At 40.7% G+C, this 71,400-nt stretch overlaps 4 protein-coding genes and 1 long non-coding RNA gene across 12 annotated transcripts; 1 reads left to right on the forward strand and 4 right to left on the reverse strand.

Annotated features, from left to right (window-relative positions):
* Nucleotides 1-4,327: 4,327 nt before the first annotated feature.
* LOC123956793 lies at nt 4,328-8,528 on the reverse strand. Of its 3 annotated transcripts, XR_006821635.1 has the most exons (4): nt 8,459-8,528; nt 8,051-8,117; nt 6,413-6,581; nt 4,328-6,317 (listed from the first exon to the last, which is right to left on the reverse strand). It is a non-coding gene; the product is annotated as an uncharacterized LOC123956793 (long non-coding RNA). The 3 variants fall into 3 exon arrangements; XR_006821634.1 differs by lacking the exon at nt 8,051-8,117 and having other exon boundaries at nt 4,328-6,320; nt 8,165-8,490; XR_006821633.1 differs by lacking the exon at nt 8,051-8,117 and having other exon boundaries at nt 8,165-8,468.
* Nucleotides 8,526-19,107, forward strand: stat2 (signal transducer and activator of transcription 2). Of its 5 annotated transcripts, none has more exons than XM_046029196.1 (24): nt 8,533-8,959; nt 9,278-9,438; nt 9,576-9,720; nt 9,985-10,080; nt 10,623-10,715; nt 10,812-10,890; nt 11,047-11,126; nt 11,231-11,382; nt 11,601-11,759; nt 11,854-11,943; nt 12,306-12,365; nt 12,458-12,478; nt 12,594-12,687; nt 12,973-13,020; nt 13,147-13,230; nt 13,396-13,494; nt 13,612-13,747; nt 14,312-14,364; nt 14,771-14,856; nt 14,973-15,109; nt 15,217-15,411; nt 15,633-15,687; nt 15,907-15,998; nt 17,687-19,107. In XM_046029196.1, exons 2-24 carry the CDS (start codon nt 9,308-9,310, stop codon nt 17,914-17,916), a joined length of 2,415 nt encoding a protein of 804 aa, XP_045885152.1. In that variant the 5' UTR covers nt 8,533-8,959; nt 9,278-9,307; the 3' UTR covers nt 17,917-19,107. The 5 variants fall into 5 exon arrangements, with proteins under 5 accessions (XP_045885154.1, XP_045885155.1, XP_045885152.1 ...); XM_046029195.1 differs by having other exon boundaries at nt 8,534-8,959; nt 9,307-9,438; XM_046029197.1 differs by having other exon boundaries at nt 8,541-8,959; nt 9,307-9,438; nt 15,217-15,405.
* A 1,323-nt stretch (nt 19,108-20,430) lies between these two features.
* Nucleotides 20,431-23,371, reverse strand: gpr84 (G protein-coupled receptor 84). Its single transcript, XM_046029214.1, has 2 exons — nt 23,316-23,371; nt 20,431-22,415 (listed from the first exon to the last, which is right to left on the reverse strand). Exon 2 carries the CDS (start codon nt 22,259-22,261, stop codon nt 21,035-21,037), a length of 1,227 nt encoding a protein of 408 aa, XP_045885170.1. The 5' UTR covers nt 22,262-22,415; nt 23,316-23,371; the 3' UTR covers nt 20,431-21,034.
* A 1,609-nt stretch (nt 23,372-24,980) lies between these two features.
* On the reverse strand, nt 24,981-40,324 carry LOC123956784 (zinc finger protein 385A-like). Of its 2 annotated transcripts, none has more exons than XM_046029218.1 (8): nt 40,314-40,324; nt 38,758-38,903; nt 35,133-35,243; nt 27,442-27,616; nt 26,626-26,946; nt 26,067-26,254; nt 25,884-25,970; nt 24,981-25,754 (listed from the first exon to the last, which is right to left on the reverse strand). In XM_046029218.1, the coding sequence occupies exons 2-8, from the start codon at nt 38,830-38,832 to the stop codon at nt 25,527-25,529; spliced, it is 1,185 nt and encodes a 394-aa protein (XP_045885174.1). In that variant the 5' UTR covers nt 38,833-38,903; nt 40,314-40,324; the 3' UTR covers nt 24,981-25,526. The 2 variants fall into 2 exon arrangements, with proteins under 2 accessions (XP_045885174.1, XP_045885173.1); XM_046029217.1 differs by lacking the exon at nt 40,314-40,324 and adding an exon at nt 40,193-40,288.
* A 26,485-nt stretch (nt 40,325-66,809) lies between these two features.
* LOC123956787 (neurogenic differentiation factor 4-like) lies at nt 66,810-67,829 on the reverse strand. Its single transcript, XM_046029220.1, has one exon. It carries the CDS (start codon nt 67,827-67,829, stop codon nt 66,810-66,812), a length of 1,020 nt encoding a protein of 339 aa, XP_045885176.1.
* Nucleotides 67,830-71,400: the final 3,571 nt, after the last annotated feature.

The raw sequence follows: 71,400 nt of genomic DNA on the forward strand, positions 1-71,400 counted from the left end.
CAACTTCAAAATCATTTTGATGGGACTCTCACTTATAATAAGGTGAATGGCATTCAAAAGTAAGAGAGAGTGACGAACAAGAGTAAATCTGACTGCCTTTTACTCATTGGCATGAGCTAAAATTGCTGAAAGGATGCAAGACAGATGCTGAGCTGGTCTTCTTTCTGTTGGACTAGTCAGTAATAACTTTTCAGCTGGCATGTTGTGCCTTGTTTTGTTGCGGTTGCTTGATGTTTGGCTGTGTTAGCAAAGTTTCACAGACAAAGGTTTAGCTTTAAAGCTAAAGCTAGCTTTAAATATCAAGTTTATGTTAGCAAATTTACTAGATTACTGACTCGACATTTGTAACGTTACTGTGCACATGCATTGGTTTCTGTCAAGCTTTGTGGGATAGTTTACCATCCAAGTTTTAGGCAACATTATGCTGCTGCTGCAGGTGGAGAGGTCCGTGACACAGATTACGTCGGCTAAGGGGTAGAGGCAAAGAGAACGAAGAAGACGTTGACGGAGCTTTAAAATATATTTAACGGCCCTGCTTGAAATAAAAGGCTGGCAGGCAGACACCAAATTGGCCTTCTTTCATTGGACACAGTTGGACAAGCAAGCAATATGCTATGTGTTGTCACACTTGATGCATGTTTAAAGCGGTCCATAATTACGACAGCTGTGAATTAAGCGGTAGGGGTGCCAAATCGCACCAAATCTTACTTGATGTTGCTTTAATGTGCATAGAGAGATTTAGTTTAAGAAGGACATTGAAGGTCCCACATCTACTTGCTGATTTTAAAATAAACAATGAACTGAAAGAAAAAGAACCATATAGCCTATCTGCAGGAATGTTAATAAAAAACAGACAATGTCTGCCTGTTCACCCCTGCTCCAGTCCTCACCCTCCTTTCCAAACAGTGCTGCATGCATTCTTCCTCACCATGCAAAACAACAGTTCACCACATCAGTTAGTTTTACATTTATGATAAGAGCTGTTGAAGTTACTAATTGTCACATGTAACTACAAACATGCTCTTTAAGTGCAAACAATTTGAGGTGAACCACAGTGTGGGGTACACGCTGACATTTATTACAATTAAGAGACCTCTCTGTTGAATTTTCATGCTCCCTCTGTTCCTATGTAGTTTTCCTCCTATAGTCAAAAGACATGTAAGTTAAGTGAAATCAATGTGCTTGTTTGTCTGTGTATGTGTGTTGGCCCTGTGACAGACTGGTGACCTGCCCCAGTACCCAGTACAAGATAACCACAAATGGATGATATGTGTTTTATCATGTTTATAATGTGCAATATATATAATAATAATTATCTCTCTTTTGATTCTGAGTAGTCTCTGTACACATATTTACCGAACAGATAAATTTGCACATGTCACATTAGCTCTCTGAAAGCAGTGGAAATAAACAAGGAACAAGCTGGGTCTTATTTGATAACATAAGCCCAGTACAGCACACACATCCTGCTTCATTGTAATAGAAAAAGGGATTTGATCATGTTAGAAGAGCTACACTAGTTTAATATGTAATTAATAACATTAAAATTTAGAATGTTAAAATTTAAATATGTCTGTTTTTCTAGAAGGAAAATAACCAGTTTTAAACCTTTTATCAGGTTTAACCATTTATCCACAGATATAATGTTTGTTTTTGAAGTTATCAATGGAAGGTCGGACACAATTTTTTCTGACCTGCGGTAAGCTGACTGAGCAGGAAACAACAAAACTACTGGGAAATTGATTAATTAAAAATGAAGTGAAGGTGAGTGAAGGTGGTTGGTTGAAGGGAAAATTCTTCCATTGACAGTGTGTGCTTAAGCAAAGATTGCCTTTCAGCTCTAGCCCCAGCAGCGTAGCTCTGTAGTGTAGGCAGCATATGTATTTATTTATATGCTGTGTAGCCGACACTTCAACTAAACCCAAGCCAGAGGGTCAGGACAATTTCCATAAACCTGGACCGATCACTGCACCAGTGCATTAAACATGTCTCTCTATGGAAGACAATGGGCTGTAGCTGTAGCTGCCATTGAGGACTCTGGGGTCATGTCCTCTGCATTATTTTTAAAAATGTGGAGGTTTTAACCACCTGACAACGAGTTTACATTCTACAAATACACACAAATTACGTTTGGTTGAATTATGATATTTTGTAAATTACTTTTAAACCGCCTTTAGGTCAACACAAAGGGATCAAATTTACAGGGAATAGCATTGCATAACTATGTATAAAGGGAATGTGAATTAAACTTTCTCTGAAATATAATATATGGCTATACATACATATACATAATTTATGGCTCGAACAAAAATGTTGGGGAGTGAATTTAAATCAGGGCCTTTGATTTTATTCAACCTTTTTTCCCAGCCCCAGGATGAGTTTCTGCATGGCAAAATTTAAACTAATTTCTGTAAAGGTGTGTATGACATCTACTGGTGATAGTGGGAATTGGAGATAGGATAAAACAAATGCTGCTGTAATGTTCACAAAGGTCTGGGTGTACCAGCTGAGTGGAGAAAAATCTACCTCTATTGGTTATTATCAGGGCTGAACAACTAAAAAATAAAAGAAAATATTATATTAAAAAAAGTGTAATATCCAAATTGCAGGAGCTGCAGTTCATTGATAAAGGTAAAATGTGTCACAACATACCATTCAAGTCTACAAATAATATTCTCCAGATGTAAGGAAACATGTTTAGTAACAAAACCACAGTAAAATCACTTCATCATCATTTACATTTTTTTTTATGAAATGCAAAAATGCAATGTTAGTCTAAATAATATGATGTGATATGCACATATAGTTCAGCCCTATTTTTCAAATAAACACTTTGCTCTATCTTGTGAGAGAGCTAGAGATCAAGGCTAAATGATGTGTAATAAATAATAATTTGCTGTTATTTTGACTGATATTATGATATGAGTCAAAATTTTAGTGGGAATGTAATTTTTGAATTTATTTTTTAATGAAAAAATATAAAAATTATGAGGATTTTGGTGGGGTCTGTACAAAAAGAGCATGTACCCTTACATCTGGAGAATATCATTTGTAGGCTGGGTATCTCTGTTGCGCCACAATTCCTCCTTCTGTTCTTAGTTGCTTCAGCTGCTCTATAGCGCCTTCCAGAGGGCAATTTAATAAATTTATGAGTACAGGATCAGATGCTATTTGTCTAGCTTTTTGTTTCACCTGCGTTTTATATACATCCCAATTGTTTCTGCTCTTTCCCAATAATCTTAACAGCCACATTTGTAATTCTGCACAATCTGTTTTTGTCCTTCGCCCTCAGGTGTCCATACCATGTGCATATATTAAAAGTTAGAATGCTTTCAATGAGACTTCGATAAACACTCTGTAGGATATTTTTGCTTATGTTGTATGAGTCCAATTTCCGGATCAGATATAGATGCTGTATTGCTTTTTTAAGAACATTCTCTGTGTTGGCTGTGAAAATTAATTTACAATCAAAAATTGTTACTAGATATTTAAACTCCTCAACTTTCTCAGCAGTCTTATTGTTAATCAAAACAGGATGAAAACAAGGACAAGCAGTGTGGTGTCTCATGATAGCTAGCTCTTTAGTCTTGTTTTCATTAATAAAGAGGGCACTGTGCTCACATCTCTTAGTGAGCTCTTTAATATGTTTGAGATATGTTGACTGCTTGGCTGTGTCTCCCATGCACTACTACACTTCACTCTCTGTGGCTAGACTGTAAGGAACTTTAACCCACTGTATAATGTGGCTTTTGGTGTTTATATCCCAAAGTTGCTTGATCAGAATACATTTCTACAATTAAAAGCTGAGCTAAAATCTATAAATAAAATAGTATAAATCTTAGACTGCTGTAGATGTACAATATTCATCAGTGTCAAAGTTGCGTCTCCAGTACCTCTGCCCTTCTTATATGCAAACTGAAGTTGATCAAACCATTCACTGAGAGATGTTGAAATATGATTGACTCTGAACCTTTCCATACATTTACATAATGCTTATCAATGCGACTGGTCTAAAATCATTGAGCTCTGTGCTTCTTAGGGATAGGAATAACATTGGAGAATTTCCATATTTTGGGAACAGAATTTTCAATTAATAAAAGCTGGAATAATTTTGTGAAGACTGTTGTGAGCTGAAACCTACACAATTTGAACACCCTGCTCACCATCTAGTCCAGTTAGATTTAATTTTGGCCAGACTTACTGCTACTTCTGACTCCGTCAGTACAATTGTGGACTGATCATTGGTGTTACTGAATATGTTAGAGCCAATATGTTACAACCAGAACACTGTTGGTTATCAAATCTGGAATAAAACTGATTCAGTTCATTAGCAAATGATACCCTTTTAATCAACAATGTTTTTTTTCCCCCCTCTCTACCCCACATAAAATTGAGTCCTTCCCAGGATATTACCAGAAAAAAAAGCAGAGTCTCTACCCTTTCTTTGTATTTAACCTTATTTGTACTTACCTTACCATATTCATACATTGCTCAAAAAAATTAAGGGAACAATTAGTCATCACAGTATAACATCAGATCAATTAAACTTAAGAGATATCAATCCATTCAGTTAGGAACAAAAGAGATTGTGAATCAGTGTCAATTGTTCCAGTGCAAATAAAAGTGACAACAGGTGCACTAGAGAGGAAACAGCAAGACAACGCCCAAAAAGGGAAATGTTCTGCAGGAGGTGGCCACAGACAACTGCTCTCCTTCCTGACTAACAATTCTCTAGTTTTGTGTTTTGGTATTGTTCATGCCGTCACAAGAAGGTTTGCTGTGTCTCCCAGCACAATCTCAAGAGCATGGAGGAGATACAAGGAGACAGGCTGTTACATGAGGAGAGCTGGACAGGGTCATAGAAGGCAGCCCAAGCAGCAGGACCGGCATCTGCTCCTTTGCGCGAGGAGGAACAGGAGGATTAGCAGAGCCCTACAAAATGACCTCCAGCGGGCTACTGGTATGCATGTTTGTGACCAAACTGTCAGAAATAGACTCCATGACGTTGGCATGAGCGTACAAAGCCCTCTAGTGGGATCTGTGCTCACAGCCCAGCACCGTGCAGCTTGATTGGAATTCACCAGAGAACACCTGAATTGGCAGGTCTGCCATTGGCGCCCAGTTTCTCTTAACAGATGGTAGCAGGTTCACACTGAGCACATGGGACGGAAGTGAAAGACTCTGGAGACGCCGTAGTAAACGTTATGCTGCCTCTAACATCATCCAGCATGACCGTTTTGGTGGTGGGTCAGTGATGGTCTGGCTGCACAGACCTCCACATGATAGCCAACGGTACCCTGACTGCTGCTAGGTACCAGGATGAAATCCTTAGAGCCATGGTCAGACTTTAACTGCTGCAGCCTGTGATTTACATTTTCTTTTGGGTGTGATTTTGAATCCTGCCCTCAATTAGTTGGTGATTTTGGTTTACATTGATGTCATTTTGTTCTCAACAAATTACACAATGTACAGTAAAGATTTGGAACTTTTAAATATTGTGATGTGTGTGATTTAAGTGTTCCCTTAGTTATTTTGAGCAGTATATATAGCCACTTTGGTTATGTTATGTAATTATGTTTGGGATTAGGGTTTAAATTGCATCTGTATTTATATTAAATAAAGTATTAGTAATAGAATATAACTTGAGTTATATTCAGTCTCATGAAATATAACCTACTTAACCATCAATTTGGAATCTGATAAATAATTAACTATAACCTAAGTTACCATTAATAGCAAGTCAGTGTAAGCATTTGGAGTTCTACACAGAAGTGGGATTTCTCCCAGTTGGTACAGTAAAATGTTACAAATTGTGCCAGTAATAGTAGACGAAACTGGGAAGCAGATGCCATGACAATGAACTAACCTATTAAAGAATTAGTTTGGTAAAAAGGTCAAAGTGCATAGCAATTTAGCTGTGTTAGTTTGTTGTATTAGAGTGGATTTTAGAGTGGGATTTCTCCAAGTTGGTGCAGTAAAATTATAACCAAAGTTTTGCCAGTTATAGAGGAAGACATTACGAAGCAGATACCATGACACAAGAGAAACGGAGCAAATCAACCAAGAATACATTGGTGCAGCACCTCAAAAGAGCAATGGACCAAAGAGGACAACAGATTTGGGCTGGACCTGTCAGAGTTTTCAGGCAGAGGGGACTCAAACGCAGATCAGAGTTTAGACAGTTTTTTCATGGGAGAGTAAGCGGGAAGACGGAGGTTCAGGACAGAGGCTCCCTCCCAGGTTCGGGGTAGGAGAGAAATCTGGGAGCGGGAAGCGTCCTGGCTGCGGGCGGCACCGAGAGCTTACTGGCTGGTAGTCTGCTGAGAAAGAGAGAAACAACAGTTAGACAGGAACAGCCAATAACCACGATGCAAGACTGAGTCGAAGATTGACTGTGGCTGACACGACATACGTGTGGAGATTCAACGATCCAGCAAGGACTGGATGTCTGAGCCTCCTATTTAGGCAGTGGCTGATTGTGGGACACAGAGCAGGTGTGCTGATTGTGGATGGGTTTCAGGTGAGTGCAGAGCCCGCAGCAGACACGCCCCCAGCTCCCCGAACAAGCTCACAGCCGGGGCCTCGTGACAGGACCCAACAAAAACAAAACAATAAACCAAATACATTTTTAAAGCAAATCTTTGTATTTGACACATTCTTTTTAAGCTATGTTGCTATGGATGTACTGAATATTGCTATACTCTTTAAAGTCACTGTATCGTTAGGGTTCATGGACAAAAACATTAAGCTTTTAAAATTCTATACAACATGCATGCAAAAGATGGCGATATAAAGTCTTGCCTATACTGATGATTTCCTTCTCACACTATCACTGAATTCACCATTAACAACTCACATGAGTTTATGATGTTGTATGGTATTATTTTAATCAAGAGACAGTAGACAGTACCTTTTCTTTGTTATTGTGTTTTGATTAGGAGATATGAGGAAAATTACATAATTTGGTTATGATTGTGATGTGGTTATGATAATTTGGTAAAATGGAATGGAATAACAAATGGAATAGTGAACATCATCTTCGCATATCACCTTGACTAAAGGTTTCACAAATTTGAAAGTGGGTTTCAGAGAGCATTTAAGGTTTACCTAAAATGTCTAACACGCTTTCTCAACAAGAGGTGCAAAAACAGCTAATTGGTCTTTCAGCAATCTAAGTTAAGTTTCTCTTAAGCTGCGAATCGGACGCTAACTCAACATTGTGCATAATTACTGAAGTACAATTTTATGCCTCTGCATGGATGTTTTGGGTTGTCCATCTGTCTCATTCTCGCAATGCAATATCTTAGGAACACCTTGAGGGAATTTCTTACAATTTGGCACAAACTCAAAGTCACTGTGACCTCACAACACACATTTTTGGTTAAAACTCAAGAACTGATGACAATATTTCACAGTTGGTCAATTAGGTGGTGACACTAATCAGCGTATTGGAGTGCACCATGCTAATCGTGATCCTGTGAGTGAGCGAGTTTCCTCTACAGCTCGTAAAGAGGCTTCCATCTAAAAATGCCAGGAGGAAACAAAAGCACCACATGTTGTGGAGCTATAAGAATCCATCTTTAATAATCATCAAGTGATAATCCTTCATTTATCTGTTCAATAATGTATATTTGTTGGAATCATACATGTGTATCATCAATATTATATTAACTTCCTCTTAGCCAAAACATACACTTTATACTTTTTATTCAATACCTTCCAAATATTCACTACACTTATTACATGAGTCTGGACAGACATGAATGTAAACCGTAACTTGACTGGTTGGCCATAATTCTAGCACTTAACATTACCTGAGTACAAAAATAATGTAATAGCCTTTTATACTTAATTATCTGCCACTTATAGTTACTACCCTGCTGGAAAAACCAGTATGGACCAGCGTAATTCCCATGCTGGTCTATGCTGGTCTATGCTGGTTTTTCCAGCAGGGTAGATACTTTGTATATTGTGATTTTACACACACATGTTAACTTAAACATAAAATATAATGCATAGATTAAATTATAAAGTTGTTATTCTGACTTACACTAGACATGGGGGTTTTCAATGTGACTGCGGGCATGCCCTCAGACAAAGCTTCAATTCCTGGATACCTATGGGATCATTATTATGTTAATTGATACAATAGATAAACACTCACCATTTGAGCCAAGATAGCATAATATTGCTGTTTCACGTAACTTCAGACTGCACCAAATACATTCAAATTAAGGTCTGTCCTAAGGCATTTTTTAGTTTCTGACTGATAAAGTGGGAGGAACTGTTCCCCAAAACTACTCTGAACTCTCTCTTTAACCAAATCACATTAGACTATAGATTGTTTCACTTCCATTCACTGAGCCTCCCCTGAAACCGTCTGAAGCCCCACTGGGGACCTTGAAAACCTCTGGACTAGACTATTAAAGACACACAAACTGTTTGGCCGCTTCATTACTTTCACATCGTCATTTCTCGGGAAACGTTCAGCTGGGGCCGTAAGTTTCTATTTTGCTCACCACTCCCCTCACTACAGATTGACGTGAACGTGTACCAACAGCGCGTGCTGTTTTGTGTCCGGGTCCACCAGTGAGCTGTTAGATTTGATCTCACGAGGAAACTGTGCGACCTAACGCGGACATTTCGGCTCTTAACTGCTTTCACGGCAGTTGTGTCAGAGCCAACATGGAGCCCGAGGTAACCTTGTGAAGAATGCTTGGGAGGGATAAATAGACAACCAATTAAACAACGAATGGAGCAGAAACGACAAAGGAAATAACATTCACACGCCTGAACTCTGTTAGAAGCTGTTTTGTTTTACCGACCAAACCGCAGCTTAAGTTACAGCTAAGTTAGCTAGCAACGAGAGAAACAAGAGCTAGCTATGTTCCTGTCTTAAATGACCAGTTAGCTAACTTACTGAAGACAAAGTGGACTCAGACTGACAGCATAAAACAAGGTGAGTAACTAAATGTGTGTGTGTGTGAGCTAACTAACACACAAATAAGTCACACTCGGTCTTAACTTCCTTGCTTGTGAAAACATAAGAATATGCAGTCATTACATGTCGTACAGGAAGTAAATAGTAGTCCCAGGTCATCACCTAACTAACATTAAGTGTTTGCACTTTGCTCCCTCAGCTACTGATTACAGACTTTTATGAACCCGAACACATACATTTAATGGCGCTACCTTTTAGTGCAATAGGTTAGGTTAGGGCATGTAACGTTAGTCATACTGTACACACACGCATTAACTGTGGTTTACTGTTTGTAAGCTCGTTGGCGTTTCCCTGATCAACCTTAGGATGGCCCAGTGGGACAGGCTGAGGCAGCTGTCTGCTGCGTACAGACAGCAGCTACATGAGCTCTACGACAGGGATGCTTTGCCTATGGATGTTCGCCACTACTTGTCAACCTGGATAGAGAAGCAGGAGTGGTAAGGCAGCACTTTCTCCTTTGCCCCTTATATTCATTAATTACTTCAAACTGGGTAACTCACTTTAGTCCTTCAAGGATTTCATTTAGTTACCCTGTAAAATACTCTGCTTGTACGGTTTGTTTTTGTTCCTTCAGGCAACGAGCAGCACGGGACCATGACTTGGCCATGGTGCTTTTCCAGGTCATGTTGGAGAATCTGGATATCCAACACAGCCGCTTTGTCCAGGAGGAGTCATTTTTAATGCAGCACAACATCAGACGTTATAAACAAAATTTTCAGGTTGGTGTGGATTAGATTTGTGGAAAACAAAAGCAGTGGGTGACATCTTTATTTTATATTGGAAATATCCACTGTCAATATGTGGGCCATAATAGTTCTGATCTGCTCCCTTTACATTGTTTAGCAGTGTTTCCTCTACCTTCCTATAAGTATGCTCAGCTTGTAAAGTAAGCCTAGGTAGGAATTCAGTCTTTGGAGAGTCTAAAGATAATTAACTTAATTAACTTTGACTCTGATATTAATCTGACCTCTCTTCCCTGACAGAGGTACCTGGATGACCCGTGTGCCTTGGCAAGCACAATCCTGTGGTTTTTGGAAAAAGAGAAGGAAATCCTGCAGAGTGCTGAACTTGCTGAGCAGGTTTGGGCAACATTTTAATTACCTCTGGACATGTCACGATAATAGATGGGACACACCCTGCTGCTCATAAAACATTTTAATGAAAACAGCATGCAGATGAAAACAAATACACACATATTGCTATAGAAAAGGGCAGTTGGTGTATGGCAACTTGTTATTTTATCATATGGCCACTTCATACATTGCCATGTTTTCTGGCTGATTTTGGTGAGCTTTATCTCTGCAGTGCTGTAACTTAATTCATAACTTTTGAATGTATAAAACCAAAACAAGGACATGTTTGAGGTTTCTAGTGTGAATTTCCATTATACAATTTTGTCTGTTTTCAGTTCTGAGAAATGTATTCGCAGTCACATGTACTGAATAATAACTCCAGGACTGTGTGGGCTAAAAGGCAAACATTTTCCACCAAGCTGTGATTCTATTTTAATTGCCACCTTTACTCACCCATATTCACTCTCTGCATCAGTATTACACTGTATCACATGTAATAGATTCTTTATCTCTATACCTCCTCTCCCTACTCCCTTGCTTTGTTTCAGGTCCAGCTTCTGCATGTAGAGCAGGAAGCTATGGAGATAAGTAGCCAGCAGGACCTTGAACGTAAAATCGCTGGCCTCCGGAATGAAGTGCAGGTGCAGATTATGTTGCTTTATGCCATTGTATTGTGCTATGTAGATGACATACAATACAGTTCATTCATTCTTCTTCTCTGTATTTTTGGTATATAGTGCATGGAACACACAGTGTTGTGTCTGGAGGAGCAGCAAGACGAGTTTGATTTTAAATACCAAACTCACAAGATGGAAGGTAAGCAGATTTAAAAGTTCTGGTTATATTTGCATGCTCTGATAATGTTCTCATAGGATGAGTAAAACAGTGACATGAATCACAGCTACATGTTCTCTTTCTCTTTGGTCTCCCTTACATGGAAACTGTTATGCCACCATGGAAACTGTTATGCAGCTGTGGTTGATGAGACTGTGAGAAAAGATCAAATGAGAGTTCTTCAGCTACTTGTCAACAGACTGAATGAATTTAGAAAGGTATGGAGTTTTTCATGTTCTTAAATAACATGTCTTTAGTCTATTTATTTTAATATATACTGTATATTTATTTATTTGTTTGTCTTACACAATCACCTTCTTAGAGCACACTGGCCGACCTAAATAAGCTCCTGAAGAGGACTGAGGACGTGATCGACACATTGGTGAAGAAGGAGCTGGTGGAGTGGCAGAGGAGGCAGCAGAAAGCCTGCATTGGTGCTCCAGACAACGTTTGTGTGGATCAGCTTGAGAAGTGGTATGTTCATCTTCACCTGCTCCACATCAGTTTTAATCTTTGGTGTTTACTGTAATAGTTTGATCAATGATCCCTCTGTAAATGAATTGCTAGGCTGGAGAAAACTGTGATGCCATTATTTCAATTTCATAAAACATGTCTTATAGCTGAAATTTCTGACTTCACCATCTGCTGTTTGCGTTTCTCATCAGTTTTGCTCCTTTCCTCTTGTTTTCTAGGTTCACCAGTGTGGCAGTGTGTCTGTTCCAGGTGCGGGAGTTTCTTGGCAAGCTGGAGGAGCTCGTCGGAAAAGTGTCCTATGACAACGACCCGGTGAAGGCCCAAAAACCTGTACTGCAGAAGAGAGCAGACACTCTTCTGAAAGCCTTACTGAAGAGGTCTCTCTTTTAGGACACACTTTCTTAACTTTCTTGCTCTCTTATGATTTTCCTGAGAGGTTTCCTGACATTACTGTTTTACTGTTTCTTGAAGTTCATTTGTAGTTGAGACTCAGCCATCCATGCCTCAGGGGAAAGGACCCCTGGTGCTTCGCACAAACGTCCAGTTCTCTGTCAAGACCAGGTAAGTGTGCCACTCAAGGCAATCACTACAATGCTATGTATTTATTTAAAAACACTTTTAATACATGTATGTAGCACATTTTCTAGGTACACTCTGAACAGCGCATTCATTGTGATATGCTAATCAGTAGCAGTTTTTAACTATATATAAAGCAATTAGTATGATAGGTGGGCATGTCGGAAGACAGAGAAGAAGCTACCAGGATGTAGTGGATTGTAGTTTCCCACATAAACAGTACAGCAGTGCTGAACTGAAATGAGGATAGTTAGGAGAACAGTATTTTCCTGTTTTCCACATTTTCCTATTTAGTATCATTATTTTTCCAAAGTTCTGAAATCTTACACCTGACTTTATATTTTCAGACTTCTCGTTAAGTTTCCTGAGCTGAACCACTCCATGAAAGTGAATGTGTCCATGGACAAGTGAGTTTTCTCATTCTTAACTTCAAACAATCACGGGTCCTGTTTTGTTGCCCTTGTGGTCACTGCTCTGTTTTTCTCGCCCTTGAAATTAGGGATGCTCCTCAGATCAAAGGGTGAGTTTTCTAAAATATGTTTTAGCTTCCATTTCAAGTGGTATTTCCAGAAGAACTGTTTTGAGCTTTCACATTTGAAGTGAATTTTTTCTTACTAAATCCCGTATGTTTGTAGATATCGGCGTTTTAATGTTCTGGGGACCAAAACCAAGGCCTTGAACATGGCAGAGAGCCAGAGTGGAGGCATGGTGGCAGACTTCAGACATCTGGTGAGTGATAATTATTTGAAAAAAAAGAGAAAAGTTCTTACATGACAAAGGAATCTCTAAACAACAATTAAATATAAAGCCTTTTATACAATTCTGACAGTTATTCAAAAGTAAAATCATGTCATATACTCTTTGTTGATGTTGTCAAGTACACATATAAAGCAGTCCCTGGCAGCTAAACTGAAGCAATTAAAAGACGAAAACTTAAAACAACAATAATCAGTCTTTAATCTCGGGTGGTAATATTTTTGTTTGAATTTTTTGTGTACTATTATTTGTCTGTAGACTCTGAAGGAGCAGAAGTGTGGAGGTGGTGGCAAAGGAGTCAGTGATGTGAGTTTACTTTGGAAGCCCAAAGTTGTGCTGTCCTTACAGTTTAACAGTAATTCTTAATTAAAGAAGATGTGTGACAACCAAATACTGGTGTGTGTGTGTGTGTGTGTGTTTTGGTGTTGACAGATTTCTCTCAGTGTTACAGAGGAGCTGCACATCATCTACTTCCACACTGTATTTGAGTTGAAGGGCCTGTCGGTTGAGTTGCTGGTAGAGCATCTTCTGCTTCTTTTCTTGCTATATGGCTGGCTTTAAAAAATATCATTAACCTACATGTGTTCTGTATAAATATTACGCCTTATATTGCTTTGCTTATTGTTTTGATTATATTAATATGCCAAATAAAAAGTTGTTTTTCCCTGGCACCCAACCTAGGCTTCTTCCCTCCCGGTGGTCATCATCTCCAACTCCAGCCAGCAGCAGAGCGCCTGGGCGTCTGTCCTCTGGTTCAACATGCTCAGTCAGGACACCAAGGTGAGAGAACTTAATACCTAACCCGCGTTAAGTAGCATTTTGCAGTTGAGTTGTGCTATTTGAAGGAATTAGAAATGAATTTTTTATATATTTGTTAATGTGCATCTGTTTCTCCAGGACGTCATGTTCTTTGCCAACTCTCCTGCAGCCCCTTGGCCACAGTTTGGAGAGATGTTGAGCTGGCAGTTTCTCTCTGCCACTAAACGTGGCCTGAATGATGCTCAGCTGGATATGATTGCACACAGACTCTTTGGTAAAGTTCTGCTTCAGTTGCTTGTCTTTGCTTATTTTTGTGCTTGTTTTGTCTATGAATTGGGCTGAATTAAATTATCTATGAGTCAAACATCATATCGGGAAACACCTTAGTCTGATTTTGATGCAAGTTACTAAAATGCATTTAGCATTTTAAGAGTGATTGGCTTTACATTGGGCGGCACGGTGGTGCAGTAGTTTTCCCGGCCTTTCTATGTGGAGTTTGCATGTTCTCCCCGTGTCTGTGTGGGTTCTCTCCGGGTGCACCATCCAAAGAGATGCAGGCTAGGTTGATTGGTGACCCTAAATTGTCCTTAGGTGTGAGTGTGAGCGTGAATCGTTGTTCGTCTATGTGTGGCCCTGCGATGGACTAGCGACCTGTCCAGGGTGTACCCCGCCTTGCGTCCGATGTCAGCTGGGATTGGCTCAAAAAAGAGTGTTCACAGTGATTTGTCAGATCATGATAAGAATTGCACACTTTAATTCAGCATCCTTCATGTGTGTTTTATTATAGATGAGTATATAAAGAGTTGCATAATGCATCATTTATTTTCTGTCCCACCAGGAACGAGTCAGAACTATGACACCAGCAAAGTAGCTTGGTCAAAATTTTGCAAGGTAAGAATACTGAATCCTGTGTGGCTTGAAGGATTATCTTTAACCCTGATCACTCAACTCAAAATATCTCAACTTTGGTGATCTCCTGGCATAATATGCATGTCAGCTACCTAACATGGTAAACTAAGGTATTGTGCTAAACATTCGCATTTTAATCATTGTGACCTTGTCAGCCAAGCCGACAGCCACTTCTCTTTCAACCACTACCATTTTTGCAAATATAATTCACTGTTTAGGATCAAAACAAAATGAACCTCATCTTTTATCCATCTTACTATTTTGGTTTTCTTTACAATGAGCATTTCAACCTCACAGAGCTGCCATGACTGTAGATTCTTAGTCTTGTTTGTTTATAATTTATGAATATACCCTGTACTTATCACCTTTTCTACCCATTTTGTTACAGGAAAATACACCTGACACTTTCTATGTGTGGTTTGATGGCATTTTGGTGATGGTGAAAACATACCTTGAAGACCTGTGGAGGGATGGGTATGTTTTTCTCAACATAGTCTAATTTGGGTTTAACACATTTAGCCCACGCCTTTAATTCCTGGGAAACGGGCGAAGTCTCTTGCTTTATGTAAGACTTTTTATCTGCCCTGTAGCCACATCATGGGTTTTGTGAGCAAAGGCAAAGAGAAGGCCCTCCTGAAGAAAAAACAGAGAGGCACATTCTTGTTGCGATTCAGTGAAAGTGTCATTGGAGGAATCACCTTCTCTTGGGTGGAAACCACCATGACTGGTGAGATTTTTTTATTCCATAATGATTCAGTAAAATACTTTCAAATTGTTGCATTCCAGACACAAATACAAACAAGCTACTATCTGTAAACTCACTGTCTATTTTAGGTGAGCCTGACGTGAAGACAGTCCAACCTTTCACCAAAGTTGACCTTTCCCAGATCCCCTTCCATGAAATCATCAGGAATTTCCAGATCTTAGAAGCAGAAAATATCCCAGAAAACCCTCTACTTTATCTTTATCCCAACACTCCTAAAGATGAGGCTTTTGGAAAATACTACTCTGAGAAGACTGGAAGTAAGGGTATAAAATGATACTTTCTGCTTACCACTTAAATATTTTTGGAAAAGAAATCTGTAAAACAAAACAAAAAAACCCCCAACGCACCTCACATTTGTTGTTGTGGTTAATGTTATTTGAATGGTGTTTTTCCTTGCAGTGGTCATGGGTAAAATTACACTACGTTGATAGGGTTGGGGATGAATATGACTCATTAAATCACATCTAAACTCATTTTCTTTCAGATGACAATCCTTACATAAAATACATCAAAACGAAGCTGGTGTTTGTTTCAAAGGAGTAAGTATATTATTCATTTTTCTCCAGGCTGGTCCAAAGTATCTTGCTTGTTTGAATTAACACAGAACTGTGTTTTATATTCTAAATGTGTTTTTTAAACAGAAACAACAACTTGAACAACAAAATGAACTTGCTTCATCTAAGAAGTAGTGTACCCACGCCCTTTTTCTTATGTCATGAGCAACTGGTTGTAATGACTGTTTGTCATTGGTCATGTAGGAACACACTGGAGGCTAGGTCACCCATGTCCTCTGACATGGCACAGGGTGAAGGCTTGGAGCCAATGAATGGCCTGTGTGGAGAGGCAGCTGGTGAGTCATGGCTCTCCTTGCTGTCCCATCCAGCTGAAAAGCCAGCCGAAATCTGTTCCGTGTTGCCCTCTTCTGGCCTTGTGGTGTAGGAATTTAATGGGGAAGATGCTGTCTAGGTAGATGTCAGGCGACAGCTATGAAATTATTCAGATTCTTACTCACATCCTGTAGGGCTGTTGGCTGCTTCTACTGCATGCACATGCTCTGTAGTCTGCTCTACTGAACATAAAATCTTACAGGTGTGGAGGTGATTGCTTTGACAGGGTTCCCGCGGCTCCTTAAAATTTTTTAAAAGGTCTTAAATTGAAGTCGGGGAAATGAAGGTCTTAAATTTACCGCAAATTTGCTGTAGGTATTAAATTTGCCGATGGTGCGTTTTAAGGCTGGTGAGAAAACTGTCACCCACAGTCGACTAAAACGCCTAATTAGCGTGTATTTGTATGTTTGTTTGTTTTTGTTGTTTTTTTTTTAGTAATTGAATTGATGTTACGTTAACGTTAGCTGCAGACCTTGACGTCTGGCTGCGTGTCATATTATCGACAGTTGTGGCTGCAAGATTGGGAGACACAAGTTAAAGTGGTTGGAGGAAGATCCGGTCGTTCTGTCAACAAGGCATTTGCATCCATGTGGTCATGGTGTCCCAGACCACCTCCAGAGGTCGTTTTGCTGATTGGATCACATCTGTCCTCAATGGGTCTCGGGTGCATTTACACATGTACTTTCATGTGGTCAAGTGCTACCTGATCACAATCAGATCACCCAAAATACATTTTAATGCCAGTTGTAAACAGCCTCTATGTTCCTCGATTTGTAATATGCAAAGTCATTCACCGGTGGTGAAAATAAAAATGCCAAATATGGCATTGCGTCGTACATTGAGATCAAACGCGCATCTCTTTTCTATCAAAGAAATTGTTTCAAGATTTGAGGTCTTAAATTTATATTTGTTGAGGTCTTAAAAAGTATTAAATTCCACTTTTAAAATGGTGCAAGAACCCTGTTTGAGCAAACCTGTTTTTATTTATTTACTTTTATAGCGTTTTGATTCTACCTTCTGATGCTTGAATACTTTTGCTTGGTGCATGTACTAAAATCAATTAAAGGACACTGTAAAACGTCATATAGCCATAGTCCACCAGTAATGATCAAAGGTTACGCGGCTATATTAATAATTTCATTGCTATTATTGCTGGGAGTAATTGTCTTGGAGTCTCCTCTGGTCACCTACCAACTGCTAAGAATCAAGAAATGGTTGTTTACATGTTAATTACAGAGCAAGGTTATTTGTTTCCCTGTCTTTAAGCTAAGCTAACCGACTGCTCGCTGTAGCCTTATATATAATGGACAGACATGAGAGTGGAATCAATGTTCTTATGAACTTTCAGACAGAAAGTGAATACGTGTACATGTATTTTCCAAAATGTTACACCATTCCTTTAATGACGAAAAAGAAAGAACGGTATGAGTGCTGTACTTAAACTTATATTTCAGTAAGTGTTTTTAATTAAGCTATTTAACAAGTTAAGCAAACTGAAAAATACACACCCTGAACATAAAGTGTTTGAAATGTGGCATACCACATTACATTTTTTGTCACTTTCTTTTCCTCATCGAAAGCAATACCAGAAATAAACACTGCCACGACTGCAGAAACAGTAACTTTCTCTTGTCGCTTTCTCTGCTTTCAGAACCAAACGGGAATCCTCATCCTTTAAATTCGCCTTTGGAAACATATGACCCTGATCCCATGCTGTCTGCCCCTGTTGGAGCCGTGGACGAAGATTTACTGATGTATCTCAACAACCCCAACCTCTTTCTTGACTCTGACGTCTTGCAAGATGAGTCGGTGCTGCCTGATTTCAGTCTTCAAGGGTTTAACTGCCTGCCCCCACAATCCTGCGGAAGTATTTTCCAATAAGCCCCAGTTGTGTAAATTTAACCAATGCACTGTATCATTCAGCGAGAGCTTTACTTTTAGCCAGGGATGAACCGATCTGATACTGATATTGGATATCAGCTCGATACTGACTCAAATAGCTGGATTGGATATCGGTGTGACAAGAGGCCCCATCTATTCAATTAAATTATGTGCATACTATGCGATGCATCTGCTGTGCACTGGTAGACCCAAATGTTTTGCTAGGAGAGCTAATACAGCATTTTGTTTCAGAAAGTTAGGAAGCAATGTTTAAGTCATTCATGATGTTGCCGTACACATAAAATAATTATTCTTAGTCTCTTCCTCACAGTGAGGAATACAGATTATTAATTTTAGACTGGTGTCTGATACCTAAAGCTCATGTATTGGTATCGGGACTGAAAAAGTCAGATCGGTGCATTCCTACTTTTAGATACTTGCATTACAATATCCATGTCACAAATTTGTAGCATGCATAGCAAAAGCAGTATTAACATAGTAGTTTGCTTTGAATACTGTTTTAATCTGCAATACCTGACACCCCTCTGATAATCCTGACAGTCAATATTTTAAAACAGCTTTTTCAGGACCCCTGAGGGGTTATTTTCTCCATAAAATGATCCATTTTCACCCAAATCATTGAATGAAGTTGTTGTTTGTGTACAGTAATCAGTGAGGCCCAGAAACAGTCCGAGGTACCATGCTGTTGCTAACTAGCTAATGTTAACTCTGGGCTGCTAAAAGTTTGAAAAGATTGATTGATGAATAGATGTGATAATGTTACTGGTTGAAAATTGGTTGGCTTACATACACACATGTGCTATTTGGTTTTACAGAAGAAAACATGGTTGGATTTGGAAGAGTACATAGGCTAAAAATGAAATCAATTTCTATGTTGTTAAATAGGTGCACATTATTGCTGGGGATGCGATCTAAAGGGGGTAAAAGGCATTTTTATTTCATCTACACTTGAAGATTCTTTTTCATTAGAGTACATTGCGCAGACTGCACATAATTTATTGTTTCAATGTTTGTTTTGAGTCCCTTTGTTGTTGTTTTGATGTTGCCACTTAAAGCTTGTTTAAACTACTGAAACATGTTACTTCCTCCCTTTTAAGTTATATGCTTTTATATTAACCTGCTCTTTTAAATCAAAATGAAACGTTCTCACCAATAAAAGGGAAATGGAGATCATGATTGTATGTTTGCTCTGTTGATAACTGAATGTTGTGAATTAACAAATATGAGAGGTTGTTGTTGGTGATGGTGCAGTGGATAAGATGCATGCCTTTGGTGTGAGAGACCCGGGTTAAATTCCCCATTGTGACCCATCTACTGATGTGTCCCTGAGCAAGGCACTTAACCCCTAGTTGCTCCAGGGGCGTGCTACCTCTGACATGTATAGCAATTGTAAGTCACTTTGGATAAAAGCGTCAGCTAAATGAATAAATGTAATGTCATGAGTCTATGATCACACTAGCCAATTTATGACGCAGATTTACTGCAAACTGTAATGCCAAACTTTAGTCAAAATTGTATGTTTGCATACAATTATTACAACTGTATACTACAGATATTTCACGTTCTGCAATACCTTTTACTGCTGCTACTGTATTGCACATTATGGTTAGGGGTGCTGTATGCAGCAGTTTTTGGCAAACAATGCTAGCTTCCCGCCCAGGCAGCGACAAGTAGCTAGCAAACTAACATTAAAGAATCAGACATTTTTCACCAGAATTACGTTAGTGGAGAACAAGAGCTCTGCATACTACCTGGTTGTCAGAAACACAACTCCAAATGTTGCTCTGTGCCATTTTGGTTGTGTCAGGTTGAAGGTATTTTTTGCTAATGTGTCAGTTAAGCTACGTAAATGTTAGCTTAACGTTGGTGTGGTGGTAAATTACCTGTAGTTATACCGGTACATTAAATGTTTTTAGGTTTTTACCCATAGTGGCTACATTTCAATCAGAGCAGCGTTAAAGGGGCCATGTGCAGTTTTCAGTGGCCACTAGTGGAGAGGTTTATGATTGCAACCACTACCCACTACCAAGTTCATGCGCGTGCTCATGCGTGCGCTCGAACTAATGAGCGAGCCCAAACAGAGACGGCACAGTGGAGAAAGCATCACACAAAATGCTGGAGATGTTTTCTGGGTAAACTCCCGGTGCAACGTCACAATAATATTTTTATGAAATTGATGTTGAACTAATCCATGCTCTTTGCGAGATAATGTTACATTGGCTGCATGAATGTTATAGCTGGTGGCATAGTGTGTTGTCTTTTTTGCATGTAGCAGCTGTAATCTTGGTGGTTGCACACCGAAAGGTAAAAGTTATAACTGACTGAACTAGTGCACAACTAATAATTAAGTATTTTGGCCTTAAGGGTTCCTTGTGTTAGTCCTTTTTAAGATAAATCTCATACTAACAGATGGTAGAGTGTGGACATGAGTATAACTATAATTTACCCTCAATAAATGAATGCCTTGACACAACTCAAACATGCACACTCCACCCACATATGATAGGCCAGCTCACGTGAACCCTTTTAATTGTCATGCGCTGTCAGCATGTAAAAGGCAGTACAGAGTTGAGACACGGGTTAGACTCATAAGTTCCTGAATTACTGAAATACTGCATGTTGTGTTAGATAGGAACATTCTGTGCTGATTTTGTAACATTAGTGGTTTCTCATATCATGTAACAGACGCCTAAAAGAGGTCGTTCTGAATGCAACTGTGGATTATGTATTACAAAATAGACTTTATTACATACATAACATAACACATAACATATGTAATACATACTGCAAAAGCAGGTAATAAAAGAGTAAGACATGGAGGTTGTGAAAGAAATAGAGCAGCTTGAAATGTTGGTGATAAAACATAAATGTTTTTTTGTCAAATTCAATCTGTGCTTCTGTTACCATATGAGCTCTAAGATCCTGTCTAGCTTCTTCCCCTCTTTCGCCTATTTAATCACACAGGAAATCTACGTAAAAGTTAATAGTGGCTGACATACGGTGCACTGTGTCTATCTTGTATTTCTTGAGAATAATATCATACTGGGTTTATATCAGGAGAAACATTTTTAAATATGAGTTTCAGGAAATCAGGATCTCAGAGAGCCCGCCACCGGGTCCAGAGGCTGGTGAATGGTGCAGCGGCCCTGGTGAGCAGCACGTGGTAGGCCTGTCGAAACTGTCGGTTCATAACAGCATAGAGCACGGGGTTGATACAGCTGTTGAGCCAGGTGAGGTTTGCGCAGAACATGTGCAGTACCTGTGGGGCGCGGTTATTTTTGTCTGCTATGTTGAGCAATATGAACGGGACAAAGCAGAACACAAAACACAGAAATACTGTGAAGCACATGCGTGTCACACGTCTAAATTCACCATCATCTCCTGAAGTCGCTGATTTGGAAGAGGATGCTGCAGTGGTGGGAGCAGTTCTGGTTACAGGTGGAGTAGGGATGATTTCAGGGGGAGGCTTGTTGGCTGATGATGTATTTGAGGCCTTGGCAGAGCTCTTGTCACAGGTGATCTCATCCTTCTTTTGTTCTAGGTCCACCTGGCTGCTCATCTCACAGCTGTGTGTGTTGGCCGTGCCACTCTCTACACCACTGTCATCAGTCCCTTGTGCTGAAGAAGAAGGTGGTTTCGTCCTGGATGATCGTCGGCTGAACCTGTAGCGGAGCAGCGCCTGTGAGGCGATCTGGACACGCCTGTAAATGAGGAGGTAGAATACACCAACGCAGCCCAGACCGATAAAAAAGTAGAAAAAGAGGAGGATGGTGGTGTAGGGGCGACCCCTGGTCCGATGGAAGCTGCATGTGCACACCTGTGGCACGAACACATAAGCAGGCCATATCGGGCCAAAGCTGGCCAGGCCTAGTGCCCATGCTGAGATCAGGAGTAAAATGAGACCACGGTCTGAGAAGACACGCTCAAACACAGCCCTTTTTGCAACCAGGAGATATCTGCCCACTGCCACCAGGCAGAGGGTGATAATGGAGACAGAGTTGGAGAGGAAGAGGAGCAGACCGAAGATGCTGCACCAGAGCTGACCACTGCGCCATCTGAGGTGTAGATAGGAGTCAACCGAGATGGGCTGCAGTATGGTGCAGTACAGCAGATCAGCTACCGCCAGGTTGACGATGAGCACATTGAAGCGAGTCCTCAGACGTGGGTCTAAGGCGAAGGCTATAATGGTCATCAGGTTTCCCACCGTACCAGTGACGGTCACAGCACATCCCCACAGCACAGCGAAGTACCGGTAGACCACAACTGAAGGACTGTAGCAGGAGAAGAGGTCATCCTCTGTTTGGTTTGTGTGGTTCATCAGCATTCTGTCGACTAAAAGGAACCAGAACGTAGCTTAACAGATTTCAGACAGCGAGAGGTTGCCCGCCACCATCTCAAATGTTTTAATGTTTGCCAGCCATGCTGCCGAGTTTGCCAGCAGTGCAGTTTCAAAGAAAGAGGTAAACACAGGCACAACACTGAAAGAAACAATGCAGGAGGTTATTTTACTAGTATTTGAGTTCCCTGAATTATACACCTCATCTTTGTCACTGAACAAACTTCTTAAAGGAGAACTCTTGGGCAATTTTTAAGTTAATCTTGATCGTTATACCTTTGTGAGTACTGTCTATAGAAACAACTGAGTTTTCTCAGGACTTCAGCGCGAGACTCCAACTAGCCGTCTAAAACACTATTTAGGTGAATTTAAACAATGGGTAAGTTGCTAAACACATCTTGTTGTCATGTAAGGGCCCTGTTCATGTTGACATTTTAATTGCATTTTGTGTCTGTTAAGAGGCACAAAGACACTCTTATGTATATGCCCACATAACTGCCGTTTTAGCTGAGTGGGAGCTCTGGGCATTAGCTGCAGCAGCTCCGTCTTGCAAGCACCAATCCGGTTAGTTTTTTTTTCTGTAGACAGTACTCACAAAGGTATAACGATCAAGATTAACTTGAAAATTGCCCAAGAGTTCTCCTTTAATGAAGAAAAAATGTTTTGGAGCAACATGAGCTTCTTCTTTATCATCAGCTGATTTAGCTGTACAGTGAAGATATTAATTAACTAAAGTGAAAGACTGCAGCCATGTCTATCTTTCTCTAAACTTAATAAAATATATATGCTTTTATTAGCAGGTACTGCTGATCACAAATTAAATCATGTCTGAATCTTTTCATTTATTCATTGATTAATCGTTTAGTCTAAGTCTAATGTCTAATTGTTGAAAATTGTGAAAAATGTCCATGACAAGTACCTAGAGGCCAGGGTGACCTCTTTAAATTGCTTGTTTTGGCTCACAGTTCAAAACCCAAACAATGGCATAATATCGTTGTCTTAAAGACACGTTAAGAAAAATGTGCAGGGTTCAGTTTCTCACCTTATAGTTGATGTCTTCTGCCAGTATTTTATGTTTATGTGTAGCCTGTGTCATTCTCTGCAGTCTTGTCTTCTGAATGTCAGGCTTCCTGTTAGCAGGTCTTTTTATGTGCATCCTTTTTTTTTAAAAGTAAAGTTTCATTTTCACAGTTTGCACACTGCAGTGCAACTCAGTCAACTTCTTGAACTTGATCACCAATGTGTTTGTATTGGCCTGTCATATATGTCTGTTAATAATTTATTACTATACTTGACTGTCTGTTAAAACCTTAAGTGATTTAAAATATTTAAAACATTCACATTGCGCACACTATGTACTCACATGATCACATTACTAAACTAGAGTACAACCAATTGCATTTCTGATTTATTGGTATTGTCATATGTCATTACATTTTTAAAAATTGAAAAGAAAAATCACCAATCAACATTGCTTACAACCATAGACTCAGTTTAATGATTTTATATAGAATTTTGTTTTAATTCAACAATTAGGAAGACCCAACATGTACCTTTTCTCATTTTTTAATAATCCACATTTACAATAATGTTTCAACACACATTTCCTAAATAACAATTCATATATTTGTAGACATTTTCTTTTTATTGCAGTTAACATGAAAAGTTAGCAGGAGTGCTTAAAGTATTGCTACAGTTTCTGTTTCCTAAAGCTTCCCTCTAATGTTTCATGAGCCATCATGAGAGTTTTCACTGGGATAGTTTAGGGTCATGTAGGGTTGGAGCACACAAGGCAGAGCAGACAAACAAAACATTTTTTTATCCCACTACAGGCCTATAATACTTCCAAAAAATGGTGTGATGTTTTTTTTTGCATACAACTACTCATCTGTATATGTGGTCCTTTTCTCTTCCTCAGTAACATAATGCTGGTGTCTTTCATCCCACTGTTTTTCACACTCCTTGTATGGCATTGTGGTGAAAATGTGGTCTGTAATAATGTGCACATAATGCAAATACCTGCTACTAAAGTCACAAATCAGCCATTGTCCTGCTGTGCTCACAGTGTTAGAGCTATTCCATGAAGACACTGAAACCTTTCTGTTTTGCTCAGTGAGGTGCAGCTAAAAAAAAGGATACATTGTCATTTAAAACCTATTTAAGCCATTCACATGTAGACTTTTCACCGCAGACTTTGACTTATGTGCTTTGCGGTTATGCACGTGGTTGTTGTCGGTGGCCATTCAGGAAGTACCAGGGGAATCATCAGGGGACCTAAGAATCTATCTTAGCATGGGTTTCTCTTTCTATTCTTATTTTTTCCAACCTTACTGCATTTTACAAAGACTGTAGAACACTGATAGCTGCATAGTGCACAAGTAGCAATTACTTCTTCAAAACAACCCCACCTCTGCCAAACCATGAATGTGGTTGATGTGCACACTAATACAGTTTTAAAAAGTGAAGTAATTTCTTCCCTTCTACTGTTCCTCTTTGATTTCCTGTATCTGTCACACAGAGGTAAATATAGACCATATAGGCCAGATGTAGACGTGTAAAATGTAGACATACAGTACAGAGAAATGTTTACCAGTAACTGCAGAAGGAATTTGGGAATCCTTGGTACCTTTTCTCTTAATAGGCTACAAAAACCAATACATTACAGTGGCACAATCCACTATACTGTGACAGCTACAGCGTGATACCACTTAACATCAGAGGCAACTACTATATCTAACCCATCAGGCATGTTTTTGATAACATTAATGCTTTGGATATGTAATGAACCCTTGCAGAGGTGAATATTAAAAACATAAGAGAGGTAGGGTTTGGAGTCAGATACAGTGGATCATATGTTAGGTGAAGATAATTAGTCATCAGTTGAAGATTGGAGGATGCTCTCAAATAAGTCCATGCTTGATAAAAACTGTGTTTGTTTGTTAATAATTTCCTCTTCAAACTATCTGTACAGTCTACTTGATGATTGGCAGATAGTTGAATGATGAAGGGAAACTGGGGAGGATGGAAACATACAGTGTCTTTGAAATCTCTGGTTCTCCTCTGTTAACGTAACAGTAGTGGTCTGCAACCACAGTACGCACCATGAAGAGTCATATTTATGCTCACTGTTTTTATTATGACGAAACAACAGCTGGAGCAGCACCAGCTAGTTTGGCTCTTGATGGCACATGGTTGCAGCCCTCCACCTCACAGTGTGCTTCTTCCTGATTCGTCCACATTCTCTCGCATTCTCTCAGTAAGGGGTGAAGAGGATCGGCCCATGCGTGGTGCGAATGGGACCTGGGGCGGGCCTCAGGAGGCTGAGGTGTGTTCCCTGTAGGAGGTGGTGATGGGGATGAGGGTGGGAGGTCGGGCCAGGAGGACGTAGTGCCAGCTGACCAGAGGAGGCTGCTGCCGCCATCGCCGCAGCGACAGCAAGAGGACTTGGTAAAAGTCCGGCCCCCAGAGTTTTTGGAATTTCCTTTGAAAAAGAGAGTAAGTAAATGTGACAGGTATTGAAGTACTGAGTTGTCCTAAAACCTAAAACATTTTTGTGGGGGAGAATTGAGAAATATGGATTATAACCATGAAAGACAATCTGAGTCTCTACCATAAAGTCTGTGCGCTTCTTGTGCCGGCTGAGAAGTGGATTAGGTTTCCCTGCAACTCCATCCCGATGCCTCCGGCTGGATATATGCTAAGACATAAAGTGAGAAAGGACAGAAATTGCATATTGAGATGGCATGGAAACGACTTCACTCAGGGTTTTGGGATCTTGGTGTGGGTTTCTCACCTGTTTTAGCTGCAGCTCTGAGTTTACTCTGACGTTGCAGATCTCACAGTGGAAGGTGCGTTCCTGAGTGTTGGGGTCAGAGGACAGCTCCCCTCCTTGCTCTGGACTGGGTTTAGGACCCAGACGTGGGTATGCTTTAATGGGTCCCAGTCCACTCCTAGCCTCCAGAATGGTTTTGTGTTTGGTACCTGGAAACAATAAAAAGGTTTAATCTGTGGTGGTAATCGAGGCCATGTTTCAGTGTAGTGCAAAATACATGTGTGTGGTAGGCTGTGTCTTTTTTTTATCACCACCCATCTACACCCAGTCAAACCAAGCAGTTTTTACCCTGCCATTGTTACCACTGAGTGGCAGAAATGCACCTGCTTTAGTTTTTCAAATTTAAAATGCAGCAATAAGTGCAGAATTGCAGCCATGCCCCGGGGTGTCTGAAGTTGCTTCTAAGAGTGTATTGCATAATGCTGTTGTTTGTAGAGTTTTATTTTTCTCAAGATTGTGCACAGTCTGGTGTGATGTACTTAGGAATATGTGCACTCTGACAAAGCTGTGTTGGAGTTACCTTTGTTGTGTGCCTCCAGTTGTGAGAGGGAATTAACAGCTACTTTGCACAGGGAGCAGTAGAGAAGCTTCTTGGCTTTCTCTTCCTCTGACTCTCCTGAAGAAGGGCTGGGTGCTGGGGACGGGGTATCGGGAAGACCAGCTGCTGCTGGATCCACAGGGGGGTTACCAAGGGCCGCGGAGGGGGACGGAGAGGATGGCAAAGGCGTGCTGACAGAAGGCAAGAGGGGACATGCTGCGTCTGCTGAGCTCAGTGTGGGTGTTGGGAGGTGGCTAGGGGTCAAAGGTGACTTGATAGAGTTGGGACAGGATTGGGTGTCATCTGTAAACAGCACAAAGTATGAATAAGTTGTGGAAAGTCAACCATACAATAAACCCTTCAACACTGATGATCATGACATAAAAGTATGAAAATAGCACTGGTGCTGTGCTTGAAACTCTGCCTCTTTGAGGTGGAACACACAGCTGTGCCGGTCCATCTGCACCTGCCAGCAGGTCTGACCACCCCTGTGTGCCGACACCTTAGCTAGATGAAACTTAGTGACTGACTACTCTACTTACACACCCTTAATGTGTTGTTTTTTCTATTGTCATGGTTCAATATTAAACTATAAAATCTCAATTCTTTGGATCTGTGTCCATCAAAAAGATTTACACAGGTTGTTAGAATAATGTTTAAATTAATTTCTTGGTAAACACTGTGACTCTGGTTAGTCAGAGTCACAGTGAGTCACTTAACACAACAGCTGTGTTGTGCATCTTTGTCATTTTGTGAGTGTGTGTGTGTGTTACATCATATGACACAGGTGATGCTTACCCTGCTTGTTAGGATTAGGCTCTGGGCTAGATGGTGAGGGGCCTCGTGGGGTGGGCGAAGCAGTAGGTGGAGGGTGCTGCTTGTCACCATCTTGGAAACGAGCTGTCTTGGATGTCTCGATCCCCTTCACCCTCCGAGCATGGCGGTTCCCCTTATAGTGGGCCTCTGCCTGGCTCTGGCAGAAGAACAAGACATTGTAATAAATTATTGATTTGAGTGGCCACGGCTGGATTCTTATTTCCATTTTTGACAGAACATTTCAATTTGTTCAATATGTTATCTTTATTCCCTTTTTTCTTGTTCACACCCACAAGCTTCAGTCAGAAAGCCAGTGAAGTGCCATGTGCAGACAATTTATCTGAGCAGATTCCAGTGTCCAATGAACTGTGTGCTACTTGTAGCACTAGCATCAGAAATGTATTTTTTATTTCTTTTATAGGACAGAGAGACAGGAAAATTTGGGAGAGACATAAAGGGGGTGCATAGGGCCACAGGAGATTTTTTCTGTTGGCAATTAGCTTTATATTTCTGGTTAGTTGTAAAGTCATAAGCATTTAAATTTAGTAGCTAAAGATGGGCATGTCAGATGTCCTTTATCAAGCAAATGCAAAAAAAACTTCAACATATTCAAATGAGCTCTATGATCAATAGAAAGCTTAAGTACCTCCCTTCTGCTTCGCCCCATGGGACCTTATAAAAGATAATTTTGTCCATCAAGAAAGTCACAGTTTGGTTTTGTGTGAAACTGCAAAAAGATCTTCACTTAAGCTTCTTACTATATTATCTCTGCTTTGCTGTTGTAGAGATTTAATTACTAGCTGAGACCAGAAAATCTCAAATTTCCGGACTAGTGTCAGTGAAAAGGAGGGTTTGGACTGGGCACTGAAAGAGTAATGCTTTCACTCCGAAGGGAACTGAGTCGTGCCCAAATTTTACTGCCTGCCCTAAATCCACTCCCCTTTACATGAACAGTATACCTGTAATGTTACCACTCTAGTAATAATATGGACATTATAATGCAATAATTACTAACTAATTCTGGAATAGATCCTGGCACCCTGAGTTCTCAGTGCATTACAGAAAATAGAAAATGTTGAGCTGAGGGTTTGCAAGCCTGATGTGCTGACGAGGCTGTCGGGGAAGATTAACCTCTAGAATATTCTCCACTTCCTTCACTACTGGTGTTATCACTGAACTGGCCTGTTGAGCTGATGATCACTATTGAGTGGGTGGGATTATCTGAGTTTTATTTTAAGTTCAACTTTATTTGTCCCTGAAGGGCGACTGGTTTTGCAGCATAAAGTGCAACATAAAAAGGAAACATGAAATCACAGACTTAGCAGTACTGCATCAATGAGCAAGCCTCATCATCAGAACAGCAATAAGAGCAATACAATGATGACTATCCTGCCATCCCCCTACATAAAGTATGAACAGCATAGCGTTACAATCAAAATATATCAACAAGATTGTCTAGTGACAGCAAAATTAGCATAAACATCATCCTACAAGTAGGGCTACATACTCATGATGTGCAAGCTGCCTCATTTTCTCTGCAGTGAGGAGGGAAATGGCTTTAAGGGACAATGAGAATCTGTTTGTCTTGACTGAGGGGAATTTGAAGGGGTAGGGATTAAAACTCCTCGTGAAGAGGGTAATCAGCAATCAGACAGGATGGAATTTGCACTCTTCATCACCTGACTGTTATACACAGGGTTCTACGTTAATGTTTTCGTTGTTGTTTTTGTTTATGTTGTTTTTTCATCAGCAGTAACATTAATTATATAAACTCAATAAAATTTCACTGGAAATAAAGAGTGAAGTCTGTGTTCCTCCTAAACTTCAGTCACCGTCAGTATCAGTCCTTTTGTACTGTCCTCCTACTCCTCCCAGCAGCTAAGTTTACAAGAATTTGCCAAATTTAAAGATACGTTATAAACGTGACAAACAGTTGGACTACATACATACACACAGACAGCTTTCGTTTGTGACAATTGCTATTAGCCAATCTACTGTGCTGTGCTTGTGTAAATCACAGCTGTAGACTGCGAGATTACAGACAGAGCAGATTAAAATGTCTTTCTATATGTTTATGCTTGTTGAACATTTGTATTGATTTGTATTAATGTCCACCACGGCCTCTCTGATCTACTGTCTGCTGACTTCAATGCGTGTGTGTGTGTGTGTGTGTGTGTGTGTGGAGGAGCTCAGCCCCATCACAGAGAGTATTGGAGAGGCTGCAGAGTGATAATAAATTACACTAAAAGGATGTGTTAAACTCTTTTTTTTTTTTTTACCACTAACCCGATCAGTCAAATGAGTTGCTAGATTTACTTGCCCCGTGCAACTGAACAATCCTTATTGTACAGCCCCGATACAGAACAGACAGGCATCAAAAATGGGCATATCAAAAAATATAGCAAATCAAGAAGAGTTTGTGTCCACAGGTGTGTGTTTGCCTGCTTGTCCTTGTTTGATTGCATACAAGAGGATCAGTTTAAACTCAAGATATGGAAACAACAATGAAGAGTGGACATATCAGGGACGCCTTAGTACAGGTGAAGAATTGGGTTTTTAGTTTATCAGAGTTAACGTTAAGGCAATGGGAGACGAGCGTTAAAGTAAAAATCCTTAAGATTTTCATTAAATCCACCCATATTTCTGACACTATTTCAGGGCTCTAAGCTAACCTTTTCCCCAATGAGCACAGTGAAAAATGTTCAAGTAACACAGAATTTATTAACAAACAATTTGTTTAAACAAATGTACACTACTTGTGTGTGCTTCTTCTCCTTGTGTGCAATTATGATGTTAAAAACCAGTGGAGGACTATAAAAGTGAAGACCCTGATATCTAGACAATTACCAAAGTTTACTGTTGACTCAATAAGGTGCCTCTAAGACAAACTGAACATTTCCTACTGCTTCACATTAAAAGCATTCAACTGGCGAAACATAGGTAGGCTTTTATTATGAAGCAGACACAAGAAACGCAATGTATTTTCCAAGCTTAGGGCTGACAGTGATCAAAAATGTATCCACAAAAATAGACGCTTTCTGCAATATCTGCACATGGAAACTACAATATGATTATAGTTTATACGCCAACTCCGTTCTCCTGCATGAAAGTCTGTCATGCTACACACTATACCCCATCCCTACCTTCATGCCCTTGCTTTCTGCCTCATTACACAGCTCTTGCACTGACATACAGTCAACATTGGCATGGGATGTAAATTGTGAGATTGGGCTTGGAAATCAATGTTACCCTCAAGGATAAACATGTGCATGTCAGCATCAAATGAAATCAAAGGAAAGAGTGAGGTGTTAGGGCACAAATATAGTTTGAGTAAGCTTGTCGCTAATACAGTAATACAAGATTGTGTGTGTGACTCTATGCACAAGCAGAGGCTTCCTGGGATTAGATAGGTTTCTTTATGTCAATGACAAGGCTGAGGGAGCCACATAAGGCCAATGACAGGTACATGTCGGGGGCTCTGCAGTGTGGGATGCTTCACTGAGGCAAATAGACCACTGGGACGTGTCCGGGATGCCTCTGTAAGCCTGAGGTATTAACTGCCAATGATAGTTACCCATATAGCCCTCATCCTGATTGGTGATGACAGAAAGGCAGATATAGCTCTGCCTGTGTAACCCAACCCCTCTGGCTGCTGCTATCCAAAGCCCTGCAATCAGACAAGAAGATGAAGCCCTACAAGTTCACCAACAAATGACAGCAGAGAGCTTGAAAAGCAGAAATTCTCAATGCACCCTCTTCTTCTTCTTTGCAGTTCACACTTTGTGCTGCTGTTCTTATTTTCCCCTCCCTTTGTGCAACTCGTAATTGTTCTTTTTCTGTTTGGGCTTTGATACTTTCACTCGCCATGTGACCTTCAGTGTCAGGTCTTAAGGAATCAATAAAGGTGCGCCATCAATCAAGCATAAAAAGCTTGACAGCCTTGGTGGTGGGGGTGGGATGAGCAGAGACAATATGATGTAAAAGAGATTAAGGTGTCCGATCTTTGGAGTAAACAACACAATTATAAAATATAAATGATTTTGGCATAGTAGGTGAAATGGACTGAGAGAACCTACGAAAGACCCTATAGAAAGGGGGATTAAGATGAACGAGGGAGCAGAGATTGGATTTAAGAGGGAGAAAATGAGAGCAACTGAATGTCCCTGAAATCCTTTTTCTCTCCAAGCAGGATGTGCTTTGATGTTTTATCTATAAAGCGACAAAGGCACAGAAAGCACAGAGAGCTAGCAGCCAAATCTACTGTACGCGGCACTGGCAGCAGCAACAGGAAGAGGGGGTGGGAAGAAGCTGGAGAGGTGGAGAGAAGGAGAGGGGACAGATGATACAGTATACCCCACAGACACAGACGGAGAAATATGAAAACTGACAAGGAAAATGGTGAGCAAACAAACTTGCCGAGCAGACAGGAGACACAACTGAAACAGGATTTGCTATGGGCCTGAAAAGGACAAGAAGAGAGAGAAAGAAAGACAGAGAGGTGTCCAGAATGGTACTGCAGTGGTGACGATGTCTAATGCAGCACGGTGTGACGTCAGCCTTGCAGCAGAGCTGAGCTAAACACTGGCAGGCTAATCTGTCCTCTGTGGCCTGAAATGAATTGCAATGTTACAATTACAACATGTGTGGCTACAGTGTAGTAGCAGTGAGAAGCACCTGCTTCTGAGTGGCCACTATCAATCAATATGCCTCTTTCACTTTGTGTAAGTACTTGAGAACTCCCATTTAACACCAACCTCCTTCATGACATAGATATGAAAGAAACTGCTGGTATTATTAATGTACTTCGGTGCCGTATGACCCGAAGAAGACTTGATGAAAATTAATGAAGAAATAAAAAAAGAGTGTTTGCGTCTGCCTTTGAACTGCAGCACAGCCAGCTTGAGAAAGCCAAGTACTGTGCTGTAAGCAGAGTATTCCTTCATTATTAAAGAATGTCCACCGCGCTTTAAGCTCTGAGTCTCTCAGGTTACTGAGGAAAATGCTGTAGAGCTGCAGCAGAGCAGATGCGGCTCACGAGTTAAAAAGCAGGCAGGACAAACAGGTGGCTCAGCATTAGAGTGCTCAAAGCATAACACAGACGTGACCCCCGTTAGAGACACATGCACAGGCACATGCATTTTCATCCACTCACATTCATATTTACACACACACAGTATGTAAATATGAACATGCTGTAGTAAATAAAAGCGACCCCCGCTCATGCTCTGTGTCCCACGCTCATGTAGACCATGTGAGAACATGCAGGTCTGAGCAGCGGAGATATAATTAAGCCGCCCCTCACAGAGAGAACAGGGCAGTGTTACACAAGTTTCAGATGACTCCCTCCCTGCCTGTGTCCTTTACACACCACTGCATTTAGAGTACAAGTATTTAGCGCTTCATCACCGGAATGCAATTATATTTTTAGATAGGCTTGTATGTTTGATTTTTACTCATGTTTAGGTTAGAGGTTACAGTGTGGTTCATCAACTCAGGATTTCTTGATCTTTAAAAGCCCTTTCAATATTGTTCAATACACATCACTCAAATTCAAGATGTTAAATTGCACTGCTTCACTAATTCCACTCAGGAAATTTTTTCACTGCTAAGAGTGAGGGGACCTAGTGAGCTGTATTCCTAGGCAGTGGGCTCAGAAATGTTATGGCCCACCATCCAAAGGAAATTTGCTATCTAATTTCTTATTTGTCCATTCAAAGAAAGACTCAGAGTCTCAGACCATCAAAATATTTCCACTGCAGACATGTACCTAAAACACATACACACTGTAAAAGGCCAAGTACTAGACTCTTAACACATCAATCATGCCATCCAGTAGCTAGGTTTTGGATGTCCACATTATGAGTTATTTGCTTTTCGACTTTAGCTAACACTACAAACACTTTAATGGGAACACTCAAATCATTCCTCTAAAGTTTCATCACTTCAGGCCTCCTTTATTTCAGTCCCTCTGCCTTATGCTGGCGTGGAGCCAAGTGTCAAGAGTGAAATGCAGAAAATGTGCTTGATCAGCTTTAAGGTAAGGACAAGCTGGTGTTAGCTGTTCACCGTCTCCTCCATTAAAACCTCATCAGAGTGGACTTTTAAAAACAAACTCATTATACTTAGAGGCTCGCTATCAACAGCTAAAATATGTTTTCCAAGCTTGACACACGGTTCAGCCCAACAAATCTCTACACACAAACTAAAAAAAAAGGTTCTACAAACTTTCTGAAACTTGCTTGCTGTCTTTTTATTTGATACACAACCTTCTCCCAAGACTTTGATACCAGAGTGCAGCAGGTCATCAAAAATTATACTGGACTGGTCATAAAACAGGTTAAGCAAGAAGGGTTTTCTCTTCCTAATATGAGCCTACAGGCTAAAATTGGAGCTGAGAAACTGTGAACCAAGTTCTCACCTGCTCCAGCTGTACAGTCAGTCACTACCTAACATTGGATGCAGCCAGTTAACTTTTTGGGTCATGATTTAACATGTCTAAAGTGTATGTTCAGAGCCTCTGGGACAGTTTGAAAGGACCCACTATAAAACGAAATACATTTTTCTGAGGGTCACAAAACCCCAGAACCTACTCTTTTAATTACCAGAATTTGATCCATTCTATCCAATAACATTTGGAAAGAGGCATATGATAAATCATTTTATCCCCATGAGGAAGCCCAGGGAGGCTGTAAAACCACAGTGAGCAACTTTCATAGGAATGAATGGGGTGCCATCTGCCGCATCCAGGTCTCAATATTACATCCATGCCTCTGGCAGATTTTATCAGCTATATCTAGCTAGCAAATGAAGCATACGTTAGCTCCATGAATTGGTAGCAAAAGCTGCTCTGGGTGACTTTTTAGTGTTTCCTGCTGACTCCATTTAAAACTAGAATCTTGTAAAAGATGCATGATATTGTGCTAAAACAAAGAAGCTAAACTTACATGTAAAAGACATGTGGTGTGGAGCTGGTTAGTCTTAGTAATAGGCTACTATGATAAGGATAAATGTATCGGACTGTTTGTTATTTCATGCTAACATGGTTGGCTATTTAGCTTACATATTTTGTTCGTATATTCAAATATGTTTTTAGTTTTCATAAGTCTGTTAGAATGAGAACTGATGTTTTTAGCAAATGTAATACTATCTTGAGTAAAGAGATTTGTTGGGATTGCTTATTTGTTCTTCCCAAAATAAAAGAGCATGACAGAATTGCTATTAGCCTAAACTCTCCTAACATCCAGGAGCAGCTTTCACAAAGTTGGGAAATATACATAGTGGATTTGCGAGTTGTGACCTACCTTTTTTTAAGCAACCTCTAACCCCACAAACGTAATAGTTAATGATGTGCTTGGTTACTGCTGTCTGTCAGTAGTAAGCTAGTTAGATGGACATGCCACTATTTGCAGCTAACGAGTGATCAATAACCCATTTCTTTCATTTTTGCTTTTGTGTTTTTGGAACTGGCTTTAAAAGAGACTCCACCCTCCAAGCCCTATAATGCCAAGTATCCTTCATACTACTGCACCGTGCACACCACTTAGCAGAGCTGCCAAGCAATGATTGGACAATTACTGTTCAGGGGAGGGCTTACTGAACAGTCAATTGGTAGGATATTGTCCATAAAAGCTTTACCCTTTATTTTGAACTATTATTATTAATATTATTCATACCTCTGAGTTGAAGCGTATTTGACAGACATTGCAGGATATGATTGGCCGCTTTGTCTTCACCATTGGTGGCCCGAAGGTGTGTGTCATCACAGCCTTCTGGACAGGGTCCATCTGAGGAGAGATAACACATCAAAGATTCAGCGACACAGGAGGAACTCAGAGGGCAGGTTTTCTGTGTTTCTCCTATCAAGAGTCCAGTGAATGTGGATGAAAGAGAAAAATGTTGAATAAAGTGCAGGTGAATGACAGGGGGGGTGAAAGCTGGGAGATAAAAAAGAGTGGAGAAGAGTGAATTGAAGGGGGAGCAGGGATTGATGTGGGCAGGAGGGTATGTTTTCTCAGCAGCAGCTGCTGCTGCTGTCTGTGCTTGAGTTCTTGGGTGCCGTTCAAAGTTTTAATTCATGCTGGGGTTAGAAGGGCCTAATTACACACTCTCTATCTCCAAAAATGTGTACTTTGTTTGTGTGCTACAAAATCTCTTCTTTTCAAAACATCAAACCAGATTATTACACCAAACAATATGTTTTCCATGAAGTACCTTGATAAGAGGATCAGCTATATCTTATCTAACGTATTTAGATAAGAATCAGCCTTACCATAGAGGCATTAGGTGCTTGTGGCAAGAAAAGCAATCGAATTCATCTTCAGGGAAATTGAATTTCACATTTTAAAACACTGAGTAATAAAAATACAGAAAAAAATTGTGAACAATTAAATTAACGAAATGGAATATAAGTCGTTGAAAAATGTGTTGTTGGTAATTAAAAAACAAAATGATGATTGTATTTCTAACATTTAAGGATTGACTGAAATTTGAGTACATTTACAATAAACAGCAGGTAGTTTTTATTTAAAAGAGGTCTAATTTTCATTGTCGTGAAGAGGTATAATTACTGCAATTACAAACATTCAACTCAATTTCTATCTTAGGTGAATCACATAAAGGGATAAAAACATTTCATTAACACGATGAAGAAACATGTATCAGAAAACAGTAATTAAACTCTAATGTAGTTAATGTAATTAAAATAAACTGACAATAAAATATAAATAAATATATATAAATAAATAAAACAATGGGATCAAAGACTTATGGAAAAACCAGAGCGTGTCAATGTCAAAGTTATGGACGTATCATAAATATCTTAAATTAATGCCAAAATGAAAACAGTGGCCTAAAATTACCAAACAAGCGTGTCATTCTCAGACCAAGCACAGATATCTACCACGTCATACTCTTATGAAATGTTTACTACCTCGTTTTTAGGCGACTCGAATGGACTCGTGTGAGCTCTCTGACCTGCTGGCAGGGTTCAACAACCACAGCGCTGGGTGTTGCCCTCATTAAGCAGCCAAAAGTACACTGTGGTTTTACTCAGCCTCTCATCTCCTGCTCAGACTGTGAATGTATGCTGCCAAATGAAAGACTATGTACACTCTCAAGTTCCAGGCACTGGGGGAAATTGTATCATTGGTCTGAAAATTTAAACTCTGTTTGAATGCATTGTTAGACATATTTATAGACTATAGCCTATAGTTTTTTTGTGCTACTGTCTCTTATCTCGTGTCTCCAATTCACCTCTCTCTTGTTTTGCCTTTCTCATGTGGAGACCTGTAACACCTCCAAACTTGTTTGTTTACATCTGTACATTTGTCTCTGTGCTAACATTGTGTATATGGGTGTAAAGGCATGACAACTGTGTGTGTGTCTATCTGAAAGCTTTATTGTCGATGTGTGTGTACAACATTGTAGATAAAAACAAAAAATCCTGTCTCACTCTCTCTCTTATTGGTGGCTGTTGTTCAGCATGTTGATCTCCCATCACTTTGTGTCTTTCACCACCTGTTCTTGTCTCTTTCCATACATGTGTCCCTACTGTTATAACCTCATTAACCCATTAGTCTCCTCTTTCACCCTCTCCCCCCTCAAACAGTGGAGCTTTTGTTGCACGAGAATTTTAAACTGTGTCATATGCACATCTGAATTTATAGTTCACTGACAGCATTCTTCTTAAATAGCCTAATACACCATAAGGTCCAAGATCATCCCACAGTTTTGCATTTGTTTCACATTTTGGAAGTTACAATCCTTACAATTTCATTTGGCGACACCAGCTGTTAAAGGTGGTGAGAACAAATGTGTTTCAGTGGTTCAGGCACCTTATTGCCCGCTGGAGGCAGTAAACACATCTTGAGAAACTACTCTGTCAGAGATGCAACAGAGGAGCAGCAGCTCATTTATCTGTTTACAGCACACTGTGGATTGAGAGGAGTCATCGCTTCAGGTTGTTTAATAAAGAAGACTAAAGACGACAGTTAGCCAGGTTTCAGACCTCTAAATCTGGTGTTGTTCTCTTTGACGGCTATTCGCCCAGGAACATCTCAGCCTGTGCAATGTGAAGGATGGATGGACAATGAAAATTACTTTATAGAGAGGCAATTACAGAGTACAAACACACTGAATGGAAAAAATGTATCAGAATTTCAGAAGGCTGTGATATGATGAAAATCCCTTTCTAACTTTAAAATAATATTTCCTACCCAAACTGAGTAACTGAGAGGCTAATCTTAAACTTAATCCTTAAAGAAATACAAATTACAAATCAACAGAGTGACAGAAGCTTAATCTCTCCCTCTGCACACACCAGCTTCACTGTGCAGCTTATATCTCACTGCAAGAAGGCGAGATCTACAGAATACGCCCGACAATCTCAAGAGTTTGGAAATTACCTGTAATCCTCGTGAGTCAGGCCTGATACCAGCTCTCTAGATAACTCCCAGAGCTCCATGCTCCACAAAAGTTTCTGTCCAAACTGGAACAAACTGTGTTTGAAACAATAAACACAGCAATCAAGTGTTTTTTGTCAGTTTGCCCTTGTCTTTGTCCTTTCAGTCTCTGCAGCTTCTCAAGACGAGCAGACTGATCAGGCTCTGAATAAAGACTCACACCGAGCTGCAGCCTACTGTCACTGGAGGACAGCAGTGTTGCGGACTTGACTTTACTGTGTGGACAGAGAGTGATTTGGATTTAGGTGCTCTGGCATTAGTGGACACACTCAATGTCCTCACTGAAGCAGGATGAATCATTAACCTGAGGAAGGGTCATTTTGCCTGGATGCATGAATATGAGCTCGGTAATGTGTGTGTGTGTGTGTGTGTGTGTGTGTGTGTGTGTGTGTGCGTGTGTGTGTGTGCGTGTGGGATGGGGGGGTGCACGTGCATCCCTGTTTGTCGCCACGCTGACCTTCACATGAAACCCAATCTGGAAATGAGAAGGAGCCATAGAAAATGCTGAGTATAGAGAACACAGCCTGTGCCTCTCATACAATTGATTAGCTGTAACTCGTTTTATTGCAGTAAAACACTCGCCTGGGCATTTTCTCAATTATGCTGAAACTCACTGCTGAATAAAAAGCAAACAGCTGTCACCTTATCGTCTTAGATTATACAGTATAAATCCTCAGCTCTTTATTGCTTGTCTTTACTCAGGAGGAAACGCTCCAAACCCACAGCTGAATTCCAGCTGTCTTCTCCTAAGTGATACAAGATGATAAGAAATCCCAGACACCATGCGTGCACACATGTGGATTCATGCTCGTGTGCAAGTACGTCTGTGAGCACTCACTGTGTTAAAGTTGTGGAAGAGGCCGATGCTGGCCGGGTGAGGCGACTCCAGGGGGAACTGGAGGAAGGGCTTCATATCCAGTGGGGCTTGGATGACAGGTGGGCTCCTGAGGAAGGCAGGGACCGGCCCAGGTCGGTTTACACTTCCTGGGGTAGATGCACAAAACAGGAACATTGGACATCAAGGATAATGTAGAGAATCACATGCTGCAATCAGTGCACAAGGTTTGTTTAATGACAAGATGAATACAACTAGCCGCATCTGAATAGTTAAGACATTTTGGGAAATAAGCTTTCGTGCTGAGAGTTGGATGAGAAGATTGATACAGCTCTTGTGTACATATGAAGCTTCTGCCGGCAGCTGGTTAGCTTAGCTAAGTCTGGAAACAGCTAGCCCGACTCTGTCCAAAGATAACAAAATCTGCCTGCCAGCACCACTACAGCAGGGATTTGCTTACTCCGACCTGAAAATGTGACCCACGTGAATCATGCAGATACATAAAAAATATTTTAGGATGGAGGATTTGAGGACATCTATAGGCTGAAGAGTGTGATATGCACGATTATGTTTGTTTATGTTCAGCTCGAACCCAACCTTCCGATTTTAAAAGGACTGCGGTGAAGGAGACTGGCGCCATCTTGGTTTGGCAGAATTATGTGTGAGTTGACTAAGTGAGCATGCACATTTATTTGCCGTGCTGTGCTTGTACTAACTTAAGTTAACCGCTAGCTAATGAAACAGGTGTCCTCGGTTTGTCTGACTATTTGTGTGACTATCTGTTTTGTGCAAGGCAGAAAAACCTAAATGTTAAAATTTAAATGTTTCAATTGCAAAGATATAGCTATAGCTAAAAGTTAGTTAAAATTGAACTACATTGTTATCTGTATCTAAAGCACTTATGGGTTGGTTAATGCCAGTAAATAGTCGGCACTATTCGGTGCCACCAGCTACTTGAAAGTAAAATTGACCCTTAGCTAAGCCACGCCCCCCTTAGTTACTGTTGCTAAGTCCTACAGACTTTTTTCTCAGCACTGCCACTGTTTATTACTGCACTCCCTGGAGAAATATTTTCTAATTTTTGGAAAAAGCAATCTCAGAGAGAAGCAGACAGTTTTGCAGTTGCATTATACATTTGAAGGTTTAATTCAGGCTGTCAAACTGATGTGAAAAAATAAAGACAGAAGCTAAAACCTACCGATCACAGAGTAAAAGTGACCCACCGTATTATCTGACTATTGAGAAAGAGGACAACGATATTGAGGATCAACATTGTTCTTGTACAGCTGGGTAATGTTAGGTCTTTGTACACTTTTACATCATTAAAAGCAGAACAGTAGGGCTTTATAACATTACATTCAGTAGTAAGTTAGCTAGTGTTAGCTAACTAACATTACATTAGGTTTGTTTTAGGTTTTAGAAAGGGAATAAATCGTACTTCTCCTTTCAACCTCTCTGCGTAGCGACTGTAACTATTACAAGTGCCCCAGGAACAGCGTTTGACCATCTCTTGAAAAAATACGGGAAAAGAAAGCTAGAAAACGACGCCTTTCGCATACCAGTCAATGGAGCGCAACCATGAAAGTGTCGGACCTCAGTTAGAGTGAGTCCTATACTGCACTGTGATTGGGTAGCGTATTCAGGGTGTGGCTTAGCAAAGCGTCAATTGTAAATTCTCAGTAACAGTGGACAGCCCACTTATTGCTTACTGTGCTGTGCTTACGCAGCTGTTAGCCGCCAGCTAACAACACAGGGAAAAAAGTATGAGCAGGTTTTGATGCTTTGTTTTAAAGATACTTTATTTTTCACATACACATACATGTCGCAAGATTCATCCTCTGCATTTAACCCATCCCTGGGAGCATTATTGTATGATTATTGTATAATTGTCTGGCAATAATCATACAATAATGAGTCAAAAATAAAAAAACGCAGTTTCTCTTATTTACAAGATGTGCCACAATAGGGTGACCAGATGTCCCTGTTTTTAACTGTGTGTTAACGTGTTAACAGACCTGAAATCAGATTTTACATGGCCAGAAACTGATTCTTGTCCGCGGGAGCGCACGCAGCATGTAATGTTATCGCCCAATCTCTTCACCTTTTTTCTGGATCAAACCGACATAACATGCAAATAAACATCACTTTATGTCCGTGGTAATAGCAAAGGTTTGTCTTTTAACAGAATAATCACATTTGTTGCCAAATAAGGGTTTGCAGTCTGTAACGTAACCAGGCATGACATTTCCGTGATTATAGGCAATAAGCCTGTTGTTGCTGATGAAACGTGTTTGGTAGGCCTCTGTCTAATATCCTTGTTTATATTTGAAAAACTGAATGCAGGCTAGCCTATAATTAACTTGACTTATTGCTGAGTTATATATAAAATAAAGACATGATCTCTTTTGCAATTATCCTTATTAGCCTACTCTACATTATCTAACTTGCTGTGTACCGACCAATCCAGTCCTTTTTTACCTGTTGAAATACCTTTGAATGGCCAATACAACCTATATAATGCAGTATTTCACTTGCCAGAAAGTGATTGCAGCCTCTACTTGTTGACCGAAAGGTAGTTTCTGCCCTGAAATGACTTCATTATATTCATGAGGGTTATATTTGATAGATTATAACTCACCTAGTACTTTTTACCTCTTAAAATACCTTTAAATGGCCAAAACAATACATAAAATGCAGTATTCTACTTGCCAGAAAGGGATTGCAGCCTCTAGGCTACTTATTGACTGAAAGCTAGTTTCTGCCTCAAAATGACTTGATTTCATTTGGAAGAGTTATATTTGACAGATTATAAAACCTAAAATGTCCCCGGTTTTCATTTCAGAAACTGGTCACCTTATGCCACAATCAACAACATAATTCACAGAAAAGCTTGTGCAAGCAGCGGCCAGTTTATAATTAACATCACGAAAAACCCACCACTGCGTTTTCTGGTCAGCCACTGTACAGTGCCTGGGAACCAGATTGAAATGCAGTGTCTGGTCAAATGACTCTGACTGGAGAACATACCTAACTGTACACCCCGAGGAAACCCATGCAAACTCCACAGAGAAAGGCTGGGACGACCGAGGTTCAAACCCGGGACCTTCTTGCTGTGAGGCCACAGCACTAGGTGCACTAGGCCACCATGTTGTCCGTGTTTCCGTATGTCTTAGTTACTTTCTATAGTCAGGGCCGAATTGTTTTTCTGTCCACTGTTCTCGATCAGCACTACAGGGCAGAGCTCTCTGTATTTTCCTGTTTTTTGTTGAGCACATAATCACTAATTAATTCATTAAATCTTGTTTGTCTAATCCATACAAAAATGGGGGACTTCTTCTTGGCCAGGAGTAGTAACAGTGCAGTCCAGCACATCAGCCTCCTTAAAACCATGTGCTGTTTGTGTGCTTTGTGGTTTTTGAATGGATTAAACAAATGAGAAATAAAATGTTAATGAATAGGCTGTATAGGTGCTAGTAAGTTAATTTTTTTTACCTTTGAACAGAGCCAGGCTAGCTGTTTTACCCCAATTCCAGTCTTTGTGCTAAACTAAGCTAAGCAGCTCCTGGTTATAGCCTCATAAGTACTGTACAGACAGACATGAGAGTGGTATTGATCTTCTCATCTAACTCTCGGCAAGAATGCAAATAATAATATTTCCCAAAATGTTAACATATTTCTCTAAAGCTAAGGATCATATCAGATTGAGTACCAGCTGTCCTTCTCTATATAACAAAAACATCTAATACTCCCCCTTCTCATCTTCTGTGTCATTTCCCCACATTGAGCCCCACTACCCACCACCTTTCCTCTCTCTGCTTCTCTTGCTCACTTTTCTCTCAGTAGTAGCTCAGAAGAGGTGAATGTCTGCACTTGGAGTCTTCTGTGATGGGCAGGAGGCTAAGCTCCTTAAGCCTCGCAGCTGGGGTGCTGCAGATATCCGCCTTTTCTCCATTTCTCCCTCTGTTTCTCTCTCACCAACCACAGTTTTCTATCTCCATTTCATGGTCCCTTATGCTGTCTGTCTGCCTCTGTAGCCCTCATCTGTTCTTCTACTCACTCCAGCACCAGTCCTTCTAGCTGTGTTGTTCCTCCTCATGCTCTTTCTGTTTTGCTCTGTCCTTTCCACTTCTGCTTCCCGTAGTTATTCTTCTCTTTAATGTAGCAGCAGGGTGCTTCAGGCCCAATCTGGCTATGCAGAGAGAATTTGTATAATCTTTTCTCCTGAGATTATATGCAATCATCCTCCTTTATTGCCACAGCTTTGTGATGACTACTTAACAATTTTGTTACATTTGAAAGGAAAAACTGGTCACTTGTCACAACGAGGGGGAAAAAAGCCTATTTTGGTAACAGCAGAGGAGGCTCCTTTCACTGACAGCAGGGGAGACGTAAAGAATGTGCTGTCAGGATCAGAAATAGATGGAGGGGAAAGTCTCTCCTTCTGGCATTCCTCTTCGGAGCGTTTCAGTCCTTGGGAGGCAGTGGCAGCTGAAGCTCAGCTGCAGCTACTGTAATTTGCGCTTTCGCATATGCAGCATCAGAAGGAAGTGAAATAAGATATAAAACTAGAGGTCATGATTTAAATGTCCTTCAGACATGCCATGAATCCCACAGCTCACATGGCAGCCATTATCACCTCTAGAAAAACCAGCCACATCGAGGTTTGTACAGAATTAAAGAATTACCAGCGGTAATAACACACCTTAGTTCACACCAACATACGAACTTGTAGGAATGAGTGAACGCTCCACACCAGATATCATGATGGACTGAGTATAAGCAATAGCAAGATAAAAATAGGTTTTAATTAATAGCAATCTGTGAATATTCTTAAATGATAAGGATGGTGATATTCTTTATTTTTGTTGTTTCATGGAATTTGAAGACAATGAATTCCATGAAAATACCCAAGCTAACAACGTGTTAGTCCATCTTTTAATACTTTCTGACTTCTCCAGCCTGGCTGTTGCTCTCCACCCTGAACCCATTAGTTCCTCCTGAAGATGTAAATCTTTAAAAATATGTTTAATTAAATTTAAATAAAGGCTATATTATTTCGCAGAAACAGCAGGACACCATAGTTTGTAGAAAACATTAGTCAAGCAGGAGTAAATAGTGCATTTGTTGGGGGCTGTTTTCAGTTATGGATTAATAAACTATAGTGAATAAACAGGATGGTGTTGACTCAAAAAAACCCAGAGGGCCCATGTTTATAGTAGTAAAAGTATGTTTCTTCACTGCAACAGAGGTGTTTTTTAAATTTTTGGAGAACAATGTAGCTCTGTGGCAGAGAAATTCAGGCTTTAGCACATATAATTAATTCATTAATAATTTTAGTCTTTTTGTGAGATTTGTTGAAGAAAAATACAGAGAATTACCGATCTTTTAAATTCAAGGTACATTTTGTGAATTATTTCTTATATCTGGTTACTGTGTCAAAAACAAAAACAGAAATTTCTTAGAGGCAATTAAACTTGTGGTTAACAAAGCATATAGAGGGACAATAATTTTTCAGCTTTATGGATTGGCTCAGAGGTGTCATCAGTGTGTTTGCTCTTTGGTTAGTGAAGAGTATTCCTCACGCTTCTGGTAAATCCACAGCTCACCTGTAAAGGTCAAGGCATGTCTGCTGTTGTACATATTTATATATATATATATACATGCACATACATATATATATGAGTGATGTATTTCACGTTTCCACACTTTGTTTTCAGGGTCATATTCGGCACTATCCCACAACAGCTCGATGCGGTGTGAGTTTAGCAGCAGCATCCCCTGACCTATCCTTCTCCAGAGTGATTTACAATGACATCAGATAAGTGAACGCCATGACTCTTCAACAGCGACTGTGCAGGGAGGGGTTGCATTGATTGGACACATTCTGAGGAGCGTTAAAGTGTTAAAGTGCTGCCAAACTCTATAAATCCAAGTCTCAACGTCTATTGACGCTTCTCTTCAGTAAAATGAACAGACAGCGGCGTCTCACCCAGCCCCTCATCTTACTGCCTTTTTTTTTTATAATGCAAATGTTTGGGCGAGAAAAAGATCAATGCCTGTGTAATAGCTTATTGAATTTTTGTGTAGATTGTGAGAGAGAGGTAGTTGGACAGAAATGAAGAGACGGGGGGGGGGCAGACAACCAGAGACAGAATCTTATTGTCGCAGTGGATTTCACAAACCCTGCATGTGCACGCACAGGCATGCGCACACCAATATGCTGTGACTAAGGCCTCTTAAATTGGCAATTCATTTAGCCAATTTAGGTTTAATGATCTCAGAGGTAATGTCAATGTCAGTGACGTCGCTGGAGTCTCTCTGTATTCCCTGCCTGCCTCCATCTTTGTGCCTCCATGATTGGACCAGGAGCGAAGGGGACAGGAGACTGGACGACATGCTGTCTAACAGAATGAAGTCTGATGAGAGGCAGAAGCACTGCAGGGTCCCACCAAAAAGACGGGAGAAAAAAAGGAAAGAAATGCAGCCACCTTTAGTACCAGGCCCCATAGCTTCACACTCAAGTGGACTGGCTCAGTCCATGATGCCAGCCGGCTCACATCTGCATCTAAATGGGCTGCTGTGCACAGAAGACTCTGAAATAAGCTTCTCTGTCACACCCCCCCCCCCTCCCAACCGCCGCTGTCACTGCTGCAGACAGGGACAACTGTGGGGCGGCAGTAGGTCTGTTACCCCAAAGACCTCTGGATCCGCTGTGTTCTTGTTTGTCTTTTCCCCAGAATGTATGTACCAAGCAATGTGAAAAAGAGTTGATAAAACATTTGGTGGCAGATGACACTGCTAGTACGTTGATGATCGTCATCTATTCAAATGACTTATGACTCCTATTTGTTGTTTTGTGACAGGAATGCTGAGCTGCCACACTTTGTTATTAGGAGACATTATAACCAGCTCTTATCCAAAATAAATGCTTTAACTGATGTGTTGCATCAGCTCACTCCCATGTGGTTTAAATGCAATGCAACTGAGGGTCTAACCTTTGAAGAGACATGAAGAGTGCTAACTTTGTCCTGATTGCAGGGGAAAGATGGCTCTGTCTTAGTGTCGCACACTGCTACTGTGAAGGACTGAGCATGAAATCCAATTTACTGCAGCTCAGCTTACCCTCAAGTCAAAGGCAGCTATTTCAACCTAAGCGGGAGGGGGGCAGGCGACAATGCATACACATTCACACACAAACCTTTGTAGTCTCTCTAAAAGGAGTAACTTACAGGCTCAACACTGATTAATGTTGTGTTTGTCTGTGTGAGATCTGGACAGTGAGGAAAGGACACGGTGAAGAGGAGAGCTGAGTGCTGGTGAAGGAGAACACAGTTGATTTCAGCCTGCACTTTGTTTTAATGATAGATGCTCTGCGCCCCAGTGGCCAGGCTTAAATGCCACCTCCCGGAGAACTCACAGAAGTCCTCTTTCACTGGAAATATGTGTGTGTATGTGTGTGTGTGTGTGTGTGTATGTGTGTGTGTTTTTATGCAGTGCTCTTGAGATCAGCTTCTGCAGCCCAACTCTCTCATTTCATGCAGTATTTGTGATTAATGAAGACTTTTGTTTTCCCCTACAGATTTTGCACTGCTACCATCATCATTATGCAATGACACATTCCTTTGTTGGGACTTTTCCCTGCCAACAATTTCCCATGAAAAATTCTGTCTGTGTTTCCATAGTGTCTGATTGTGAAATATCATAAAGAGGTGAAAACTCCCTGATTGGCAAGGAACTGGAGGTGACTAAGAGGAGCTTGGTAGGAAATAATGCCAACGAGGCTGAATGGATGGAGTCGATTGAGCGAGGAAAAGAGGTCTGGACGAGGAGGGGAGATGAGGTGGAAAGAGAAGGAAAGCATCGAGGAGGGGGAGGGAGCCGCATGTTTTGAGGTGAGTCCAAGGTGACAAGAGGAGGTAAAGAGCCATGTTAACCTGCAGGTTAATGTTCAGAAGACGTGCCATCTGCTAACCGAAGAAAGAACTACAGCATATGACATATTGTACTGTACATGTGTTAAAAATCTCACGGTTACATCGTCAAAGTGGTGAAAGTGGTCCTGTCGGTACAGCTGCTTGTAAGGGTTAACCTTTGGCTGTCACATGCAAAGTGTCATATGCACATGAACAATTTTGGGTTATTTTGTTGTTATCTTGTTTTTGGCATCCACACAAATCCTGAGTTGGTAATATGGGTCATGTATGGGCAATTTTGTTTGTGTTGCTGTCAGTTTGTTTGGTTGCGAGCAAGGTTGCAGAATTTTATTACATGCACTATTCTGTGTTTGCATCATATGAGACAGGAGTTAAAGAGGTCATATTATGTTCCTTTTCGGGATCATAACTTTATTTAGTGGTTGTACCAGAATAGGTTTTCATCGTTTAATTTTCATGCTCCGTTTCAAGGCTTGTGCAGACTACAAGACTTTCAGCATTGGTCGATGGCAGTGCGGTTCAGACAACACAACTTGCCCTCTTGTGATGGGAGTCTTGAAGTCGTTGCGTTCACACTACATGACTGATCGGTGACAGGGGGTCACACACTACACCAGCTGCGACCCACTCTGTCACCCAATGCTGGTCTCCAAACCAGGTTTTGTCATGAACAATGTTGGGCAAGTTACTCAGAAATTGTAATATATTACTAGTTACTTATTACTCCATAAAAAGTAATGTTATTACTTTACTTATTACTGGGTGATGAAAGTAACTAGGTACGTTACTAGTTACGTTACTATATTACTTTCCACAGAATGACAGCGTTGGACAGGTTTGTGCGGCGGTGTTAACGAGAGAGGGAGAGAGAGAGAGAGAGAGCGAGAGAGAGAGCGAGCTAGGAGGTGCTGCACGAATATATGCTCCTCAATACAATTTTAAATATCCCTAGTATAAATTTGGAAAATCAATATGTGGCGGTCGATGTTGATAATTATCCAAATTATAGGCTAATTATGGGAAACACTGCTTTCCCTATCACCCCCCTTCATCCCCAAACAAAGTCTCTCCCGACTTTTTTACTAACATCATATCCATAACAGCAGCAAGGAGTGTGGTTTTTACAAAGCATATAGCCTAGGCCTAACATTTCTTAACGCCACCGGCTGAAACAAAAAAATTAAAGCAAGTAAATCCCGACTTTTAAACACGGTTTTACTGCACATGTAGCCTATTTATAAGAGCATCATTCAGCAGTTACAAAACGTTATGGTAAGTACCACTCTCTCCCCACGAGTCCAAGCATCAGTGATTGCCGGAGTTTCTTTCAGTAAGTTTCACGTCGCTGTGCTGCTTCAGCAGATGGTTCAATAAATCAGATGTAGAATTGTTCGTGGTTGAAAGCTTTTTGTTGGTCGCACTGAGTTTACACTAGACAACAATGACACAATAATGGCAGCAGCTACTTACAGCTGTGGAAAGAACGCCTCTCCCTCTCGCTCTCCTTTCTTCATTTAGTATTTGGCTATCAGCGGACATGAACAACAAAGTCAGGTCGAGCTGAGTTGTCGCACAGTCGTGGATTTACGTTAAGGATGGTGCGTTCAGTAACGAGTAGGCTAACGCAGCGTTACTTGCCTCAGTAACTAGTAATGGTATTACCGTTTTAGAAAAGTAATTAGTTACACTACTTAGTTGCTGAAAAAAGTAATGCTATTACTGTAACGCGTTACTGCCCAACACTGGTCATGAAAACACACAAAAGTGAAACGGGAAAAGATGCGAACCTACACACAAAACAGCTGTTATTATAAAGATACCAATTATAAAGACAAAGAGTATGGGTGAAAGAATGGATTAGCACACGCAGGTAGCAGGGATTGTCTGAGCTACATAGAGCTGGAGGTAAGTAAAAAGTGTTCTGTAGTGAAAAAGTAGCTGCCTGCTGTCATTGGCTGGATGTCGAGTCGGCCGACTCCTCCAGATATTTGGCATGTTAGATATCTGGCTGGCATCGGCGATGTGTCAGCAATGTGTCGGGGAGCTATTTTGATGTGTCGTTGAGTAGTTCACACATAACAACTGGTGACCACAGATCAATCACTGATTTACCACAGATCACAGCCCGACGGTCGCCAAGCTCTCCGACTGGCAAATCGGGCTTAGTGTGAACTAGGCTTTAGCAACGGAGTGAAGCATCTCACTTCTGTTTGATCTTTATTGGGAGTTGCACAAGTGCACTAGCAAGTTAAGGAATACTAGCCAATCAGAAGCAGAGTAAGGCGGTCCCGACAAGCCAGTAAACACAGCTGCGGTTCAGCCATATTTGTTCCTGAACCAGCTTCGCAACCTAGACTGGACCAAGAGTTTTAGAGTGGGGAGTTATTCATTTGTAACAAATGATCAAATGATCACTCATACGTAACATTTTAACTGTCGCTACATCACAATAACTACTGATGGGTATGTAACGTTATTTTAATTTCATATTTAGGCGGGCCACACTAGCCTAGACGAGCATTAAGACAGGTGTTACAAAGTGACTCAGATAGGTTACAAAAGTAAAGGCTGGACAACAACTGAGCTGTTTTCAGGCAGTTCAGGAGCAGTGTTTTCTGTGGGAGATGGTAACTCCCTTTGGTGTGGGCTTTTTTGTACTTTGCAAACTTATTACATACACAATGAAGATAAACGGAAAGGGAAAGGAATGGGAAAAAGCCAAAAATCACAATATGACCTCTTTAAGTAGTTTTTTGCCTTGAGTTATCCAAGTGAATTTGACTGTTGTCTGTTTTTATTTGTACCAAACAGCCAATGTGACACTTGTACAGACATTAGTAGTAGCTAGCAACTTGACCTATACGACCCTATGTGTGCGCATGTTTGTGTTCATCTCCTCATCTCTAAAAAAGACAAGTGTTTCTGCTAGTAAAATGTGTCAGGAAGCTGTAGAAGGCAAGCTCTGCCCCGAACAACACTCTTACAGCTGTGTGTTTCTTAAATATCCAGAACAGAGCCGGTGAGTAAAATATGATCATAACCAATAGACAAACATATAAAGGTTAACACCTAGGTTGATAAATACGGGAATTTCCCTGGTAGATGGTAAAGATTTCATTTTAGCCGTATATTTATGAAGCATAGTTATATCGATATAATCCATCTGTGCCAGTGAGTTCTGGGCAGTTGCGTGAATGTTAAAATGCTGAATGCCGGGGAGCTTTTGTTTCATAAAGGGGCTTGTGTATATCTGCCAATCTGTATTTGTCCTCTCAGGCTTCAGCTCTTTTGAAGGTGTTGGAACATCCTGAACCTGGCTGCCAACTTCCTCTTTCATCACACAGCAGTCATGGTGTGGCATAGTTTGAGGTGAACAGAGAGCACTGCCGCATGAAACCACGCAGAGCAAAGAAAGGCACATTAGGAGATCCACCATGTCAACATGACCTGCAGCCCAGCCCCACATTATTATTCTGTTTGTCAAACCATTTACACACCTGCTGGGAGCTGGAAGAACACCCTACTGCAGATACAGACTGACAGAAACCTGAGCATGTAAAGTACACAAGCAAACACACAAAGCCACATGTGCAAAAAGGGTGAACACACGTACACGACAATGGCATCAAACGTAAAGAAGCCAGGTGCAACTCCTTATCATTTTATACAATAGAGAACACACAAAGGCAATGAATGCTTGGTCTTCGATAAACAGAAAACTCTAAATAGAACAAAATGAGGATGTATGCAGCTGAACTACATATAGCATTTTTTCCCGCAGAAGCAAAAATTACAGGCTATATTTTGGGAACTGATTGGAGTCTGAAGAGCAGAGTGTGGTTTAATGCTATAGCTTGGTCTTGAAGCAACACGCAAGGATTACGCAGGGTACGAGTCGGGCTGGTGGCTCAGCTTGGTCTGCATATCTTCAGGACAATAACCAACAAACAACAAAGAGATTTTATGATCAACCTGTGAGCCCTTTTGCCCCTTGATCGTGTACATGACAGAAGTGTTATGTGCTGCAGGTTCCAAGGCCCTCTACTTTTAAGTCCTCCAAATTAAATGACAAATATGTTTTTTGTCAATTCCAACACAACATACATGAACAATTTCTGATTCTGACACCCAGATCAGCAGGACATCATAATTTGCCTCCCATTCATGGTCCCCAGAGAACACATCCTAATTCTCTGGAGATCCCCTGATGTTTTATCTAGCGAGATCTGAGATTTTTGGTTTTAAGGGAAATATCTCCAAGGAATATGGGATGGATTGCCATGAAATATTGGACAGATTTAATAAACCCAGAGGATAAACCCTAATAACCTTTTCTCTTGCGCAATCAGCAGGTCAAAGTTTTCATTTATATTGCAAAATATCCATGACTTTGGTGATCCCCTGATTTTTGGTGTAGCGCTACCATTGCTTGACTTTTGTAGTTTTGAGGAAAACCCCAAGTTCCTCCATAAGAGGTTTTGGGTTGCTAATAAAAGTCAAGCAATGTTTTCCTTTACTTTTACAGATGAGGGTCTTAATTCTCATAGTCGCTTGAGAGCCTTGTTAGAAAAACCTTTAACATGTTGTTTTATGCATTTGAAAAACGACACATGCTTGTTCTTGAGAGGACAGGCAGTACATGGTATATGCTGTAACTATAAGGCTTCAGAGTTATTTGACCTTCTCCTCAATCTTTGCCTATCAGTGCAGTTCCAGACTTCTCAGATGAATGAAATATGTGTCAATTTGTGAAACATACTGAGTGACAGGCACATTTCTCCATTTTAAATGTCACTACGCTTCATCCCTCACTGCATTGCCTCAATTCAAAGGTCATGTTGTTCATCAGGGACAACAAGCACCTGTGATTGTTTTGAAGGACACTGATGAGTGGGATCTTGTGTGTGTGTGTGTGTGTGTTATGGCTGTATGCAAACCCAGACGGACACACATTTATGGATTACTTCATACTGCTTGAGTGAACAGTGATGCAAGCCACAAACCTTTTTTCATAGTGCTGAGTGAGGTCTTTGCGTCAGACTAGAAGAAGCCTTGGCCCATTTTTAAATAAATAACGACTTCAAACCTCTGGGTCTGAAATATTCATCATAAAAATCACGCAGAGTTACTAAACTGCATTCCACACTGCTCTGCATTGAGGGTGCCAGCTTTAGCACAGTTCTTTAATACTCCACTGCAGATTGTGTTGATGTGTTTGAATGTTGCCTTTCATTAAAAGAAATACAGCATTTAGATGGCGGTGACGGTGGATAGAGAGACACTAAAAACTAATACAGTATATAAAACCCCATCACCCCATGTTGGTGTGATCCTGTGTCAGTGTGTTTAGTGTCTAATGCACAAAGAGTTAAAGATTCAGCTCTGGGGAGGGATTACCACAAGCTCAAACTCACACTCAGATCACAGGGAGATTTGATCAGGGGTAAAATCAAGCAAACAAAAATGAAGTAGTCCAATATTTAGTCAACACACATGCACTTGGAACAAGGTCATTGTAGTTCATCAAATTTAAGACCAGATGTAAGGATTAGTACAGATAAGCTGTCACGATACAATGTTGAAACTGAAAATGTGAAAATAACATGGTAACATCAAGTCTACAACTTCATACAACATTGATAAAAATCTGCATTTTAGTCTCATAATATATATCCAGGACAGGATGTGCATCTTATAAGGCTAATTCTGCAACAATGTCCCTATTATGCATTTCATTTAATAAAGCTGAGCAAATTGAACAGCTCTTTCTGTATTTTTTTGTAGTGAAAAACAAAATAATTAAACTGACCGTGCAATGCTTTTTACAAAACATAATTGAAACTTAATCTGCATATATATATAAACACATCAATTTTAATCTCAAATCAAGTCAAAGTACATTTTGTTGCATCATTTATTTTATTTTATTTTAAATATTTTAACAGGTTTGGTACAGAGCTTTTGATCCTATTAAAGCTTTTTAGGGAAGGTCCACGGTATAAGCATATGGTTTTTTGACTTTTTTGTAGTTCTTTAAATGCTATTTTGTGTATGTGCAAATCCACAGACAGTCATGTGTGTATATGTGTGTGTCTCTCATGCCAGTGTCAGAGCCAGGTGTGAAAAGTGAGTGAATAACAGCAGGGAAGTAGACTGGTAAGTGAAGACTTGCTAGTAAATCCTGTTACAGACCTTGGACAAAATTCACAAATTGAGACTGAGAGGTGTCTGATTTCCTGATTCTGTTTCATAAAGAAGCTTGTTGATAAGGCAGGGGATTGTATTGATGCATGACATGGAGACTTGTATCCTGTCAATGGTGAGTGTGCACACACTTACACACAGAAACTGAGATGACTGATCAAATAATGCACCAAGTTAGATTGAACTATAATTGAATGTGATAACGTTGACTAGATAAAAAATATGGCACTTAATCTTATCTTTCTCCATCTTTGGCTATGTTCTGTCCTGTGTGCGTGTGGGTGTGTGTGTGGGTGAGGGGTTGCAGAGTGAGACAGCCAGAAATTGTCAATGGGATACTCCTGTCTTTGTCTTTTCTTGTTTTGGAGTGAAAGCGAAATAAGAATAATTGTGATAACTGTGGGATTGGTGAACACATAGATGATTTGCTATCCATCCTGTACAGATTTGTCCAAAGAGGGCAACCCTTCCCTCACGTGCTGGTCTTTTTCTAATCATCATGACTACATGACAAAGTAAAATCATCAAGACGCATCAAAGTTGGAGACAGTGGCACATGCAGCCAAAACTTTGTGCCAGAGATGAGTGGAAGATGAATGTTAAGTGTAGAAAGCAAATCAATCGGATCAATAGGAGCAAAGAGAGGAAAGCTTTCTGATGTTGTCTTACCCAAGATCATCCTGTATCCTTCCACTGTCAACTTCTCTTTCCCACGTTTTCTTCTCGCTCGACTCTTCTCTCCCTTGATCAGCTACTGATGTGACTCAAACCTTAAGCGCCCACCTATCTGCCTCTCAAAACTCAATGTGGAAAAGACATCCGACATCACAGCCTTCACTTTGTATCCCTACGCTGCGTCTCTTCTGTTCCGCTTGTCCACATGTGATGCTTTTCCTTCAGATCTCGACACACGTCTCTTGTTCAGCCAGAACAAGGAGGAGCACAGCAGTAGCCCTGACTGTAACACAACATGCACTCAATCTACTGCAAAGGAAGCCTGTAATTTATTCACTGTTATATATTCACTTCAGCAGGAGGAACACCAGAGAATACAGCTGAGATGGAGCCCTGCCTCACTAGAGGAACCTCTGCACCACAGCATGCGTGTCTCTCCCTTCCTCACTCGCTCTCTCTCTCTCTCTCTCTCTCATATTTTGGGGTTGGGTATAACCTAAAGGCACCTTGCATTCCTGAGCCACGATTGGCTGGAGGCTCAGCCAATGAGAGCAGTCGGTGCTGAGTGTTTTCTCGGGGTGTTTGAATCAGGAGGCAGAGTGATAATGCTGCTGTCGATTCTGCTCTCCCTTTCCCTTTGTCTCCCTTTTCTGCTGTTTACTATTGACGATTTTTTCCCTCTCATTGTCTCACTTCATACTCGGTCTCGTTCTTCACTCTGGTGGCATCTGAAACATGTCTTGAGCACCTTAATGTCCGCCCTCACAACACCCTCCCCCTCTATGATGTTAGATATCTGCTCTGGTCTCCCTTTCTACCTGTCGGCTGGAGAGTTGGGTTACACAAAGAGCAGTGGTACATTTTGAAAATGCTGACCGAGTTCACGCTGTAGTTGACATTCCAGACAACAGCGTGAACAGAACAAAAAGAAAAGCAGAAACAGAGGGGCGACAGAGACTGACAGCGCGAGAGACTCGATGAAGCGTTGGAGGGAGGGGAGGAGAGATTGAGGTTAACGCAGACTGACTGGGGATGAAAGAGTAAGGTGAGGAAATGTGGAAGATGTGTTGGAACAGCAGGATGGAGGAGGACGCTGACAGCTGTGTGACAGGCAGAGTGCTGAATGAGCTCAAAAACTGAGCTTACTGCACACATGTCTGTATCAACATTTACCAGAATTATGTGTTTAAAAGGGGAACGCAGCGCTTATGTGTATTCAAGACTTCATGAAACTCTTTCCCACATGATCAGGGGGCACTGTCACATGACCTCCAGCTTTAGGCAATATGAAGTGATGTGTTCTACATAATTTAATTTAAAACACATGAAATCAGGTAATGTTGTGTGTGTGTGTTTAAGCTTGTGCTAACCCATGACAGGGTTTTTGTGTGTGTATGTGTGTGTGTGTGTGAGTGTGTGTGTGTGTGTGTGTGTGTGTGTGTGTGTGTGTGTGTGCGTGTGTGAGATAGGGTTTCCTCATTAGTGGAGGCAGGCTGAATAATGCAGATAGGTGTATTGTTGTGGCCAATGGGCCAGGTGCTAATGTGGCTGTCTGAGGGTGGAGGGTCAGACACAGCATGACTTTAATGGATGTCACCATGGGAAACTGAAACCTGACCACTGGACTCGGGTGACACACCATCCTGCATGTGTGTGTGTGTGTTTGTGTCTCTTGCATCCCGTATGGTAAAGCATTAAGTTCCTCACTTATTAAAACACTTGCTGGTTCTCAGGGTTGAAAGACGTTATTTCCACGCTGATAGAATGCAGTACACATAATAGCATGCTCTCTGGTGAACCATGTTTTGCACAGTAAATACAGGGCATGTACAGCAAAGGTGGCGTTACATTCCTCTTGTCATGCAAAAATATACTTTTCTTTTGCATGAAAAAATATCCACAAAATATATAGATGTAATGATTCAAGTTTGTATCAGGGTTGTAAGCCGCATGCAGTGCAGGCGGTAGGCCTATGTGTGTGTGTGTGTGTGTGTGTGTGTGTGTATGTGCGTGATTATGTGCATGTGACATCAAATATCCTATCATTCCCTCATACTGCCCAGGGAGGCCATAACTGTGTCGACAGGCTTGTTGAGCTCTAATTTTAGCCTGTGATCGTTAGCGGTGAGTCCTGAGGAGTCCTGCCAACGTTTAATGAAATCTTCATTGGATGTGTTACACCGATGAAACGGCCTTAAGCACATGATAAACCAGCCACTTACGGGTTAAAGTGTTCAAACAGACAAAGATGACGAGATGAAAGCATCTTGCGAAACATTCAAGTTTTCTCACATAACTCATTCATTTTCTTTCCTGCGTGCAGAATTAATTTTTAATTTATGCACGAGAAACCCTGTTGACTGCTTACAATATTATAATTCAGTGTTGTTACTGATTTTGCTGTTTGTGCCTTGTGGTTTTCCTCTGGTGGCAGTGGAGACTCAGAGCAGAGCGCCTGCTTACTGCACCTCAAAGGTTAAAGGTGTTGCTAGAATGGAGACTGGGAATGACTGGCTTGAACCATACATAAATACACACCCTGAACTTAGCACATGTATCTGTACAAGGCAGAGGTTAGTAATTCAGCGGCACATATACTGTGCATAACTGCGTGCTGTGTTGGGGAATGGGTTCAACTAGTCATGGTTTAGTACACTAAAACTGTTTATTTAAAACAAATTTTTTCTTCCTGCGTAGTTGAAAATATCAATTGTCAGTTTGTAATGACAAAATACACTTTGAAAAAATAAAGAAATGTATACACATATATATATATATATATATATATATATATATATATATATATATATATATATATATATATATATACATAGATGATAGATGGAAGGAAGTATAGGTGTAAATAAGGATAAGAAGATCCTTAAAAAATCCTTAAAGTTATAAAACAATTTATCTTCAGAAAAGCAGTTTTGAGAATTGATTGTGAAAGTTCATTCTTGACCTTGGAAATGGTACTATGACGAGAGAAAAAAAAATCTTCACTTAAGGTCCGCTTGCTAGGTTTGGACCACATCAGAAAAAGGCATTTCAATCACCCCCTATATACCTCTAATCCTGTGACCGGATCTCTGTACTTAGATCACATAATCATCACAACAACTGAGTCAATGCCATCTACTGAAGAAGACCATGAGAGTGTTTTAAAGCTCCAGAAAAAGCTAGTAAGTGGATCTTAAATTCAGATTTTTACGGTTTCCACATGTTAGCAGGGAGTGATTTAACAATATTAATGTTTTCTGAAAGGCACTGATGATGGCTTTTAAATTCCTTCACAAATTTCAGTGTGATTAATCCGCTTAATTTGCTTTGCAGCCGCATTTCAACATAGGTACATAACCTGATGAAGTTTCAGTGTGCCTTAGTCAAAGAACCTGATACTAATCAACATGCAAAAAACACAAACGTGTCCTTTTTCTATTATGAGAGTTTAAGCTGGACCATCATTTGAATCTTGCAGTACAAGGAGTACCTGCATGTTGGAATCACAGCTCCCTTTAATGGCTTTAATGTTATTAACAACGTCTGGAGGAATGCCATGAAGTGTACAGACAGTGCCCTCTTTATTTAAGCCTAAGTTCATTCTCTTTCTATCTTACCTGCCCCCTTCACCGATCATTCCTTCCCTGCATCATACCTATGATGTATGTGAAAGGTCGGAGGTCAGACCATGTCTAAGTGCAAACTCTTGTCTGACACTGATGTTTGTTAGAGGCTGCCCCAACTTTCATCAAAGAGGGAAACCTTCAAAGCCTCGTGTAAGACTGTCACTCGCTCTTTATTTCTGCTCAGAATATTGCAATAATGAGGGGATCCTGGCTTATTCACCCCTCAGTTCATTTTAACATGATCAAAGGAGGAATGCAAAGAGATGTGGGTGGTTTTGCATTGCTCAGTAGTAGGTGATGATCTTACCTGAGCACCACATTGGTCGCCTCTGTTCTTCAAGAGACTCAAAGTGATCCGGATCCTTCGTCCAGTAGAGAGTCCAAAGGTCAGTGTGTCAGCCAGCATAAAGTAATAAAGTCAGAGGTCCTCTTAGACTGGAATAAATAAAAGTGTGCTCACGTTACTGTGAAGAGATAAATAAAGTAGCACTGAGCGACATGAGCGCAGACCTCGCACCATTCAGCTGGAGAGTGGAGAGAGAAGTGCTCTGCACAGGCAGCCACATGCCCACTGTGAGGCTGCATCAAACAGCAGGCGGCTTGATGTTCAGCTCCTTCATCTTCCTCACGGTCTCTTTCTCTCTCTTTATCGTGCACTTTTTTTCCAGATCCCTTTTAATCCCTTTCTGTGTTTCTCTGTATTGTCTGTGTGTTTTCCCTTCATGCCGTCACCTCTTTCCTGGAAGTGAAGGAAACAAGTGCATGAGATTCCAGAGGCTAATTCTGCTTCTTAGGACGGGGGAACCTAATATGTGAGGACAACTGTGGAAGGAGGGAGATACAGGCAGAGAGAGAGAGAGAGAGTGTGTGTGAGGAAAAGGAGGGGCAGGACAGAGAGGAGGGGTCCCAGCAACGGATGGCAGATCATGGAAACAAGGATTGGAGTGTGTGTGTTGTTGTTGAGGAGGAGGAGGGTGGCAAGTCGTTGAAACTTGAGATGAAGAAAATGTTGACATGGTGAAGCAAAGGGAAATATGATTGGCGGATGAAACAGATGGCTTGCAGGAACATATGTTACATCTTTTTTTTGGTTTGATTCGTAACAAGGGTTCCCACACAAATGGCTCTGCCCAACAGGTTTCTTTCTCAGATATGTTAAACAGTCTGTGGCTCTGATCAATAATAGACAAAAGTGCCTTAGTCACACAACTATTTAAACCACTCATTATATATCTGAGCAAAAAAATCACATGCACCTTTCTGATGTATGCACATTTGTGAGTTGATTGAAACCTGAATTACTTGTCAATCTTTCTGCTGGGTCATCATGTATACACTTTGGTCTTGGTCTTTCTTTTGGTGTTTTTATTCTGCAAATATGTCAGAATGAGAAGAATTGTGTTTTTATACAAATTTTTGTGGTGAAAGAGGTTACAGCAAAATGGCGTTACATTATTACAAAAATATAACCTATGCCTAACCCAAGTAACACAACTTGAGTTACAAAGGTGCTCTAGAAATTCAACAATGCAAAGGTTTGGACAATACTAATTTTTGGTTTTGGTTTATTGACAACATTCTAATTCATCAACATTCATTTTACTATCTTTATTTATGGCAGTATGGGGTTTTTGTTTGATTTGTGTGATGAATAATGATATTTAATTAGCTTGATATACCAGGAAGCAGACATTTCTGGTAATTCTATCCATGAACTGGTTCTCAAATGATTTCCCAGAAACTGTACTTATAACAGCATATACAGTACATCAGTTTCGCAATCTTAAAGCTGCATTAGCCACTTGGGCCAAAAATGCGTATTAGCAAACAAATAGTTGTTACACATCCAGAGGACACTGGGCAACATTATCATTCATTTAGTTTCCAATATTTACTCTGTCTTAGCTCTGTTTTTGGTCTCAACCATCTCTGGGGAAGGGAAATATCTGGCTTTTTAGCTGCTAAATGCTTCACTTAGTTCACCAGCTAGTCGCTCACTTTGACTGTCTGCTGTTTGGTTCCTGGGTAGTTTGTTTATGGTTGGTTTATTGAAGCTTTTACACTAAAAACGACCTTCTTGAGAGCAGTGGGAGCCAACTGACATGTTGCAAAACCAAAACAATGAGTTGAAAGACACTAAAACGGTCCATATAGCTGCAGAGTTGGGTGATAATTACCTGCTGATTTGTCACTACGAGTGAAAGTCGGTGCAGCTTTAAATTACATACATGATGGAGGATATTATATTGCCCACTGTAATAGATAGTTACATTTTCCTTTTTTGGTTGCTTCTAATAAGATGCTTCCTCGAGGCCACCATACATCCCTCCATACATTAACCACGTGATCAAACATGTGAACAACAAATTTAGGAAACTCTTTAATCTGGTTACAGTAATTGGAGTACAGTGTGAATGACGAAACACACTGATTGACTGAACTCTTGTTATCCACTCAAGCAGCTGTCTGAGGATGACGGCCTCCTGGAGCTGTTGCTTTATTTCAGTCACATTCCACAGTGCAAAGCATCCAACATCAGGAGGCCACACCAAGCCCAAAACACAGTCAGCCTCTCAGTCACAGCTCAATATGTCATCCAACAAAACACCAAAAGTGAAGCGCTGGAATAGCTGGGATGATGAACTTAAATGTAGATGGCTGTGAGATGAACACAGTCACACAAAATTTACAAACATGATACAGTTGGACTCCTGTGCGCTAGCATGTCCATGCCAGTTAAAGTGTAAATTCAGATTGAATATCATAAATGTGCTTGCAAGTGTCGTTTCAGAGAGGCAGAGGAGTATTAGGTGGAGGAGCAGGAGGCGAGGCCTGAGGTGAGATTGACGCATGGCGCAATGTCGAGTAAATGTCAGTCTAATTCTGATATGCTGAAAGGCCTGTGAAGAAGTCAGCGCTACTCTGCCTCATGCATTACAACCCACCTACAGAATATGAGGAATAAACGTGGGGTTAAGTACAGTCTATCAAAGCTATATGAACAGTTTAATGGCATTAAATGTGGGAAGTGCTCTTGTGCAAATGAGATAGGCTGTTTAGAAAAACTAGGTGTTTAATGCTAGCAGTAAAAGCAGTTATGACACCGTCCCGTCAGGCTTGGCAGGGTCCCACCATGACACCTCTGAGGAAGAGATGCCCATGTAAACTCGTAGTTTAATTTGAGACAGACACCTTCAGCTTTATTTCATTTGCATAATATGGAAACACACGCACACACACACACATACACATACACACACACACACACACACACACACACACACACACACACACCTTCTGGCAACATGCCACATAGGGGGTAAGGTTAAGGGACAGTAAACTGGAGCAGTAAGCATATTTCACCAGAGGGTACAGTTACACACACACACACACACACACACACTGATTCCTCACCTTCTCCCTCTCAGGGTCGCTCCTCTCTCTCTAAAGAATGCTCACCATTACATCCGGCAGAGTAATGCAGGACTTTGTGTTCCTCTGTTTCTCTGATCTATTTGTGGCTCGTAAGTTTTTACATACTTCTCCAGGCTAAATGTATTATTTTAGCTAACTGGCTTATTAGTTAATCAAGTCTTTATTGCCTATTTATGAAAGGGTTGTAACCTCACATAAAAATGAACCACACACCTGCAAGGAACAGCCACTGTACTATGCAAGCGGGATCCATCTGTTCTGTAAAGTGAGGCCAATGCGGAAGTGCCTTAAACCTGCATTTTTTCTATTGGCCAGCAGGGGGCAGCTTCATTGGTTGCAAAAAGTCTGATTGCATTAGACTTAGTGACAAAATTACCCTACTTCTCACTTGATTTATTAGCTTATTAAACAATTTCCTGATGAGGTTTTGTCTCAGTCGTTAGTTTCAAGTCTTCTTCAATACAACATGATGTTTATTTTGTAAATTAGGGTCCCATTTAGAGGAAAATAGATGTTAAAGCAGCACCATTGAAAAAACTGTTTAGGAGTCGGCTGTTAATTTTTTCCGGTTAGAAGATTTAGTTTTTAGCCCGTTTTTCGCTAGTCCAAATTAATATACCAGTTGTGTGAATTACGGATGCACCTTGCAAGCTAGCTAGTGCCACCCTCCAAATATTGTAACGTCCTTTTAATAAAAATCAAGATGGCAAAGGCCAAAATGCCAAACTCGAGACTTCAAAACAGTAGTCCAAAAACTAACGAGTGATGTCATGGTGACTACATGCACTTCTTTTATACTGTCTATGTTCCTGTGTGAAGAAATCTGGTCGGATTTTACGCATGTGCGCTCCCGAGACTCTTGCCTACTGATTCCGAACTGTATACACATTGACAAAACTGCAGCTAACGAAATGTAGTCAGCTCACACCAAAACAAGGCACAACACAGACTCCAACACAAACTCCATATAAGGATATAAAAACAACAAAAAAGTTTTATGTGCTGAAGCCCATCAGGCCAAACAAGAATCAGATCATCGTCAGGCAAATATCTTGTGATTTTGTTTTAGTTGGCTAATGCCGACCAGTTGCTAAAGTTTTCTGTCGCAAAATACTATAGTTTTAACATTTTAATGTTAGTGTTAACGTTATAGTTTTAACAGCTAACGCTATCCATATTACTATTCTGTGAACCACTGATATTATGTCAATCTGCTGTGTTTGCTTCATAACGTTAAATTTAGATTCATTGTTTTACTGATAGGTACACAGCTTCATGACCCACATAATATACAATAATGCAACATAACGCAGGACAACAATACACAGTGGAAGACCCATTCACTACAGTAAAGTTACTTACTGTGGACTAACTGTTATACTTAAAGGTGGCAACAATCTCACTTATAATGTTCAGTCTAGCACACCAACTGTTTCGTTATCATCCATTAAATTATTGCTATGCTGACATTGCTGAGTGAAAGATACACATTGGCTAAATGCAGTCAGTGTAGCGTTATCATGAAACGAGTATGGATTTGTTCAAATTCAAGCTGAAAAAAAATATGACTTTAACATTGCAGGGGGAGCTAACCTAAGTTTCCAGCAGTTTGTGAGATGCTGTCTTTTGTTACAGTTAGTCTCTGTTTTGGCTGATGCAGAGTGCTCGAGCACACGTAATCTGAAACCTCACCACTGGATGCTGCGGAAGACTACACTTGGCCCATTTAAATAAAAAAGGGAATATGTCACTGTGCAAACACACCTTTAAAAGTAAAAGTCCTGCATTCTAAATCATATTCAAATAAAAGTACAGTTAAATGTACTTGAAGTACTTTAAATAAACAGAACGCTGCCTGTCAGAGTTGTAGTATGAGACATAAGATATTATTAAATCATTAAATACTGATGGGTAAACATCGTTTTGATGCAGCAGGACAAGCACTTCAAATGTATGCAAGTACAGAACTAGCATTGCTCATCTATTTTTTTTCTCTTTACATTTTCTATTGAAAAATGGATATTGCGAATTTGATGCCTTCGATTCAACACTTTCTTCTTTAAAATGTTGTAGTTTATCCTAGATTTAGCATAAAGACTCATCTACATCACACACATTTGTCTTACTATCAATTTAGGCATTATCACACAAAATCAAAGGAACATTTATCAAACAATAACATTCAACCCAAATAAGAGTTGTGTTGCTGCCAGTTGTGTTGTTTTTCTACAATGTTTCTGCCTCCTTTTGCCAGCTGTGTGAGGCAGCACTCCTGAAGAGCACTGTCTGTTTTTGTTCTTTGTGTTTTTCCTCCTAAAGGATAAAAGCGCTGGCCACATCCCTCTTCCCTATTAGCCCTTGCTCTTCAGTGCCGCCTTTGAAGATTTAATCAGTCAGATTTCCTGGATTAATCCTTTTTCATGTCCTTTCACGGTAAATTATTACAGAGTTTGATATGATCGCTGGCTGGATAGAGAGGACGGCATGCAGATTTCTGATAGAGCCGAGTCCCCAGGTACCTTCATTAGCCTGATTATTCTCATCCAAACACACTCCACCAACAAGTTTACATGTAAATAGGTTAATTCTATTCCCACTCCTCACTCGCTGTGTCAGCACGCTGTTGAGATAACAGATGAGATCTCACCAAATGTTATCTGTTAATTCAGTCTCTACCTTGTGCAAAATTACTGTCAAATATAGAATTTGCACACTACAGAGGCTGAGAGGGGTTTTCCAGCAGATTTTGTTTAACAGACGACTGAATTTCACCCATTCATCAGCTGCAGAAAAGCCCAGCAGTGAAGGATCATGTCTTTCCAATACAGTAGTTCCAGAAAACCCCAGTCTGACTAAACAGTTACAGCAGGTTGTCTGATGGCGACACCTAGTGGCCAAATTATCCAAACACCATCAAATCATCCGTTTGATGTTTTAAGTTCAGCAAATAACTTTCACCACTTGGTGGCAGTGCAATTCTCCTCTCCTCATTTTTTAGATTCAGTACTGAGAAATGCATCCCATGGCACTCGTAATGCAATCCTCACTCCTCATGGGTTTATACAGTGCAGGATACTACTTTTTCCTGATCTTAATTTGAATTAAGATACTTTCATTGGTGCCTGCGTTCAGCACCATCAGATGCTTTTTTGTCGACTAAGTGCACAGTAGTTGCATGCTGTTGTGCAGCAGAGGAGATGAGGAGCTGCTGCCCTGACTGCCCCTCTCCCCTCAGGATTAGTGAGTTAATGCAACCATTTAGACAGTGAGCTCAGATCAGCTGCTTAATACTGTTTTATCCCAAATAACACAAGCATGCACGCACAATATGTGCACTTCCACAAACACATACCATACTGCACATGCATAAACTTACATATAGCTACTAAATCCAACTCACACACTTTATTATATATTATATTGTCGACTTGCAAATAATTATCAGGCAATAGAAAACTGCGCTCAGACTAATTTAATGTGAAATGTAAAAAAAACCTGAGTAATGCTTCATTTTATGGGTTCATAATTACTTTATAATTTTCTAATACTTTTCAAGAACATTTACCAGAAAGCAACTATATATATATGTAGGAATTACATAAAATGTGAACATTTGGAAAGTGGAAAGAAATATGGAAAGAACTCCCTATAAGCTGAATTGTATGTAAGCAAATTTCACATTATTGCACGCCCAGCTGATCTGTGCACTGACTTAAAAAAAATTGGTTACACTTGCAATCAAGTATGTGCAATTGTAGCGATTGAAGTCTCTATTTTTTTCTATAATTAGTACCAACTTATATTATCCTCAATGGGAAATTATTTATTGATGATTCGATAACCAAGGACCCTTTAACCAGATGAGATTAAGAATTTGTTTTTCTGAAGTGTCCTGGCCAAGATAGCAGTAGTATGAGACACATATCTGCTGCCATCATAGGCTCATCTAGATCAGAGTCACAGTCAAGGAGGTCAAGGGGGTAAGGGCGAATGCAGCCCTTCTTTTGTCTTGGGTGCAAAAGTGTCCTTTTCAAATGGAAAATCATTTGCCCCCTAAGACGTTGGTCTATCAACTGTCTATCATCTATCATGTGGATAAATAAGGAATATCCAATATATCCAGGGTCAGATGTCTGAGGATAGTCTGGGCCTTCAGAGAGATGCCCAATTTTTGTTATTCATCCTGCCTCTTCAAAGTTAGTCTCTGGTTCCCCTGGTTAGTAATGCAAATGCACTACACACACAAACACACATACGCATGCACGCACACACACATACGCATGCACGCACACGCACACACACACACACACACACACACACACACACACGCACAGGCTTATACTAATCCTTGCAAAAACAAAGTGATATATTTCTCCCAGCGCAGGTCAAGCGTGGGATGTTCATCAGCATGTTTATCAGGATTACGAGCATTTCATGCATAATATAACCTCTAACATCATACTTACCAAATGCTCACTGTTCTAAATGGAAAGATGTAGTGAACATTGTACAGAAATACACAGGAAGATAAGTTGACCAGCAACAAGATGATCCAACTGACTCTTTCAGACCATTCCCACCAGTGAGCCATGACCCAGTGTGACCTTGTGACCCCCTCTAACTGACCTCTCAGTGGGTGGCCTTCAGACTGACCAGCCTGGAACATGAATCAACAGAAGTGGCTGCTCTTAGATCAGATCTTTGTTATTTTATTTAATTGTTTCCTCCTCCTTTGAGAGTACATTTCCAGGACGATATTTTTCTGCTCAGTCAGTTGCTCTTTTTATTAGAATTTTCTCTTTTCCACTTGTTGTCATTCAATGTCTATTCTCACATTTTCATTCTCAGACTTACGCCTGCTCCACCATAAAAAAGGATTTAAAGGCCAAGTCATGCAAACACTATAAATTTTGATTTAGGTATTATGTTCCTCAATGTCTGTGTGTGTATATAAAAGGTAAAAAGTATAAATGTGCTGTGTATGTGTATATTACAAATATGAGTGTTAAATTGTTGTCTGAGGGAATGTCACGACAGGATTTTACTGTCCGAGTGTCAATGAGGAAGAAAGTCTGCATGACCGGGCAGCAATGTTAATCATAAATCTTTATCTTACAGTCCTGCCTCGCACATCCGTCCCTTTCATTTAATGACGTCGGAAGGATTAGTGCAGCTAAACCACCGAGATCTGGAGAGAAAAATGAGAAACAAAGTAGGGAGAAAACAGGATACCTTGCTGATGATGGCACTGCTGAGTCTATCTATCTATCTATCTATGTCTGTCAACACAGAATCCATGGACTGATTGAATTTTTAATATTTTAATAACATCACATTTTTGAAGACAAACAAAAATGAAAAAGGCTAAGACAAATTACATGGTATCCAATGCAAAATTTGTTGGAAACTAGATATTCATTTTCAGAACGTTAACCTGAGAATGGCATTTTGGCTTCTTCATCTTGATCCCTCGCTCCATCACTCCCTCCCTATATATTTTCTTCCAGTTTTAAAATCAAAACATCTTCCCTCCGTAGACAACACTTTCCAAAGACCAGCTACATCGTGCTGGGACCTACCTCTGAATGTTTTGAGTGCAAAACATAAAATACTGTCATAAATAACAAAGAAAAGTTGACACAAAAGAAATGTAAGAGATAAACTATCAGTCTAAGTAGCAAACAAAAGAGGCATTGACCACAAATATATACAAAAGGAAAACCAGACACACACCTGCACATCAGAACAAAGTCCACATATGCTGTATTAAATTAGAGAATAAATAGAAATACTTTTAATTTATGTAGATTATCTGATATTACCAAAGCTAAATTAGAAGTGCTTGTATCACAGTAACAGGACATCTGGTAAAAATGGCCAAAGCAACATTTTCTGTTAGGACCCTTGAGGTCATTTGGTAATCTTTCTTCTTTTTTTTTTAAAGAAAATGTATTAGTTTTACTCAAGCATGTTCTAATGTTAACAATGTTCAGCGGTGCTAGACTAAGTGCACCACACATGTAAACAAACCATTTTTGTTCTACAGTTTCTCTACTACCAGACTCATCCTTGAGTCTTAGTCCATGAGACATCAATGTCAGTCAGTGTTCATGAAGGATCAAGGAGCAAAGACGAGGCAGTCAGGTTCGATTGATGGCAGAATCGACCCTCCTGATCTGTCTTAGTCTCTGTAGACGGAGGTTATCTGTCGGGGGGGCATGTGGGGTGGATGGTAGGAGTCATATGGTCCCTCTAAGTGTACGTCATAGCCGGTCTGAGTCTGATACAAGCCCTGGTCCACAGGGGTGGGGGAGAAGTGGTGTGGGGGTGGGTAGTGGGGTGAAGGCTCCTGTTTGGGCACCAGGTTACTGCTGATGCTCAGAGGTGGTGTAGGGGGGCCATCATATGGAGGGGTCCCCACACCGCCAGCGTTATATTCATTAGGTGAGTGATTCTGGTACACTCCTCCTTTCATCGCCCTCAGGTGAAGCAGGTGAGCAGAGTCAAAAGTGCCGTAAGGCGGACTTGGCAGGCCTGGAGAGGAGTAGCTCACTATGCCACCGAGAGAAGTTGGTGCTGCCCGAACTCTGTGCGTGTCCTCAGGCCTCATCCCACCACCAGGAGAAGGCCCCAGCTGCAAGCAGCCAGCCACCAGGTTGGTGGTGGGCTGTGAGAGGCCCTTACACAGCGTCTCCATGAAAGCCCTGCTCTCTGTGGAGAGGCCCCCCTCCAGGGCCTCAGACAGAGCGCAGATGTAGTTGCGGGCCAGCCGTAATGTCTCGATCTTGGACAGTTTCTGTGTTTTGGAGTGACAGGGCATGATGTTGCGCAAGTTCTCCAGTGCATCGTTTAGACCGTGCATACGTGAGCGCTCCCTGGCGTTGGCTTTTACACGCCTCGCACGGAATCGCTCCTGCCGGCCCTTGGTCATCCTCTTTTTCTTGGGCCCTCGTCGTTTGGACTCGTTTTCATCAGCCTGTCCCTCCTCCTCCTCCTCCTCCTCCTCCTCCTCTTCCTCCCCGTCTTCCTCAGCATCCTCACTCCCCATCTCTCTGTCCTGTTGGCTCACTCCACCTGCTCTGTAGCGGTGCGATGAGACGGACACGTCTCCATCAGGTGAGCTCATGTCTCCATCCATCCACTGCAGAGGGCTGACAACCTCCTCTCCCTCGCCTTGTCTCACATATGGCTTAATCATCATAGTACTCTAGAAAAAAGAAAACAAATTTGTCAAACATGTGTGCTGTGGTGCTGACACGCTTACAATCCTAATACTGTAGAAACTTTCTCACATTTCAGAAAAACTAGGAAACGTTTTAATAACGTCCACCACAGCGACTCAGATTGCTTTTATCATTTGAGAGAATCCTTTATGTTTCTGTTCTGTCTTTTCAGTATTATGTAATTATGTATTTCATATTCGCTCGTTACATTATCATATATTTCACTAGAGGTCAACTTGGCTTCACAGTGTTTTGGGGACCCACAAAACCCATTCTTATTGAGGGTCAAAATCTTTATTGCATTATTATACTCTAAATTAATGACTAGCAGGATCATCAGCATTATGTTGGTTTTATTGCAAAGAAAAACTTTGTTTCATTCATCACTTAGGCTACAATCACAACATAAGAGAAAGAAAGTTTTTACTCAAGCACTGCATAGTATTTGTACTCAACTTTAGTATTTCTGTTTTATGCTGCTACACTACTTATCAGAGGGAGCTATTGTGCTTTTTACTCCCCTACCAGTGACTTTGCATATTCTTTAAATACAAAATGATGACTTTATAAAATGTGATGTACATATATATATATATATACAACACATTAAACTACCAACACCACCTCAACCAGCTAAAACATAATCACGATGCGTTATGATATTTCATCCATGTCAAGGCATCTGTCATAATAGTTCAATATATTAATACTTTTGGAGCATTGTTACATGGTGGTATTGCAGGTTGTTCTTGTATAAATATAAATAAAGGATCTGAATACTGCTGAAGAACACCTGACAGCATTTGTTTAGACTCAAAAACTTCTTTATAGTGGGAATTTTAGGTAATATATTTCAGTATTTTAAGACTGAATGTGTTTAGATTTGATTAGTTTTAGGCCAATAAAAATAAAAGAGGATTGTTTTTCCACCAGTTTATTCCTCACAGTGTGAAGACCACTTAGGCTTTCTGCAGCTTATGCAATTAAAATTGACAGAAAATACGATTGATAATTAAATTTATTCATTAACAGTTAAAATCAACGTGGGTCTTTTACAGTCCTTCTTTTTGAAACCTGTTCATATTTTTCTGGATGTTGAGGGGTGCATTAGAGGGGCTCATGACCTTGGTATTTCAAAACTCCTGGTTGTAAAGGAAACACCTGGAGGCAGAGAATGTCAAAATTTCATCCACCAATAATATAATAATGATAATAACCTAGTAAGTATTTTGTAAACCGTGACTGTCAGCAAAACGGGCCGGACAGTTTCAGCACCGGACAGTTCCCCCTGTCGCGCGCTCCTCTGCCACAGGTGTTGGTGACTGATAGACCGACACAATAACGCGCGGGGAAGAGCGCATCCCCTAGACGATAACCTTTGTGCTAAGTGATGACTATTTGAATTTTCATATGCATTATCTATTTTTATTCCTTCTCTCCCCCCCGCTCGGGGTAATCCCGGTCAGTTTGTGAACTGGTAGGCTAATGCCCCGGCGAGATAAAGTCACCGACAGGACTTCAATCTGGGGCAGCGCAGGATTTGCTCCGTGGATGAAGCGGCCACCATGGGATTAAAAGAAAGATCGACATCCCCAGATCAGCAGACGACTCAGATTGAATTGAAATCAGACTTTTCCAAACGCAGAAGTATTAGTGTCTATAGTCAATTGCGTGCTTGAGCAGCTATTTGATCAATGTTGACTGAAGCATGTAGAAATATGATTGATTGATAATATATAGGCTACAGATTTTTACACGAGACTATTGCCCGTTGACTATAGGTGTTTTAGCTAGAGACCAAAGCTGCAAGGCTGTGCCAAATGCAGCTTCTTCGTCAAAAACTAACAAACAAAAAACGCATAGGCTAAATAGCGATTGATCTGGATCAGAACTATGATCTGTTTGCCTGATTAACACATACACGCACGCGCGCACACTCACACACACACACACACACACATACATACACAAATCAGCCTTATAAAGTCCTTCAGGTTACATAGCCTAAATAACTTTTTTAAACTTTTTTGTAACATACCCAAGCTGATGTGTCTCGGGACCTGCTCAGGAAGTTTGGCAGATGATGTGTTTCTTTTCTCCGCGGATCGCAGTTTTGCTCTCTCTCTCTCTCTCTCTCTCTCTCTCTTTCTCTCTCTCTCTTTCTCTCTCTACGTCCGCTGTCCAACAGTGGTGAAGTTCGGTGCAGAGCTGTCCCACAGAGTCTTAGCGTGCGTCACCCTGCGGGGGCTCTGGGTTTTAACCTCGACGTTTGAAGCTCCTCCTACTCCATCTCCTCCTCCCATCCAATTCCTGTTGACGCGTTTGAGCTCGCGCGTGGCCGGCCCGTGTCTCGACCCGCTGCAGCTCCGTGTGTGTGTGTGTGTGTGTGTGTGTGTGTGTGTGTGTGTGTGGAGGGTCAGAGAGATGTGCATAAGCTCACTGAAATACTCCAGACAAACAGGAGAGGCCCGGGCCTTTGTTGCTGCGTGAGGGCGGCCGCCAAATCTGCAGTACGTTTGCATTGAACGGAGGAGAGACGCGCTCAGTCGGCTGAGCCTAACTGTATGTGACAGCTTGAAGTTGCGTGTGAGCAGGTGTTTGCGCCATATCGCCCTCTTTTCAGCCATCCATCTCTCCGCACTGCGGAGACAGACTGTTGAACAAGTTAATTTCACCCAAGAGGCAATTCTGACCAGACGGGCGATTGGTAGTCATCTTTGGGACTCATTGCATGGCCTCCTCTCCCTGCAGTATGTGGGTCCATGCCTTTTAGATTTACAGCAGCTTAAATCATTATAACCCGTATTAAATGTTCAAACATGACATGCTTGTCAGTATTTGTGAGTGGTGGACGAAGTACTCACATCCTTTAAGTAACATTTGAAATACCACACTGTAAAAACATTAGTAGAAGTTATGCATTCAAAATTTTACTTAAGTAAAAGCACTATTATCAAAAATGTATCAAAAGTAAAAGCACCCATTGTATTTTGCCTGCATCCATACTGATGTATTATTGTGGATTATGCATTAACATGTAAGTAGTATTTAAAAGTTGCAGCTGGTCAAGGTCTTTTCAGCTTTATACACTGATCTTTAAGAATGGAAAATCTGCAAAGTACCACGACACATAGAAAAATAAAAATGCTAATAGAGTGATGCCATAGAAGAACCATTTTTGGCTCTGCAAAGAACCTTTCAGAATACGGCTCTTTTTATGCTAAAGCCATTATATACCATGTAACATTGTCTGACTCATGATGCAAAGTATAAATATTGATGCAGCAGAACAAGAGTACTTATTCTTGTTCTTTGTCAAACAGTTCGGTGGGATATTGTGGTGTGTTATGAAGCTAGCAGCTAATGTAGCCTCGAGTTACTAGCTTCAAGCAGAGATGAGCAGCAGGCTACAGAGATCTGGTAAACTCACCTCTTTCTAGCTCCACACCTCCAGATTTCTTTTTGTTCAAACTTGTAGTCTTCAGGAATTTTCTCAAGATACCAAATATTGTTTTCCTGTGATAACAGGATAATTTTCTTCTGGTCTCG

Source organism: Micropterus dolomieu, linkage group LG18 (assembly GCF_021292245.1).
Source record: "Micropterus dolomieu isolate WLL.071019.BEF.003 ecotype Adirondacks linkage group LG18, ASM2129224v1, whole genome shotgun sequence".
Taxonomy (NCBI): Eukaryota; Metazoa; Chordata; class Actinopteri; order Centrarchiformes; family Centrarchidae; genus Micropterus; species Micropterus dolomieu.

Bases quoted from the DNA above. Each gene is read 5' to 3' on its own strand.
- stat2 (XM_046029196.1), top strand. From the start codon at position 9,308: ATGGCCCAGTGGGACAGGCTGAGGCAGCTGTCTGCTGCGTACAGACAG. The intron at 11,383-11,600 runs GTATGTTCATCT...CTTGTTTTCTAG, and splicing joins GTGGATCAGCTTGAGAAGTG to GTTCACCAGTGTGGCAGTGT. The intron at 14,365-14,770 runs GTAAGAATACTG...ATTTTGTTACAG, and splicing joins CTTGGTCAAAATTTTGCAAG to GAAAATACACCTGACACTTT.
- gpr84 (XM_046029214.1), bottom strand. From the start codon at position 22,261: ATGCTGATGAACCACACAAACCAAACAGAGGATGACCTCTTCTCCTGC.
- LOC123956784 (XM_046029218.1), bottom strand. From the start codon at position 38,832: ATGAAGCCCTTCCTCCAGTTCCCCCTGGAGTCGCCTCACCCGGCCAGC. The intron at 35,244-38,757 runs GTGAGTGCTCAC...ATCTCTCCTCAG, and splicing joins TCTTCCACAACTTTAACACA to ATGGACCCTGTCCAGAAGGC. The intron at 25,755-25,883 runs GTAGAGACTCAG...TCTTTTTCAAAG, and splicing joins AGAAGCGCACAGACTTTATG to GAAATTCCAAAAACTCTGGG.
- LOC123956787 (XM_046029220.1), bottom strand. From the start codon at position 67,829: ATGATGATTAAGCCATATGTGAGACAAGGCGAGGGAGAGGAGGTTGTC.